The following is a 70,632-nucleotide window of genomic DNA, read 5'->3' on the forward strand; positions in this document are numbered from 1 at the left end:
GCCGGGGGTGTCAGCTCTGTGTGTCAGAGATCCCTTCACCTGCGCGGTGCCCAGCACAGCAGGACCTCGGGACCGTGGCTGCCGTTCTTAAGCTAAATAATCATTAACAAGAGCTCCTGGGCAATGCGGGAATTGAATTGGAAGTGGTCAGCTGCCGGGTGCGGTCTGGCAGAGGCAAGAGGGACCAAAGGTGCTTGGCATGGGACGGGCCACCCCCTTATCGCTCTGCCGGAGCTGGTGATTGATGGTGTAAAACGCTGCACAAAACACGTCCCTGCCCGGAGGCAGCGGGGATGGGCAGAGGGGCACTGAGGGCAATGGATCACCTGCACCCTGGCTTTTTTTTTTCTTTTTTTTTTTCTTTTTTTTCTATTTGGAATTAAATTGTGCAAAGGAGCTCAGAGAAACCGGCACCTATCTCCCACTGAGATTGGCCTGGTATTTCAGGTCCTTTTTTTTTTTTTTTTTGGTCAAGGAGCTAAAAATACCACTGAATTGCCTTGCAGCAATTTTTCTAAACACAGATTTTCCTGATGCTCTGCGCTCGAGAAAGAGCCTCCCCTAAAGCCGCAGGAAAGCAGTATCCTCACCTCACCCCGCTGTCAAATTCATCTTGTGCCTGATCCGTGCTTTTCTGCTGAGACTGGCCAGGAAAACACAGCACCTGGAGACCAGCAGATATGGCTTTTCTGTGCCGGGAGGGAATTACTGATCCCCGCCGGAGAAGAACCGTTTTGCAGAGCCCATCTCCCCGGGGGTCTCCTTGCCAGGGCTGAGCCCCCAGCCCTGCTGTTGCAGAGCAAAACACTCCCACATCCCCCAGCCAGGGGCTTTCGGCAAGGACCAAGGTCCAGCCCCATAGGAACGCTGCTGGAGACAGCACCGCCACGATCTTCTCCCGATCATGTGGAGCAATCCTGTCCCCCCTCACCCATCTCCGTCCCTCTGACCGCTGGCGACCCCGCTGGGAGGGGGAAGCGAATCTGCCCGCTGGTGCAGTCCCAACCGCTGTGATTCGCGTGCACCCTCCCACGCAGACGAGATTTTGCAAGGGTGACGGCAGAGATGGAAGAGGAAGCTTTTGCTTGTGAGCCCGTGTCCCTGAGTCCCCGTTCCCTCACTTGGGTTTCACTGGTCACTGACGGAAAGCAACAGGGCCCCTTGTTCACCCAACACGCAGCAGAGCTGCCGGGCAGGATGCTCGGGGTGCCTGAAAAGCCAGGAGAGAGCTGACAAGTCAACAAAAGAGAAATCTCCTGAGGGCTACCAAGCACCTTGGCACCACCCTGGTGCAAGAAGTCACCTCTGACCTCGTGGTTTGTGAAAGGTCTTCAGGAGACATAGAAAATAAACAGACTGGCTGCCAGTACAGCTCCTTGTGTTGCACCTCCTCTCCGTCACCACCGGCCACCTCCATGTCCTCGCTCCGGAGCATTGAGACACCTACTTTTCTGCTTGTGTTTTTGCACATTTTCCTGACCTCCTTCCTTTTTTTTTTGTCTCTTTCCTCTCATCGTGCTTCAATTTGCTTATGCCCCCACACGGATAAAAACAAGTTACTTCCAGAAATGTTTTCCTTCCTCACAACCCCCCTCTCTGCTGCCCACCGGGTCCCCACTGTACATCACTTCCCAGCATCTCCACGGGCCCTAAGCAGCGCCAGTAACAGCAATCTGAAGGGAAGGGGAAGTGGCTTTATTCACATTTTGTTGAAGGAAGGGGGAATTTTGTTATCCAAAGTTAAGCTTTCAGGAAGTTTTAGCATCACAGAGGAACATGAAAGTCCTGTGGGATGGAGAGCAGCCTTCCCAGTGTACTAGCACAGGACACTTCTGTGCTGATTTGTGAGACAATGTTGTGGGAAATCAGATGTTTTCGTTAACCACTCCTCAAAAAAAAAAAAAATTCATATGCTATTTAGAGGCTGGTAAAAGAGAAGCATGTATTTTTTTGCCTCTACGAATGTATTGCTGGTATGCCAAGAACCACACATCATGGAAATTCGCATTAACTTTTAGCATATATTTGATTTTTAGAGATGTGGAACAACTCTGACCCAGTACAAAGAAGTTATGCCTTTCTTTGGCTTACATAGAAATAAAAACTGCTCTGGGTCATGCAAAATATCCATCCAGGTCAGGATCCTGTTCCCAGTGCAACTGTTAATGGATGCTTAGACCCAGTGCAAGCGCTCCTTCCTGGCCCCTGCGCAGTCGTAACGCCTGACTAGGTGCTGCAGAGCGGTCGCTGTGTGACTCCACACCGGGCTAATGGTTGCTACTTAGAATAAGGAAAAAACTTTGATTTGTTTTGTTTCCAGTGGTTGCAAGAGCGGCAAAGCAGGTCACTGCGAAGCAAGGGGTTCTCCTCCGCAGTTGGTGGAGCTCGGTCTGAGTGTGCGAGGGACCACAGCCATCTGGTGGTCACAAGCGATCAGGCAGCGTTATTTCTTTTTAAAATAGCAACACCAGAAAACGCTTTTAAAAAAGGAAAAGCATTTAAAGGGATTCTTTATAGTGGTGTCATTTTATTTTTTCGCGATCATAAAGCAATTTTTGACAATGCAAAACACCCAGCCTCTACTTAAAGTGATCCCTTGCAGATCTGGCAGGTTTTTTTCACAAGTTTGTCCTCAATAGAAACCTTGCAAAATTATTCAAGCTATTACTGGCATAATCTATAACAAGTACAACAGTACTAATTTGGGCATGGAAAGATTCCATACCCTCATCCCTGTTCTTCATATTTTCAGTTGCTTGAGAAAAAGAGACGTCATCCCTGTCAGACAAGTCTGTGTGCTGGGTGGCCCACAGTGAAGAGCACGGTGACCATGGCTGGCTGCCTGGTGGGGAGGGGACAGGCTCGCCCGGGTGGCCACGAGCAGCTCTCTGAATTTTCACCTGTTGGTCATCGCTTCAAACTGACCCTACTTGGCAGCCACCAAAAACCTGTCCCAACTGTTCGCCCCATGACAAAAATAGCGGTGAGCCAATTCCCCTGCCCTCAGGCCTTCCTCGGGGACGGTCCCCTCTCGGCTTTGCCAGCTCCTGGGCTGGCTGTCTGGGGAGGAGGAAGGTGAGATGAGAAGGGGTCCTTACCCTGAGGTGGGCTCAGGGCATCCCAGGGGCAGCAGGGAGGAGCCTGAGCTCCCCATGCTGGGGGTATACATTCGGGGATGGCTTCGTTTCTCTTCCAGGGGAAGCCACAGGCAATGTGTGGAGGGAGCTGGAGGCACCGAGAGCTGTAAGCGCTCGCTGAGGCATGATCTGCCGTTCAAAACATCACCCGTGTGAACAGGCTCGTGTGAACAGGCTGCTGTCCTTTGCAAATGCTGACTGGGGACCAGAAGCCCTCCCTCCCCAGTGGACCCAGGCGGCCCAGGTCCAGGCACTGGCAAGAGGGTTTGGGCATCAGGCCCCTTGCTCCGGAGGCCCTTTTGGCCCCACGATTGCAAACCTCACCACCCTGGGCTCCATCGTGCCTCTGCTCTTGCTTCCTCTCCTGCAGGTGCCCCGGGAGGGGAAGTTCAGCAATTAACTCTTTTGCCCTTCCCTCTTGTTCTCTGTTTTTCTGCTGAGGCTCGCAGGAGGGAGGCTGCAGGAGCTCTCGGAGCCTCCCATCTCAGCTCAGAGTCCTGTCCCGTGGGAGGGACCTGCCCTCGCAGGTTGCAGCACTGGGGGGATGCTGCGCTGGCCTGTCGCTCGTGGACCCTCATGGTCCCTTGGCTTTGAGTGTCCTCCTGCGGGCCACACTCCCAGCACGGAGCCTTTGGTGCAAGCTCCATGTGTTCTCGTGGGGGTGGGGGGAAGGTGCTCTCCAGGGAGCTGAGCTTGGACCTGGGTTTTCCACAGGGGTGACAGCAGAGGCCAGAGCCAGCGCTGCGTGGGCAAATCCAGCCTCTCCCCCCCAGGTTTCCCTTCTAGCATCTGCTGAGACAAGGATGCTTTGGAGATTTTTTTGTTCTTTTTAACAAGAATATTTCAGAAAGCTGTGTGTGATAAAAATGCACTTGTGACAGAGGCGTGTGGCCATGCTGCTCCCCGGCATTTATCCATGTTTGCCACATGAAACCCTCATGCAGTTGGTAAGGCAAAAACCCACGGCTCTTAGGCTGCATTCTTCAGAGAGAAAGTGCTTTGCACCCTTCGTTCCATCTAAGCTCTTCTACTTGAGGAGCATGGGGTCCTGTGGCACGGTGAAGTCCTGCTGCAGAATTGGCTGCGAGAGGGGGAGTAGCTCAGAGATGAAGCCATGACCGTTTAGCTTCAGGCAACCTTCAGCAGAGCCACTCGTGGACTCATCAGCAAGACAGGGCAGGACGGACAGCTCTTAGGCTCATTAGGCTGGGCTTTCCCCTCCCCGCCACCTCCAGCAGATAGCATGCACACCCTGGTTTGAGGACTGCTGCTCGAAGAGGGCTATATTACATATATATAATAACACCTGTTGGAGAAATGGGAGGTTCTCCTCTGGTTCCTCCCAGAGGCATTGGGAGGCCACGAAGATGATCCGAGGGCTGGAGCACCTCTGCTATGAGAACAGGCTGAGAGAGTTGGGGTTGTTCAGCCTGGAGAAGAGAAGGCTCCAGAGAGACCTTATAGCGGCCTTCCAGTACTTAAAGGGGGCCTACAGGAAAGATGGGGAGGGACTCTTTATCAGGGAGTGGAGTGACAGGACGAGGGGTAATGGTTTTAAACTGAAAGAGGGGAGATTTAGATTAGATATCAGGAAGAAATTCTTTACTGTGAGGGTGGTGAGACACTGGAACAGGTTGCCCAGAGAAGCTGTGGAGGCCCCATCACTGGAGGTGTTCAAGGCCAGGCTGGATGGGGCTTTGAGCAGCCTGGTCTAGTGGGAGGTGTCCCTGTCCATGGCAGGGGGGTTGGAACTAGATGATCTTTAAGGTCCCTTCCAACCCAAACCATTCTGTGATTCTATTATTTTTCCAAGGGACAAACTGTCCAAGGATAGTATGTGCTGTCTGACTTGGAAAGCTGAAAAAGACACAAAGCCTCCTCCTGTCCCACAAGTGCTGACAGAGGAGGAAACCCAGCACCCTGCTTTGTGCAGTCCTGCTGCCACCAGCTGCGGACCAGCTTTGCTCACAGCCCTTATCCTCAGGCCTCCGCCTGAGCTTGGTACAGCTGAGACTGCAGTGCAGGCACCGGGAGAGGGAGGTGCTGAGGTTTGGACAACTTCAGCTAATTTAACTCCTTCCTACACATCTGGCGCTCAGATGACACTTTCAACCTGTTCAACTCCTTTTAAGAATTCTTCCCCCAGCTCCCACTCAGCTGGACACCAGGGGATGGCATGGGGACAACTGAGGACACCCTGTGGATATCAGAGAGCCCTTTCGTAGGAACTGTATTTCTTGCATGTCTCCAAGTGATTTATGGGCTGCGAGGTGGGTATTTGGATCTGGTCACAAGGCAGAGAGGGAAAGGTGAGGAGGTAGCTCGCCCTCTTGCTATTTTGAGATGTGCTGTAGTCACCTCCCCAGGAGACTGTGCTAAAAAGCCGTGAGCACCTGCCTTGGCTCGCAGCACCCTCAGCCCCAGCGCCGTGCCTCCTCTCAGCACCACAGTGCCCTTGCCTTTCCGTGGAGAGCAAATGCGGCTGCATGGTCGCACCCCTCATCTTGTCTCCTCCGCAGGGTCCTCCCCTCCCCACGCCAGCACTAACAGCACACGCGTATCTTCAAGGGAAGCTCGAGACTTTGCTCCTTTAATGTGCAATAAAAAAAGGCAACTCTCCCACGCTCAACAAGAAACCCCACGAGCAGGAGCCCCAGGCTTGGCACCCTCCTCCCCGGCTGCCTTTTCACAATTAGGAAGCGTGTGCAGTTTGCTCAGAAGTTTTTTCTCCCCAGGTGCAGAGGAGCTCCTGGCTGCTGCAGGGCTGCTTTGCTGGCACGAGATGACTGATGTCTCGCTTCACCTCTGTGCTCACCAGCTGAACAAGCTACCCCAGCAACAGCATGTTCTCGCTGGTATATCAGTGTCGATGTAAGGGCCTTCTGCTTTAGGGAACGCAGCTCTTTTTGTCCCCAGCACACACAGCTACCCTGAGGACTCTACAGCGTTGGCCTGAGCAGAGTCTTGGGGAGGCTCCCCACACCGCGGCACGACGTGGTGGAAAGCATCAGTGGAAGTGAGAGAGGGAGGTGGGATGGCATCAGGGAGAGAGGGGAGGGAAGTATAATAATAGGAGAATTAAATTAACTGCAAAGAGTTTGCTGAAGGCACATCCTACCCCATAGCAGACAGCCCCTTCAGCCCTGGGTACCGCTCGCAGCTCAAGCCCTGTGTGCAGCCAAGGGCTTTGGTAACTGGCTGTCATGCAACGGAAACATTTGGGTTGTGGGTAGGATTCTGGACAAACTGACGGGGAGGGGGAGGAAAGGAAGAGGAAGAGAAGGGGTTGTGAGTGGGAAGGTGTTGCATACCACAAGCACTTGTGCAAGAGAGACTAGAGCAACAGGGTCCCTCTGCCATTAGTGTTCCTCCTCTGCCACCAGTAACGCTTCACATCTCCATGCTTTCCAGTCTAACGGTCGCAGGCAGAGGGCTGGAGATCCATTCTAGGGATGGGGTGAGGGAACCGGCAGGCAGGAATGATTTTAGCAGCAGACTGCAGCCTTTCCTGTGTCTAGGGCAAGATCTTGACTACCTCACTGGAGAGGAGGATGGGAAGCTTCTTCCGCTTTGCCCACACTGTACCAAAAAAAAAAAAAAAGCCCACCAAACTCCCATGTTCTCTAGCAGCTTTGAAAACCCCCTTCACAAGTCTATTGTGTGACATCCCTAAACACAACAAAGATTATCTGAAATCTGAAAGCAGCTTAAAAATAAAAACAACTCAAAGGGAAAACAGGAAGAGAGTGGAGGAAGGGGACAGAATCCTTCCCCTGCTGGCCCCTGGTTGGAGGCAAGCAGAACAGCACACACAGCCTCTTGCTCCACAGCATACCAGTCCATAGCATTCACAAGGCAAACATAGCATCATCTTCCTTTGCTTGCTTACGATGATTGCTGGCAGCAGGAGGGGAGACAGACATCCCTGCTGAGGAACTGGACAAAGTGGGTAGCCGGTCCGCAACTTTTGCTCGCTCTTCCAGAAATTTGTCAAACTCTGGGGCAAGAGAAGGGCAGAGCATTAACAAGGAGGGAGGTTTGTGGAAAAGCCAAGGTGCTGCCAGAAAAAGCTGGAGAAAAACCTGGGGTTGGCTGGCAAGTCTTACCTTCACTGGTGACGCCTTTTGCATCCTCTGACTCTCCCTGAGGTAGGAGGAGAGAGGCATGGTTAGAAGCAAGGTAGACAAAGGCATCTGCACAGATGTGATTCTTTGTCTGCATGGAGAGAGACAGGATAGTGCTCCCCCCACTTCTGCAGTACAGGCATGTTAGAGTGGCCCTGAGCCTCAGTTCATTAGCTGTGCCTCCCAGAAGGCTAATTATACCGCTGCGGTATCCATGTGTCCTTGGCTTTTCCTCCCCTGCTCCCTCCGAGCAGCCTGTGCCATGCATTCAGCAGTACCAGTGCTGTTGTACGCTGCCTGAAATCCAGCCCCACAGACAATTCTGGTAGGACTGCTGGCTCCAGGAAAGCAGCCCCTCACTTACCACATCAGTGGAGAGCCACTTTTCTATGTCTTCCATGAAATTGGCCTGGGGAACCGGCACCTGGGACAGAAGGAAAGAGTGTGATGAGGCCAAGAAAACAGCATGTTTCAGGAAACCCACTCTGCAAAAAGAAAGCCCAATTCAAAAGCTAACTCTCTCACCCCACTGTTCGGTCAGCTCAGGCCCTTCCAAACCTAGCCAGTGCCACTGCAAAGCTCTCCCAGCTACCGATGCCACCGCTCACCTGCTTCTTCTGCCCCATCCACACCCAGACAAGTGCAGTTTCCAGGATACGTGCCACTAAAAGCATCTGGGGTTTGGTGGTTGGCTTTGAGGTATTAGGACTGGACCAGGCTTTCCATTTTGGTGAGGACTCACTAGGTGAAAGCTGGCTGCTTGTGTTAGGCAGCCAGAGAACCAGAGATGTGCTTTTCTCCACACCTCCTCCCTTGTACAAACCAGTGACAGTCTGATATCAAAATCTGCAGTGCTGAAGATACTGGGTGTGCCAGGTTTGGCACCACATTAAGGGGGAAAGACACCTGCCAAGAAGCGATTCCCTGGTAGGATCACGGAGCACAGCAGGATTTGACATCACACCAAACTACAGAAACCCATCAAAGGGAAAGTAAGTCCTCTAAAATTAAAGTAATTTTATCTATCTCCAGCAGGGACAATGCTAGCTCAGAAGACTTCATGTCCCTGGCCAATTTAAGTAGCAAGGAGACACCTTTCTAGTGGACAGAGATAACCTTGGACAGAGATAAACCAAGTCTGATTCAAAACCCCAGATCCTTTTCTCCAGTCACGAGTTCCTGAACAAAGCTGAGCAAGGAGCAGCCCTTGCTAGGAGGCTCCACAAGCAGAAGCATGAGAGAGTATTTGTGGGAACTTATTTATTAGTCTCCTAATATGTATAGCTCCCTTGCTTTCAGGAAAACAGCAAGACCAAGAAAAAGATCAACGCATTCTTACCAAGGACTGGCAGATTTCCCCAAGCCAGGGAGCAAGTACAGATAGTTACCACAGGTGGCAGATGGATGAATGGGGATGGAAGAGGATGTGTGAGATTAGAGAAGTTTTGAAGCAAACTGGCTTTGTCTACCCAAAGAGGAACTCTTTGAGGTAGAAGCGCATTCAAGCCAACTGGACAGCATGTGGGGAAACTTCCTAGAGCAGACATCAATCTGGGCAGTGCCCATTTCAGGAAGACAGGCTAATGAGTTTCAGACCTGGGAGTGTGTCAACGCCTCAGTGTGTCTGAGGGGATGTAATTGCAGGAATTCTTGCTGCCAAAAGACCAAATTCAACAGCCTGAAGGCTCAAACACTTTAGTTAGAGGAGGCCTTGAACAGGGTAAAAGCTGGAATGTGTTTTCCTCCAGATGGGGCAGCTCATGATGAGCAGGAGAGGCTGCAGGGGGAATGAATGGCAGCAGCTTTCCTCATGATGCCACCAGCTAGGGCCTCTGCCCCAGACACCCACCCCAAAACAGGCCACCCGCTATCTCAAAGAGTGGCACATGCTCTCTTGGCCTCAGAGCTCCTAGGATTTTTTACAACAGACATGTTTACTTGAGGAAGGACTGACACTCTGCCTCCTTCCTTCCCAACCCTGGTCTCCACTACTGGCCCAGACCAGGGTTGCTACATTTCAGTTTGCAGCCTCTGCTGATGTCTGTGCTGATGCTGTGCATCCTCATGTGCTGTGCCAGCACCACCTCTAGTTCAGCAGCCCCAGCCTCCTTCCTCCCTGCTGGCGCTCCATGATCTCACCATTCCTTGCCGCATCATCCACTTAGTCAGCTGGGCTCCATCACTAGAGGCACCAGAGTCCCCCTGGTCGAGAGAAAGTCTGCACTGAAAGCTGCTACCACAGAGGGTGAGGGAGAAGGGAGGCAGTGGGTTTAGGGTGGGGGAAAGAACACACTAGTACAGGTGGTCTACTTCTTTGATTGCAGAGAGAAGGCAACTGGACTTGGAAACCTGCTGAAGTGGAATAAACCATACATTTCCAGGCGGAAATTTCCCTGCAGATATAAGGAGGCCATCCTGTTACTGACTGGTCAACCCCAGATTTCCCATAGTTCCCCACCTCTGGGTTTTAAAGAATGAGGTATAGAGCCCAGGTAGGAAATGTGGGTTGTGGAGACTGTGAGTTATCATCAGTCATGTTAAATACTTGATTTCTTCCAAACAGACAGCACATTTATTGTGTTGTTGAGTAAGGAGGATACTCTCATTCCTGGTGATGCAGTAAAAGCTCTGTGGCCACTTACCGTTCCTGTGTTCTGCTGCCGGGCATCCAGGGCACCAGCGAGTCCTTTGGAGGCTTGGGGATCTTCGTACTTTACCCTGAAAGCATAAAGTTAGATAACACACAGGCTGATGAGATGCCTGAAAGTGAAGAGCAGGAACTCCTAAACATATGTTCAGGGCTTTTGACTGCACAGCTTTTCATCTCTCATTATTCTGTTCGCAAGAGCTTCTAGAAAGGTCTGCAAAACCCCTACTAAAGGTGTAGCCCACCACAAAACAGACTAATTTACTCACTGCAACATCACGGTGGGATACCACAGGACAGCCCTGGCACATGACAGGAGGATAACAAGGCATCATATGAAAACAACCATCCAACAGCCTAAGATACAGACTTACAGAGCTAGGTGCATCAACCATGACATGCATTTGATGTGGGATTGAAAGAGAGATAACTAACCAGAAGATTACAGCTACTTTAGAAAGGATTTGAGCAACAAGCCCCTCATACTCACCTACCTTCACAGACACAAACACAGCTCAAAAACATCTCTTAACCAATACCACTCAAGAACTGATGGTGGTGGAGTCTCACCGGTCTATACTACAGAGGAGGTGAGACCGGATGATCAGAAGAGCCTAATGTTGCTTCAAGGTCTCCAAATGCACCATTACAGCAACCTCTTTCCACACACAGACATGTCTCACCCATAGTCTCCCTCAACCCATTTCTGTGTCCCCTCTGGGCTGCTACCACACATGCTAATGCACACGTCACCATTTGATCCACGCAGAGTGGGAAAAACAGTCCATCCATGCTGGGACAATGCAGCCTCTCCCAGACACTCTCCGCAAGTCTCCTCTCCAGCTGCTCCTGGGCCCCTTTTTGCAGATTCAACAGACTATCAAGTGGAGCTGTTTTTGTTGGGGGCCAAAGGCTTGGGCCACCGGCGCTCAAACTTCTCAAAGAAGTGCTCATCAGTGAAGGGGCCGCTGTGAACAATGGCATCAAGGATGAAGTACAACGCTGCTATCATGCCACTGATGAGGAAGAATGGCAGGAAAGGCTTGAGGTGTTTCAAGCACTGCTTCGCCGAAACACACATGAAGCATGGGGGGGTCAGGAACAAACCCCAGCGGCCCTGCTTGTTTCTCCTGCCAGCACGTCCCGTCCAGGAGCAGCAGAGCAACGGGTCTGTTCAGACGGAGGGAGACACAGAGCAGAGGCTGGTGAGTGAAATGGGACGCCTGAGCCAGCGAGAGTAGAAGCTACCTGGCAGAAGTGCAAGAACAGGCAGATGGAGGGCAGTGAGGAATAAATAGAAGATGTCTCGTTACTTGTGCTGAGATCACAAGCCTCAGTCTGTTAAGGACTGCGCCACAGCAGAGAGGATATGATTCCACCCCTGCCCAGATCTCCCTCAGCCTCCAGCGTGGAGCACATACCAGTGGTTCAGATTTCAGACCCAGATTGGGTGCTGTTGGCATTACTGTTTTTGTCCTGGACTGCCTCTGTCCTCAGGCAGCACACGCCACATTAAAAGTGGTGGGGAAACCCATGGGCAAAACACATGAAGTTGTGTGTAAGCCACGGATTTCCCCACCACCTTTACCAGAAGCAGTCTGAGGCAGAGGAACGCAAGGAGACATCCTTAAGAGACCCTAATTGCTACTGCCTAGCTGCAGAACAAGGCACTCCGGTGAATGGAGATCAGGAGCACAGGTCTTTAAGGGCTGGAGGCAGCCATGCAGCCATGTGCCTGTGGGCTCTACTGCTTGGTGACCGACGGAGAGCAGTAGGTGATTCTGACAGGCAAAACAGAGTGAGATCAGCTGCAGTCTCTCAAGCCAAAGGGATCCGGTCAGCGCAGCTCTTGCGGCTCCTCCCAGAACAAGGATTCAGAAATCCACTCTTTGCAGAAGAGGCCTCTTCATTTCAGCCAGTACTACGGAGACTCAACTCTTAGTGCTTTACACCAGGAGGTCTCAAACACAGTATGGAGGAAGAAACATCAGTCCCACTTACCAACAGGGAAGCTGAGGCACAGAGCAGTGCCCTGCCTGGCAAACCACAACTGACTGCATACTTCCTGCACTCCAGTTCAATACTCCGCCATTAGGCCGCATCGATATTCAGCAATTCCCAAATTCAACGTCACCCCAAGTCAGGGCACATGAGTTCAGAGACAGACAAGAAAACTTAGCTACTCCCACTCCACACTTTCATCTCCAGACGCTAAGCCTCCCCAGCATATGTGGTGCCACAGTCCACTGACACAGTGGTGAGGGACATGAGCATGTAGAGGCTGCTTCCTTCTTCCCATGCCCAGGAGGACACTGTGAAGAGGAGATGACGGCAGCAGGAAGAATGACTGGGAACACACAGGTCATCCTACAGACACTGCGTCAGACGAGTGCATTTCTATCGCATCCTACTGTCTCCCAGGAACTGCTGCTGGTTGGGGTCACAGCCCCGGTTGCCCTGAGCCCTCCCCCTTTGCAAGAAGGCAGGACAGGGCAGAGTGGGCTGCTACACTCACTCTCTGCGCTGCTCAGCCAGCGAGCTGCCACGGGTCAGGGCAAACATGTCAAACTCTTCTTCCAGCTTGCCAGAGGTGTCGAGGGAGTGCAGACCCGCACTTACGCTGCTCGAGCCCAGGTCTGTGGGAAAGAGAGAGCAGGGTGAGCAGACTGCACATAGCAGTAAATGGAGGGCCGTGGGCTTGGAGGGTGCTAGATGGAAATCTAGCATCAGAACAGGCTAAACTGCCCAAGGCCCACTCCTCTATCCTGCCCCTCAGCTGCAGCACAGTCTGTGCATGTGTGCAGTGTCGTGGGTGAAGTAACAGAAGCAGTTTCTTCGCCTGCTCAGCAGATATTTTTAGCTCAGTCTCAGGCAGCAACAGCAGCATCAATTTACTGTGCTAATGCTGAAGGCTAGATGTTCCTGACCATTTAAGACAACTCAGAAGGAGTTGCTCTTTAACCTGTGGAAGAGGATAACCTGTGCTTCTGGGCAAGCACCTCTGAGACAGATGAGTGGATTTTCATGACTCAGGCATCATCTGAAAAAACCTGACTTGAAAAATATCTCAACTGGCTTGTCTCTAAAAACAGTCTTGCCAATTTTCTGTAGCTGCATCCAAGCTGTTCTACATGTGCTCACAGCTAGTGAGAGCTTCAGGCAGTGCTATGTAGGATGTTGGTATGTCTTGAAGAACCCTCAGGACCCCTCAGGCTTTTTGAGTAAACAACCTGTCAAATCCTGGGTCCCGAGCCCAAGATGCTCATGGCTGCCTTTGCTCTGCTGCTTTCCTTCTCCCAGACCCCAGTGATCAGCCTGACACCACACAGCAAGAGCCAACTGCACTGCCGCTAGGCATTGGAGATGGAGTGACTTACTCCCCTACCCTGCTGGAAAGCCCAGTCCTGAGCTTCAGCCTAATGCTGAGGTCCTTCTTAAGTCACGTCCACCTCCTGCACAACATGAGGTGTGGATGCTGAGACATGTGCTTCTGTGCCTTGGGGCAAATACAAGTTTATTCATGAGTTTATTAGTTGACAAAACACCCTATTTCTCTAGGTTGCTTTATGAACGTGACTTAATAATTTTGGGATGTGATTCAAGGGCATGAAAGAAAGGATTCCCAGAGAAGTACGGGAGAAGGACTGAGGGGAAAACTGCATAGCAACATACTCATTCCAGCCAGCTGAGAGGAAAGGTTGTTGGTGACTTCAGGCTGTCTCACTGCAGAAGGAGTACTGGGTCCCAGGTCAATCAAGCTGTTCTCTGCCTCATTTGGTGCCTTTGAAGAGAAAAAAAAAAAAAAGGAAGATGGTGGAGACTTTCTGCAGCTCAGACACCCTGACCTTGCAATCCTAGCTTATTAACACTGGAGACGGAATCCCTTCTGTACCCATCGAAAGATATCAGCTGTGAAGCTTCTCCTTGTGAGAAGGGGAACAGTGACCAGAGAACTGGCTGGGAATAGCGTCCCAGGGCAGAACACACCTCTGTAGCCAGCCTCCCAGCTCTGCTGGATGTCTGTAAGCACGGGAGGTGCTGGCTCGGAGGACAGGGCAGTGCTCAGAGGACAACAGGGGCTCATATGGGAATTGGTCCTCTCGATGTTCAATACCAGAAAACCTTAAGTGCTGCTGCTCTGCTCTTGCTCTTTGGGTGAGAGGGAGGCTCCCAGTGGCAGGGAAGGAGAAGGCAGTGGGAACTGGAGTGTCCGGCACACTAGCATGGCCTGGTGCAGCCGGGCTGGGAGAGCAAAGCCTATAGCTTGTAAGTGGGGCAGACCGAACCTCTCTCCAATTCAGCAGGACGCTGACGGACCTGCAGGATGCAAACCAAGCTGCACAGGAGGACTGTGGCTCCAAGTTACCTTAACAGGCTGCCCTGTCCGAAGCCGCTCGAACCTGCAAGAAAGATGACAGGATGCATTTCAGTAGCGTGTGCTTAGTAGCTTCAGCCCAAGAGATTTCTTATAAAGCTTGGCACAGACTGCCCTTTCCTACATACTAGGAAAGGGGGACCATGGCTCAGGGCCCAATTCCCCCTCAAGACCGAAGACACCACAACAAGGCTCACAGAGTTGATGTCTCCTGAGAGGTGGTGTGAGGAAGCCTCGTGTGATCCTCCAGAGCTACTTCTAACAAAAATGGTTCAAACCCAGCTCTCCATACAGACACAGGGACTAAATTCTCCAGACTTCATCCTAGCTTAAGAGAGGGTTTGATGAAATAGAAGAAAAAAGAAAGGGGTGCTGATCCCACCTGGGCAAGTCCTTTCTGTCCCTGTCTGTCTCGGGCTAGAAAACCAGATCTTTCCATGCAGTTCTCTCCTTTTTCTGGGTTATGTCACAGGGATATCTTTATATTCCATCAGTAACTTACACAGCAGTTTTGAAGGGACAGGAATAAATCAGCGAAAACTGAGAACTGGCTTTCTTGTCAAAGATAGATGATACAGGCTAATGCATCTTGAGCATTATACTCATCGGCAGATCAAAAGGGTGGGATAGAAGGCCTTCAAGGGGCAGTAAACTCTTGTAGAAGAGCAGGGCAGAGAAGGGAGGAGAGAGGTACCTTTCGTGGCGCAGAAACACATTGTTGAGGTTGTCATTGATGAGGAGCAGTTCCTCAGTGAGTTGCTCATGGAGGATACGGGGAATGAGCTCCAGCACACGCTGCTGCATGGCTCTGCATGTCCGATTCAGCTCCTGCTCACAGAAAGATGAAGTTACCACAAAGGTCAGGCTAAGGCTGAGCACTCACAGATTTGGAAGTCTGACTGGGACAGACAAACCCAGAGGCTACTGGGGTCTGTCTTTAAGGGTTGATGGGCAACAGATATTGTTGTGAGAGATAAACTGAGTCGGTGCTTTACAGGCAATAATTGTATGCCTCTTATGTAACACATCCCCCAGAAAGGTCCTCGCAGGCTACAAGTCACCATGTGAGATGATTCCAACCTCACTAGTCCAACTTCCCTTGGCCGTTGAAACCACCTTCCCTGTGTCTCCGTTATCCCATCACTTCCTGATAAGTCCCACACTAAACTGTCCAATTGTTCCCCACACCTGGCATGCGTCATGCCCCAGTCCATCAAATCATTGCTAAATCAAGCTGCTTGTGCCAGCCTTCCGCCCCGCCAGCATTCCTTACTTGCAACAGCTCCAGGTCAGAAGACTCAGCCTGGGATGGCACCAGCTCCGTCAACATCTCCGACATGACCTTCATGTTCCCATTCACCACTTCCAGCTCACTGCGCAGCTTCCCGATCTGCAAAAGGGAGGGGAAGTAAGAGCTCCGCCTGGGAAGACTCAGGAGATAGCTGAGGCAGCTCTGAAAGGCAGTGCACTGCTTGTGTGTGCTCGTTCACAAAGCCGAAGGGAAAAGCCACTGGGGAGCTCATTTGTCACCACTCAGTTTAGCTCTAAGGAGCTCCCAGCAGAAGGGAGCTCCATTACTTACCATCAGATTCATTTGGCTGGTAACAGATGCCAGGCCCTCACCCGGGATATTTGGCCACTAGCCTAGCCTTGATTTTTAATAGCCAGCACAGGCTGCTCTTATTATTCAAATCCAGCTAGCGGCTCCTGTGTGGCAGCCACTCGAATTGTTTCATTTCCAAAGTGGCGCAAGAGGGGGGAAAAAAAAGAATTGCCATTCAAAAAGCGAGCCTCGGCTAAGTGTGCAGTTAAAGCTTTATCCCTTTGGTTTCACAAGCTGCTAATGAGCCTCTTGAGAACAGTTTCTACCCTCTCTTCTGCACGGGGATGCAACCTACTGACAGCTGGAGGTTTGGTGCTAAACATGGTGTTATATGAAGTCAGGGTGAAGAAGGAGAAAAGAGGATGGGGAAACAAGTGAGAAAGCACTGGCCTTTGGAAACCACATAGCCAGACAGCGTTGGTTCTTGTAAAGCCAGCAGTGAGGCGAGATAAACAAAGAGGATAAGGAGGCATCTACTGAGCAAGCTTTTGCTGTACTGCACTACAAAACCTTGCTCAAAACCTCTGTGTCTCCTTTCCCCGCTTCCCTGTAGCCAGATCTTTCCTCTACCTGCAAGCAGCCCTGTCTTAGGAAAACACAACCACTCTGTGTTTGTGGTATCCCAGCTCATCACTGTGACCACAATGGAGCTCCGGGGAGCTCTCGAGGGACTGTGCTTTAGAGGAATGGCTCCTTGAGGACAGAGGCTGGGGAAGAACCAAGACAGAAGTCCCAGAACAGTGTTTGTGAAACAGCCCCCAAATGCAGGGAGAGTCAGCAGCACCCGGGGGCTCGTGTCCAACTCACCTGCTCTGGTGTGGGTGTGATGGGCGCATCGCTGGATGTGCCTCTCCCAGTGGGCAGGGTGACAGGGTGGAGGATGGACTCTATCTGCTGAGGGGAGTTGACTGCAGGTGAGTTCTGTCCGGATTGGGAGTCGGAGCTATACACAGTCTACAGAGAGAGATGGGAAAAGTGACAGAGAGAAGGAAATGTTAGACACTCACAGCTGACAGGACAGTACAATTAGGAGAGAAATGTTGAAGGCAACTCCCCATCTCTTTTCAATATCTCTTCCAGCAAAGAGGCTGTTCTGGAGCTTCTCGCTCCCCGAAAGCCCTCTAAACGGAAGCTAGAGTTCCAGAAGTCCCCTCATAGCTCCAGAATGGCAGCTGCCCAATACCCTTCTCTTCAGCAATGGTCCCATACCCTCTGTGGTGTGTGGATGGGTGACAGCATGTCCAGATCAGTCATGGGGAACTCCAGGCCCTTCCGTCTCAGGTCTTCATAGACAGCAACAACACCAGTCAAGTCCGGTGAGCTGCGGAAGGCATCTGCCCAGGACTGGTGAGAAAGAGACAGTACAGCTCATCACCATTTGCAGTAGTCTTTAGTACAAACACCTAAAGACAAACACTCTCTGAACTGGCACAGATGCTCATGCTTCTTGGCTCACCTGGATGAGGGTCAGCACCTTGTCATGCACTATGGCAGGTGGATTGTTCTTCGGCAGGATTGTTCTCACCAGGACACCTTCTACAAAGTCCTGGCTGGACACAAGGACATGGAAGCGATGGCCGCAATTTTTGACACATGTCTCCAGGACCTTCAAAAGCAATGAAACATTATAGCCTTCTCTACCTACATGTGTTCCCCTTGTTGGCTTTAGGTACCCATGTCTTTTCAGCCAGGGAGTCAGCTTTACAGCAGGATATCACAGAGCTGAGAAAGAGCCCTGACCACTCACCGTCAAAGCCAGCATAACTTCATGGAAGTTCTTATTCCCTACAATTCGCTTCTTAATGGCTCGGAAGGCATCTTTGGGCCTGCAGGAGAAATCAGAACACCAAATGGCCACAGCTTGGGACTGAGAACTGTGAGCAGAGACAGGCGTATTTGCACTGTGAGGATAGCATGGAAAAGAAGTGGTGACAGCTCTGTGAGTAGAGATGTTTGACTTTGTTTTCATGCAACTGTGAAGATGGAAACCGAGCTTGCTAATCCTCTGTCAGCATCCTGTGGGGTAGGACAGCAGGAGTGAAACCTACACTTTTTATTCCATGTAGCACCTTCTTTTTTACATGCTGGTCTTGACATCTCCACTGTGAGAAAGGGCAGTCCCCCTTGAATTCACTGGCAAATCCCCAGGTCCAGAGTTAACAAGTCTGGCAGATTTCTGAACATCTCCCTGCAGGGAGAGGGAGACAAGGGCTCCCCCACCCACTTTGCGCATGTCTGAGTGACCATACATGAAAATACCTGAGAAGCGAACCCCAGCAGGACTCACACAGTCAGAGGACTGAATAGCAGCCTGAGATTTTCTTCTCTCCTCAGTCACCAGCCTGCAGATTTTTACATTCCCAGAGGACAGAAAGAGAAGGGTATGAAGGAGGAATAAAATGAAGTGGAAGAATTGCAAATATGCCTTTGGGAGATGGGAGGCAGCCTAGCTTGAATCGAGGTTTCTCTGGGGACTCTGAAGGCCTGTTTGAATGGCTCCCAGTGCTCACAAATATTACAGGGAAGCATCTAACAGATGCTCTGACATCTTTGCTGTGTCTCTAGGTCTCCCAGTAGAGTCTCATCTAAGGGACTGTTGGAAGCCTAGCTTATTAGCTCCACCAGCGCATGCTACCACTGCAGTCTAGGGATCTAGTGTAACAGGGTGTGTTGGGACCTGCCGCTGGATGTGTACCCTTGCCAGCTCCCTTACCCTTCTTCAGTTTCGTTAATGATGTCGCAGATCTCCATGTTGAGAGCCCAATCCTCGCTCCGCAGGGACCCATCAGTAGCTCTCTCTGGAAAACAGAAATCAAGACACAGCAAGGCTAAGAGTGGCCCTGGCACTCTCATGGGCTGCTGTTCAGCTGTCAGGACACCCCAGAGCCCAGCCACCTTCTCCCTGGCTTCCACCACAACATGCAAGGAGTTGAATCCGGCTGCAAAGTCCAGGCCACCAAGTGCTCCCCGCTAGGTGTCACCACTGCAAAGCACAAGGCTGGCCAGCACAGGGACGGATGGTTGCTCAACTTTGCCTGCTCCACAACACAAACACACAAACACACACCGTGTGATTTCTGGTGTCCTGCACACGAAGGGAGGGGGCTCAGCATGACTTCAGCTCCACAGCTGGAGAAAAGGGGGCTTTTTTGCTTTGTTGCTACAGGGCCAGAAACCATGAGTTTGGTCTGGTCACACTGACACAGATCTAATGTCAATGGCACCACTCTTGGTTTGCACCAAATTAAGGAGACAAAAGAATCAACCCCCTTCTTTTTACATGGGCCCCATAAAAACAAACAAGCATACATAAACAACCAAAGCAGGGCTCTCTCTTGTTCAACGTTTACATCTCCTCCTGATCTTCTGGCCTCTGGGGAGTATGGACAGAAGTGGACTGCAGGCCGAAGTCAAAGCAATATTGTTTCAGCTTTGATTATGTCCCCTTTAATTAGGAATTCCTCAGTGAGCGTTGATGTTATTCAAGGCAGAGATTTGGGAAATGAGCAGCTATTACTGAGAGCACCAGCATCTCCACCCTATAATCAGCCTTGTCTTGGTTCCGGCCGCGCCAGCTGACTGATGCCTTCAGGGACATTGCCAGCAGCTGGGGGAAAGAACCGCCAGCGGGGCAGGCAGGACCCCAGCACTCTCCAGACCACTGGGAAACACATAGACACAGCAGATGGCAGAGGACAAGAATCATCCTTCCTGGCTCTCCCATCCTATACAACGCCTGAATTAGCACTGGGGCAAGAGAATTAAAACTAGCCAGACCGGTTTAGCACCTACCAGGAGCTCTTCAGGAGAGCTCAGACCCAACAAGGTACTTAAAAAAGTGCCTGCATTTTCAAAACTGCTGGCCCTTGCTGCTGTGGGTCCTCTACCCCTTTGGAGAGGTCCTTCCCCTGCAGAGCTGCCTTTTCCTGCTTTTGACCCAGCAGCTAATTATCCCTCTGTGGGAATGAAATGAAATGCCCATTCACGCAGTTATGGGATAGGGCCATAACACAGGAAGAAGAAGATTTTTTAACTCCTGCCTGGGTAAGCACATCCATGATGTTTTGGGATGTCCCGTTTTTAAGGCACAGGCAGAGAGCTATTCACAGCACTGTGCAATGCAGCCTCTTAGACACATTGTCCCTCCCGCAGATTACACACCACACCATGAAGCAACCTATTAAAATCTTAACACAATCCAGTCACCACCTTTTCTGTTGACTGTGGAATGTATTGATTACACTGTAATTATGCTGATTACACTGTGGCCACAGCCAGATGGAAAAGGGCAATCAAGGGAAGGAGAGTGGCAGAATGTTCTTGATGCTCTTCTACCTTTCTGAAGGTCTGGCTACTACCGTAATATCCTGAAGGCCCCTTGATTCAGGTGAACTTTTGTCACTTTGAGTATTAATTTTATATAGGAATCATGGTCTCTTGCAGATCTAAGCTTCCTCAGTGAGGCAAAGGAGGTAGCATTCCATTGGGTGATGTGGTGGAGAATATATCCAGGGCAGTGGGCTACAGGGGAACTTGTCTGGTGCACCTGGGCATATACCAGTGAATGGGTGAAGCTGTGGTAACACATGGGGGAAAATGTTTTCCGTCAGGGCTCCTTTGTGATCAGGACTCGGTACAGTAGCAGAGCTCCAGGCTCCTTCCTGCTCTGTGAAACCACATGGCCACCCTTGCCGGCAGGCAGATTGCAGCTCAGGTTGGTCTGATGGACTTGGCATGCATGGTCACAAAGCCACCCTTCACTTGCACTGTCCTCCAGCATCCCCTGCTCATGACACACCTTGGTTTGAACCCCAGCCTAGCCAGAAGTGTCTCTGCACTGTTTGCTGCCTCTGGCAATGAAGCACACAAATCAATCACACAGGGGTTGCTCTGATGAAAGGAAGTCCACATCCACTCTTCTCACCCCTGAAGACAAACACTGAACATGGAAGAAAAAAAACCACAACTCGGGAACAGGCCTGGAAAGCTCTGAGCTTCAGAAGAAACCAAGGATGAAATGAGAACCACCTTTAACCATCAAGTCCTTGCTGTTCAAGTCTCCCCACTCCTCCTCATAGAATCACAGAATGTGTTGTGTTGGAAGTGACCTTTAAAGGTCACCTAGTCCAACCCGCCCTGCAGTAAGCAGGGACATCTTTGGCTAGATCAGGTTGCTCAGAGCCTCATCAAGCCTGGCCTTGAATGTCTCCAGGAATGGGGCCTCCACCACCTCTCTGGGCAACCTGTTCCAGTGTTTCACCACCCTCATTGTAAAGAACTTCTTCCTAATGTCTAATCTAAACCTACCCTGCTCTAGTTTAAAGCCATTGCTCCTCGTCCTATCGCTACATGCCCTTGCAAACAGCCCCTCCCCAGCTTTCTTCTAGGCCCCCTTCAGGTACTGGAAGGCGGCTATAAGGTCTGCCCGGAGCCTTGTCTTCTCCAGGCTGAACAACCCCAACTCTATCAGCCTGTCTTCATAGGAGAGGTGCTCCAGCCCTCTGATCATCCTCGTGGCCCTCTGCTGGACCCGCTCCAACAGGTCCATGTCCTTCTCGTGCTGAGGACTCGAGAGATGGACACAGTACTCCAGGTGGGATCTCACGAGAGCAGAGTAGAGGGGGAGAACCGCCTCTCTCGATCTGCTGGCCACGCTTACAAGAACATGAAATGAGTCTGCAAACACTGTTCCCTCGCTTCACTATGTTTGGTGGTACTCTGTAACCTGCTCCCCCCCACCCCCCCCAGTTTTCCTCCAAACACACCAGTCCCACCAAGGTCAGGCAGCAGGTTTGCTTTTCAGACAGGAATGCAAACAAACCGTGCGAGCTCCTTCACCTGGCTGGCCACATAAGTGAAAACGGGGCTTCCTCAGAAGTGACGCACCCTGCCCCGCTGTTACCCCACGACGCTGTGGTCACCCCGATACTGTCACCCCCATTCACACACTGGTCAACAAAGAGCAGCAGGAAAGCAGCAAACCTGACATAAAGGCAACATGGGCTTAAAAAATACAAAGCTGGACGAGCAGTACTAGGGCATATGGAAAACAGGAACGTGACCATGAGGCATTTCCAAGGACAAAGCATTTGAATTTACCCATCACAGACTAAGGCCTGGCCTTAGCTGGCTTTGGGAGAGCTGGAGCTAATGACCTTTTAATCCTCCTTGCTTCCAAGCACGAAGGGACTGTCCAAGCCTAATAGAATACGTTGGCGTTTTCCCTGAAATCCTGAACTTTACCCTTTTACTAAAGCCTGCAGAAGGGAAGAAAACAAAGTCTATTCATTAGTCACATGAAGGATCAGGGTGGCTGGCCCCGTTTCACGAGCTGTAATTAGCACATGAGCTGTCTGCCCCTCGCGAAATCTGAGCCCGGGATGGCTGGGGACAGCGACAAGTCCCTAAAAAAGCGAGCGCGGGAGGCAGGGCACGGCTGCCTGCCCAGCGCTCTGCCTGCCGGGGCTCATCAGGCAGCATCTGCTTCTGTGTGCTAATGAGCTGAGCCTGACCTGCCACGGAGAATTCCCCCCGGCGGATGTTATCGGCGGGTGTATGAATGCTGTCTCCCTCCAAGCCCGAAACCAACTGGCTGTTGAATGTACAGGAGGCCCTTCACGGGGCCGCTTCAAAGCCACATTGTTTTGGCAGCCAGTCCGGCTCCCCGGGTGTGACAGCACTGGGGTTTGCCTGGTTCCAGGCTGCTGCCTCACAAATTGCTCGGATCGACCCAGAACTGCTGAGGACCGTGGTGCGGGTTGAACCAGAGCATGGACTCTTTTCCTGCCTGGCGTTTGATGTGCTCCTGCTGACTGCAGCTAGGTTATAAAAGTTATCCAGCATCATCAGATAAGAAACAACTCTGAGCTCGGCATGACTGGCACAACAGAGCTGTACCTTGCTTCGTGCCATGAGTACATTTCACTGCTTTGCTTCAAGTTTATTGTCCCTGCCCTGGTGGCAGGGGGGAGCCCAGTGTGGGGCTGGCGATCCCACCCAGCCGTCCCTGCGGCAGCGCACCAGCAGTACAGTCAATAGCGCAGGGAAGTACAGGAGCTGGGGACAGAAGATACTGCGCAGACTCCTGTCCCCTTTGCTCCCCATCACAGCTCTGAAGCACCCATAACCAGCCAGGTGCTGTTCAGAAACCCCTTTGCCCGTGACGTGCTCTGCCATAGCTTGTCAGGGACTGCACGCCCCTCCTCCAAGCCAGGCCCTTAACCAGCATTCCTGAAAGAGCTCAGTCCCACTGGCTTTAAATTCCTCAGGGAAGCGCTGAGTGTCTTCTCACCCTTTTCAACAGGTCACCAGCATTTCATTGCACAAGACAGCGCAGGTTCAGCAGAAAGCAACGCAACAGTCCTTTCTCCCAACCTCTCTTCGATTCATAACCCCCTGGCTCAAATTAGCACCCAGTTCAAGTCTCCTTCCTAAGCCTCATGCTTTTGCTTCCCTCGAGGAAACCAACACCAGCTGAGGCAGGACTTCACCGTTCAGCCTTGCTTTATTGCTCCTCCAAAGACAGAGGGGACAACCCACTTTCTAGAGAGAACAGAGATAGGGCTCCAAGCCTAATTCAAGGATGATGGTGGATGCAGACTCACACTGACATTGCGCTGTGGGTATTCGGGTCTCTGAACTCCTCCTCCTGCTCCTTTCCTGCGAATCAGCTCAGACTCTCAGGGATCAAACAACTCTTCAACTGCTGCCTTTGCCCCTTCTCCTCCAGAGAGAGCGGGCACAGAAGACAAGGCCAATGCCTTTCTGAGAAGCGATGCCTTGCATGGGACCATCTGGCTCTGAGAGGAGAGCATTACTGGTAACCGCTGGTAACTGCTTCCCACCAGCTCCCGAGGTCCCAACTCAGAGAGGGGAGCAGGGACACCTGCAAGGTGGGATCAAATGGCCATGGGGATTTTTCTGGCATACTGTGTTCTACCTGCCCCTCTTACTCACCCATGTGCAGAGGAAATCTGCTCTCTCTTACCTGCTCCCTCTTTACGGTCTCAACTTTTCTTGGTTCTCATGCTTAACCTAGGTCCCAACCATAAAAAAATCCTTTTCATCTCTGCGTTACACTGTTACTTCTCTCCCTTGCCTGCCCTCATTCACTGAAATAAACTGTCTCTGTCCCTTTCAGTATTGCTATAATTACTAGTTATTACAGACTTCCAGGGTCAGGAGAGAGCGTTGGCGGTTTCCTCTCCATCCTCCTCTCCTCTCTCACCTTGAAATTAGATTTTCCATTTTGAAGTTTATCTTAGCTCCTAGATGGAGGCACAGTGCATTTCCCTTTTGAGGGGGGGAATCCAAGCTACGACGCTTCAGCACTCTTTGGAAATTTTCCCACTGGTCAGAAGTACTGTGTTTATAAAAAAAACCCAAACACCACAAACCAAAAACAAATATCAAAAAACCCAAACAAACAAGCCTGTATTCATCTTACTTGGGAAGAAACATCAGGGTCCAAAAACAGGACAGTGGCAACTTTTGTGACTAAATCTCAGGGCTGGGAGTAAGAAGCTAGAAAACCTGCTCCTCTGCAGCTGACTCATTCTGTGACAGATCACTGAGATTATCTGAGCATCAGTTTCCTTGTCAGCAAAATAAATGGGATTTACTAGATTAACATTAATGAAGGAATTTGAGAACTTTGTTGCAGTGTGCCACAGGGGATTTTTTTTTTTTTTTATTCCATAGCCTTCATCCAAAGCTATTTTAGACTTTATAAGCTGCATCAGGCATACATGACTTTGCCCAAGTAATTTACAAGGACGCAGTGTTAGCTTTCTGCAGACAGCCCAAAGCGGTAGCAGGTTTGGTGATCAGGCTCATGGGTTCAACATGCAGCTGCCATGGACCTACCAAACAAGTTTGGGTAAGTCATGTTTGCGTCTCAAATTAAATAGGGAAGATAGCATTTATCCATGTCCCCAGGATGTTGATTGATAGGCAATGTTCAAAAGGAGAAGACATTCATATTTTCAGCCACCAGTCCTTTCAAGTCCTCCACACTGAGTTCCTTTCTCATACGCTGTAATTCCTCCACCCCTTTGGACTGCCATAACCCAAATCAACCCCAGTCATTAAGATCTACTGTCACACCTCTGGTACTAAGGACTCTAAACTCCTGTTTGACAACACTCTTGAAGTACTTTTTTCCTCTTCTTTGCTGTTGGTTTGTTGCTTGAAAATCCCTTCTTTAATTGAAGCAAAGCCCAGACAGAACCCACTTACAATCTGGCTACTTATACTGATCAGAAGATCTGGAGGGCAAGAAGTGATTTGTGACATCTAAAGATAATTTCAGATTGCCTCTACCCAAACACAAAAACATATCTGATGTGCTCACTGAAGGAATCAAAGAGCATTCATTCTGTAAAGGGCCGGACACGGCTTCTCCTGGAAAGTGTGATGAAACATGTGACATTCATCTGGGGAGACGTCAGATATCATCTGGAGGTTTTTGTTACAGAAAACCTTCCCTGGTGATCCTTCCACCACCTTGCTGTAGTGCGTCTCACCTATCTCGCCCAACACTAGAGAGTGGCACATCGCTGTGCCCCTGACCCACATCATTCGGACACTAGTTTGGGCAGCCTCTAAAATAAGCAGCACTTATAAAAGCATTACTTAAAGCAGCTGCTTGCTCCCTTCTCACCCTGGCCACAGCAGCCTATTCATCTGTGCGAACACACCAAAACCAACTTGATCAAGGACCAGATATTCACAGTGAAGAACAAAAAGATCTGTGCAAGTGACAATATGCAAGACTGAGCAAGTGCATAAACTACAAATGGACAATGCACAAGCTGGAGAGCTTAAACAGGCAACATTGACCTTCAAGCACAACCTGAAGGCCCTTTGACAATTCAACATGGGGTGAAACAATCTTTATTCTAAGTCTTTTAAGAACTGCATCTCTGTATTGAGAGCAGTGTAGCTGTTGACAGTCGTGTTCTTTCTAACTGTAGCATCTCTTCACTCCCCTTTCTCAGACGACATCCTTCTCCTGTGTTCATCTAGTTGACCTGAGCACAGTGACTAAGAGAGACTGCCTGTTCTCGGGCCTGCAAGGTCACAGAGTGGATGCTACGCTCCTGCTGTTGATTTCACTGCCGCAGCTGGTACTCGGTCCTGTGGGAAGGCCCGTGGCGCAGAGGCGGTCCTCTCCACAGGTCCAGGGGACAGCCCTGCTGGGAAGTATGGGGTGAGAAACCACCCATGGGGATGGCCGGGATACTTGTCCTTTACGGCAGGGAGCTCTGACCCGACTGGGTGAGCCGGGACACGCCAGGGCCAGACCACCCGAAGCCCCTGTCCCTGGCCGGCCTCCAGCGGGGCAATGGCCGCCCCCCACCGCCCCCTCACCTCAGGGAGAGCGCGGCGCCTTACCGCCCAGGATGTGATAGGCCACTGCGGCTGGAGCCCAGCCAATCAGCAACCCCCGCTCTGCCCCCCCCCCACCCCATCCCGCGAAGCCCCCAAGGAGGTGCGGGCGGGAATGGCCCCGAGCCAATCAGGGACCTCGGCTCTGCCGGGGGGCGTGGCTCGGACCACCGGCCTGCGGCCCCTTTAAGTGAAGAAACTTCGCCTCGCCACCTGAAGACCCCCTCGCGCACGGATTGGCTGGCGGGGGCGGCCGACGGAGCCGCCTCAGACTGCGCGCCCACTATTGGTCGACAGCGCCCGTCAATCAGAGCGGAGCCCTCCCCTCATTGGCCGACGCCCTCTCCGTCCCGCCGGGGGGGCGGGGGCCGCCGCTTCCCGGAGGAAGGGGTCCAGCGAGCGGGCGGCCAGGCGACCCCCGGGGGCGCGGGGGAGGGGGAGCGGGCGGGAGGGCGGGGAGGGGGGCGCGGTGCCGCGGGTCTCACCGATGCGCTGCCCCACGGGGGTGCTGAAGGGGTTCCCGAGGAGAAAGTCCATCGCCGCCGCGCCGCGATCAGCTGACGCCGCCGCCGCCGCTCACGTGACCCGCGCGCCAGGCCGGGGCGGGCCCCCGCGCGGGCCCCGCTGTGACGCCAGCGGCCGACGCCCGGGAGGGCCGCGCGGCACCGCCCGTAACCGTCTCCGCCCGTCCCGTCCCGTCCCCGCCGCGGGGCTGGGGCGGGGAGCGCGGCCGGGACCCGCCGGCTGCCGCTGACCAGCGCTGGCAGCCGGAACGCGGTGACCGGGCGTCCCGTAACCAGCGCAGATCACGGCGTCACACAGCCAGGCGTGACGTCCCCCCGCGTGCCGTTGTCACCGCCACCAACCCGCATGGTTCCGGTGCCGCCCGCTGGGTCCCCGGGACGGTCCGTCCTCCCGAGGCGCCGGTTTGTGTGAGCGGCGGTACGGGGAAGGGCGGGGCTCGCCCGCATACCCGGCGCCTTTTAACGAATTTAGGATCGGACGCGTTTTGCCGAGGAACACGTTCCGGCAGTAACGGAAATATCGGCAGTAACGGCCGCTGCGGAAAGCACGGGTGCATGCCAGGAATGAGAACAGTACTCCAAATGTTAAAAAAAAAAAAATATATTGTAAGTACAGTACAAAAACGGTTTTTTGTATAACTGTAACCTGGATCAAACAGCAAGGAAATAACAAAAATATAAAAACTGCTAAATCTTGCCAAAGTTTTCCCTCTAGTACCAAATACCACAAGATACGGATTATACAAAGTGTACAAATTTTTAAATAAAAATACAATACAGCAGGGTTGTGTGTGTGTTTGTCAAACTCTTCAAAGAGTTTTTCCGTTGTAGGGATGCCCAAGCTGAAGCTGATCCCCTTTGGTTCTTCGGAGAGGGGATACCCTGTCACCAGGCTGCTCCCGACTGCAAAGGGCTGGAAAGAGCCAGTGATTTTGTGACGCTCCCAACAGCAGATGCTTTAGTCCGGGCCAGGATCCCAAGCAGAATCAGACTGTCGCCCTCCTGGGCCCTTCCCAGTTCCAAGCTCAACTGGGACTCATCGTACATTGTTGAAACATGTGGGCTTTGGGCCGAGGCTCGGGCTGAGAACCTGTGTGGTGGTCTGAGAGCCTTCTGCCTCCTGCACTGACTGATCGAGAAAAACCTAAGGCTGCGCTGAGAAAAGCTCCGTAAGAGACAGACTTGCCTCGTCCAGGCACAGCGGGGGAATGCACAGCAAAGAGGAACGGGGAGAAAAACCCTCCTGTACACCCGAGGATTTAATTTAAATGTGATTTGGGGCTCAGCCACAATGAGGGACAGCTCACTTGCAACCGCCCTGAAAAACAGAAGCTAGGCTTCAGCCTGGAAGCATAAAAATGCTCTTCTGTCGTTTTAGAACTTTTATAAGGCTGGAAAGGCTAGAGTCAGATTATATTCCAGTTGTTTTACCTACCTTCACAAGGTAGCCTGTTTCTACAAACAGTTAAAAATCTTCCTGGTGTTTCCCCATGCGATGCCAATGCTTACTACTACACGTTCCTGCAGGAATTGGGGTGAGGCAAACTTGATTCATATTTTCCACGCGCTGTTGGTGGAGGGAGGGATTTTTGCTTTTAAATTATGTATATATATATATACACACACAGAGAAATATACAGGATAAATTAAAATCTGTTACAGATACTAGTAAAAGTTAAATACATATGATATGAACACCACGTACACATACATACAGACACACAAAAGCCTATATGAGAATCAAGTGCTCTCCTGCGGCTCCTCTTCCAGAGGAGCAAAAAACCAAACACCAAGTACGTGGCTGGAAGGAAGGGGAATCGGTCCAATCAACCCACGTGTGCCTTACTCAGCCGTTAACTGCTTCCAACCGGTCATTAGTCACTGCCTCACAGCAGCACCATGGCTCTTTCAATACCGCTGCTGAAAGGGATGGGGGATGAGCGATCTCAGAAACCTGTTCACTAAACGGGTCCAAGATGGGCGGAAGCAATCCCAGTTTTTCCCATCTGCTTCCACGCTCTTCTCCATCAAAACAGCCTGACGGTGCTCTGGAAAAATCAGCAGGAGGTTCATTTTCTCAAGCCAATGCAGTTGGTTGATATATCGTGCTAATGACAATTTGGGTGCAAGTCCACGAGAAAAGATGAAATTCATTGCCATTTCCCATTTTACTTCAAATGCCAGCTACCAGACCAGCCAGACGATGCTGACAACTTTCAGTTATTACTGACTGAAGGTGGGGGAGGGTTGGAAGAGCTCTGTATCTTTGATCAGCTTTCCAGCTTCCCTCTCAAGCACTACATTTTAAACTGAAAAGCAGTTAGACACAGGGCTGGTGAAAAGTTCAGTTCTACTCCTTGGTCCAAAATATATTATCATCTCTACCTGCCCATAGAATATCAGAATACTTTAGGCTAGAAGGGATATCAGGAGGTCATCTGGTCCATCCCCCTGTTTAAAGAAAGTCGAACTACAGCAGGCTGCTCATTCAGTTTTTGAATATCATCAAGGACAGAGAGTCAACAACCTCCCTGGGCCACCTGTTTCAATGACCCCTCTCATGGTGACATTTTTTTCTTTATATCAGTAAGTTCATTCTCTGGCTGCTTCCCCCACTAGATGATCTGAATTTAAGGCGAGTATCTCAAAAGCTTTCTGAATTCTTCATACAAAATACTTTCAGATTGGAGGACATTTCACCCACTGACACAAAAGGGTTTTCTCAGCTTAACTTCACAACTTTTCATAAAATAGAAGTCAAATAGTTACAATCCTATGTATATACTATACAGATACAAAACTTTAAAACCCTACACGCAGAGCCCTTTGGGAGTGCCGGTGTAGTGCGTATGTACACAAGTCAGTTATGCAGAGGCTGAGTACATCCCAGGATCCTTTCCCATCAAAGTCCAGGCATGATGTAGGCGATGTTGTCTAGTGTGTTTGACTGGGAAAAGAAATTCAGTATTTTTTAGTGTCAGGTAATGACTCAAAATCCTTAAAAAATTACACAGACGAGCGTACTAAGCACGTTCACTTGTCTTACAAGTTATCATATGATAAGACAACCAAATCTGCCTAGCCATCATGACCACTGCTAGGCTTATTTTCACATTTTTGGAAATGTAAGTTAACTAAACATAAAAGTAGCCTCAGTATTTGTAAGTACCTGGAAAAAATGAAAATGCTTGAGGCTTTCCTTAAGTGACCTCCTCCTTACAAACCCCATACTCTATCTCTGAATTTGAAACAAGCCACATCGACCATATCACATCAACCACAGGAAACACTAGTGATGAAGGACTCGAGCAAGGCAATCAAAGTTATAGCATATAAAAAAAAAATACTACTTGACTTTACACTCATAAGTCCTTGATGAAATTCTATAATGTAAAAGTAAAAGAAAAACCCTCAAATTCACCCACTAACAGGGTATCAGATGTGGAAAAAGTGCCCTCCAGTTTTCCTTGCAAAACGTGATACAATTCTGAGAGTAACAGTCCTTCTCATGCACATCAGAAAACAAGACCCAGCAGTATATTATCTGTATATTCTTCAAATGCAGTATTTCAGTAAGCTCAAGCCTGTGGCTGGACGGCTGAAGAAGGCCTTAGGAAAACCACCTTTCAGTTGCTGAAGACAGAGAAGCTGGAGCTGCACCAGTTGCGATTCTAGTATCTATCAATGCCACCTACTGACTGAATAGCTAAATTGCATCCTACATGCAACACGGCCACTGACAATTTCATCCGTCTTAAAATACCACTGTTGTTATGTATCTGATGGTAAAAATCAGAACAATTCATTTATTATCAAGTCTGAATACCAGTTTTCAGAAGTGAAGACTAAGTGCCTTAATCCACCAAAAGCTCCACTGCCCCTTACAACAATAAGTTGATCAAGTTTACAATAGATGTACCATGAGTCATGTGGTGTCATTGCTCTGAATGCACTTGGCAAGCAAGAAGGAAAAAAAGCATAGGATGTTTTTCCATGGCTTAGGATGGGAACACCCCGCTGACTCAGCTTTTGTGCAGGCAGCCAGTTTGTGGGAGCTCACAGCCTAAACTGTCAACTTTGTTGTTGTTGTCAATAGCCCATTCTCAGAATGAATCCATGTTTGGGCTGCCCTGATATAACATGCCATTTCTCTCTGCCAGATTTGGTTTTAATCTCTTAATTTTTGTGGACTACAGATTTATTTTGCGTTTCTGCTCCTCTCTGCTGCTTTATTCATGTCTCCTGTTGGAGGTATGACTCCTGATCTTCATCTATGTCCACATCGTGCTACATGGACTCCACAAGCTGCTGCTAAATCAGGGCTCAATATTAAGCGTAGCTCAAACTGTAAAAGAACCTGTAGTTATGCAGTTCCTTAAAACAGAGACTATTTTTCTTTCCTTGAAGAAGGTTACAGGCATGTGTAAAAGCCTCTACTCAATCACATTAGGAATCCTGAGATCACAAGTTATTTTTTATACTACTAAAGGAAAAACAGATTGTGTGATAGAGGGCAGCTACAAGGTGCTTTTTATTTTTAGGGAAAATTTGAACTTTCAAAAATACAGATATGTGTACAGGCGCATTGATTCAGATAGACTGATTCAGTCACTAGAACTGCAATCAATGCTATAAATATTAGGTCAGTTGCCTCTGGGAGAAAAAAAGTTGCACAGTACAACAGTAGCATCTGAAAGAATTTCAAGACATATTTCTCTATAAAAGTGTATGAGCAAGACCATTTTCTTATTGCACTGGAATTATAATCACATCATAAGATTGATTCACCAAAAATCTCTAGCTGGACTCTACTGAAATTAACAGTGCTAGAACGGAAACAACCACAAGGAACTCACCAAAACGTGCTTAGGGCAGCCATTCAGCTCGGGCAGTTGCGTGGTCAGACACGCTAACGGGCCCAAAGCACAGATGATTGAATCTAGAAGTACTGACAAACTTCCTGAAACAGCCACCATTCCCTGGAAGTAAGGAAAGAAAAAATTGGATAGGGATGAGTAGCGGAAATTATGGTTCTTTCACAACTGTATTGATTCTCATGCAGATACAGTATCTTCACTCTTGAGCTCCTCTAGTGACTTTCATTATTAACACAGTAACAAAACTATGCCATGAGCTTTCGAGAGACTGCTGACTCAAAAAATGTAAGAATTCAGTAGGCAACATACTGGTGTAGGAAAAAAGTAGGGAACAACAGAAAAGGTCAGAAAGTTGTCAGTTGCATAAAACAATTCCACAATTTTTTGTAATGTAATTTCTTTGGCATTTTGTCCCATCTATTTTGTTAACTGCGAGAGTCCTAAAGACAAAAGTTGTTTTATTATTGAAGTCTAAAGAAATGCTAAGTCTGTAACAAATGCTTTAGATATTGATATACTTTCAGGAAATGGAATCTGTTTGTGTGCATTTCTGTAAAGGGGAGATTTTACTCTGGTTGTTCTTCTGAAGAATGACCTCAATCATCCATACCAGAAACAAAATGCAAGAACATTTATTTTACTGCTGATAAAACAAGCAAGTATAGTGGGATGAGATGATCACGCTAGCCATAAAATTTGATGATACTATTTGAGCCAAAGACGTGTTCTCCTTACAGGCTGGGCTGAGTTCTGAAAGTGCATGCCTGTGTGTGCGTGCCTGTGTGTGCATGCATAGAATCACTACCATTTAACAGTAGGAAACCATTAAAATATGATATCTTCTATATTACTGGGTAAACTGAAACAATAGTAGCCCCTATCGAAACCACTGGCAATATGATACTGCCAGAAAACAACAGGATATGCAAAAAACATCTTGGTAAAGACTGATGGTTTTCTAAGAAGGCTTGAGACAGAAACTGAACCAGATACTGGCAAAGATAGCAAGGAAGTACCAGATCCAAGGTGAACATACAGTAAGAAAAGACTGAAGAGTTTGCTGAACTTAGAATCGCCTTCTAGGACCTAGAGCTGCAAAGGAACTGTCTTTCTTTGATGCCTACTGTTTACTGACAAACAAAGCTTTTTATTTCACTGAAAACAAAGAGCAATGCATCAAAGAAACACAACACGCCATCTCTAATTTCTCCTCCTAACAGAAAAGCATTGGTTAAACTTTTAAGTAAAATAAAAAAGTAATCTCCCCCAATCCTGTGTGCAGATTACATGACATCACTGTGACATCGCTGGTTACAGACTCACCTCTGTTTCCTGCAGTCTGTGTCCAATGAGGCTCAGAGATTCACCCAGCAACTGCAAGTGTGCAGCTACATCAATAGGATCTGTCTCGGGGAGTTTGGCTGGTGAGGAAGACACCACCACAGTGCTGGTAGGGGATTTCTTATGAGGGGAAATCACTCCTGTTGGAGAAGCTGGAAACGTACAAATTACAACTCCATATTCTCTTCTTTCATTCTTGTAAAGTTCATATCTCAAACACATGGGATGCTTAATTAGTTATGTGGGCCTGGTCCTGTGGTTTCTGGAGTAAAAAGTTTCCTTCTATGTGTCCAAAGCATCTACCTCAGCTGAATGCAATTTGGGAGATTTGGTAAACAGAGATGCCAAGCCAAAACTAACCCTTTTTCCTCTGGCAGCAAACTAATCCCACTAGAACTTCCCTTCTGCCTCTTTTTATTTTACATTTCAATCCCTAAACTGATAAAACAATACCATTCTACGAATTAGACAATGAAATCTTGAAAAATGCCGACATCATTCTTGCTCTCACAGAAAAAAATTTTTTGAGTTATAAGATGATATAGATTTTGAGCCTTGTGAGAAAGCAGGTAGGGTGTGAAGCAGGAAAGGACCTTTGTTCTTTGTTCCACAGGCAACACTACCTTTCCTGTCCAAGAAAAAGACCAGAGCAAATAAAGTGCAACAATTACCTTTTATTTTTGGTGCACCGTCTGAAGACGATGCCTTTCTCTTCACAGTGGTGGCCTCTGCTTTATTCTGTTTGTGTTGGAGATACTGAGCTTTCTGTTTCCAGATCTGCAGTTACCATGGTATGAAAAGAGAGATTCATAACATTAGGTAATTCTGTTACCTGATGCCAGGACCTGGAGGCAGAATGATATTACATAGCTAACTGGTGAAGCAATACCATGAGAAGAAAACAGATGCTTTTATGATTGCAAGGGCAAGGCTTCCATACTTTCCACCTTTACGTACTTTGGGGACATAGGTAGCATTTTTCAAGGTATGGTGGCAATGCTGCCAGCATGCTCTGACCTAAGCACCTCGTTTACAGAAATCATTTTATAAAAAAATCTCACACACACTCACCAGTTTATCCTTCTCAGGTAGCTGTTTCCACACTTCTGCCAGTTTTTTACTTAGTTCTCCAAAATCTGGCAGAAGGAAAGAAGAAAAATGTTTAAAACAAATGTTTACAACAAATGAAACCATAAAATCATGCAGACAACATGGGAAATCTACTGTCCCATGCATACACATTTCGGAAGCAACCCATTCCACAACTGGAACTCTCCACGCTGTCCTGAAAATGACTGCCAGTATGCATTCCCAGTACTGTTAAAAATGAAAAAAGCTGATACTGGAAATACGAAGTCACACATGTACATACAGGAAAGTGACACAATGAAGGCAACTCTTTAAGTAAAGAAAGAAAGAGCTAACAATTTCTTTACCCAGATTCACAGCTTGGTTAAAAGGCAATGAAATCAAATCGTGAAATCCACTCTTGTCCCCTTTGCCACCTCTTACTCAAAGAAAACTGGCAGATTCTTTGCATTCTGTCAAAATTAAGAGGTTGGTGTGAAATGGAGACAATGTGTTCTGGTAATTAATCCAACTGGTGTATAATCAAGTGAAGAGAAGGTCAGAGTACTCTCACCTATTCCAGGGTGCTCAGACACAATAGTTGTACGATATTCCTTACAGAACACTTGATAGGCAGACATGTTTTTCTTCTTTGGCTAGTCAGAAGAAGAAAAGGAAACAAAGATTTGTAATTACGATGAGACCTACTCGAATGCAGTAAGAATTTGGCATTTATTGAAGACTTAAAGAAAGATGTAGTGCTTAGATCAGGAACCTAAAAAACAGTATTTTACATGTTCTGGCTGAATTTAGTGTTTATGAAAACACAGGAACCAGCCCGAACCAGTCTTAGTATAAGGCTTATCTTGCAATAACTCTATCAATACATTTCATTCATAAGTTAAAACAACCTGCTATTCTAAATCCAGGATCAACATACACCTCTGTTATATATTTCAGTTTTAAAACTTAAAATATTTTTTAAAAAGTTATCTGTCATAGCATTGACAGTACCTACTATAGATCTGTCAAAACAATTGAGTCCTCATCATAATGTTTTGTTCCACTCCTTGCATCCTTACAAAACACTTCAAATTGGCAGGAAAACAGACAGTATAAATACATTGACAGCAGAGGCATAAACAGTTGCCGTGCTATGATTGGAGAAAACTTACCCAATAGAACAGAATAATGGCTGAACAAATTTGGGCTACGTCTGTCCATTTCCTAACACAAACCCACTCTTATCTATCTGAACACACAGAAACTGCTTTTCCCCATTTATACACTTACACAGCAACAGTTACATCACCTGTAAACTCATTCATATGCTAGCAACAATTTCTCCTATTCATATTTTTATACATTAACCATGGAAAACTGAATTTATGAGTACAGGACAAAACTGGCTGTAAGAATTAGAATTTCATTTGAAATGAGTAAATGAGTAAATATCTTCACTTTTCAGGTTAGAGCTTGATTCCTTTTTACAGACACTGGAATGATGGACTAGATCACTAGTCCAAAAGTCCGTCTGGTGATAGCTAGAACTGGTTACCTTAGAAAATGATGCAGTTGTGCTTGGTATATAACCTGTATCAAGCAAATTAAGTATAATCTTTTCAAAGAACCTCTATCAGCTAAAGACTGCATGTGCCACAAAACCAGAATGATATATATTCCTTCTGCTACAAACAGAAATCACAGTGGCTGACACATTTTTCCAAACATGCTTCAGGGAAACCATCGATCCTGGTATTAGTTATCTTTCTGTTTCAATTTAACATGCCTTTGTAATGGAGTGCCTAATTCACCATTACCCATCACCCAATTTCTATTTTCCCTTCAGTTTTTCCTTACTTTTTCTCTTTCTCTTTCCTTTTCTCTTTCCTTTTCCTTTTCTCTTTCTCTTTCCTTTTCTCTTTCTCTTTCCTTTTCTTTTTCTTTTTCTCTTTCTCTTTCCTTTTCTCTTTCCTTTTCCTTTTCTCTTTCTCTTTCCTTTTCTCTTTCTCTTTCCTTTTCTCTTTCTCTTTCCTTTTCCTTTTCTCTTTCTCTTTCCTTTTCCTTTTCTCTTTCCTTTTCCCATTTCTCAGCTTTGTCCTTCTCCTTGTCTTCTTTTTTCCTCCTCTTCTCACCTTGACCATCTGAGTGAAAAACAGCAGGAGGAGGTGGAGGAAGAACATAGGGGGTACTGGGAGGAGGTGGTGGTGACACTGTTACTTCCGCTACTGTCACGGGAGCGTGCCCAGAACTCTTTTTAGACTTAGAGTGCTTCTTCTCTCTGTGTTTCTCCTTGTCTTTCTTCTTCTTACTTTTTTTTGACTTCTTCTTCTTCTTGATTTCCCGGTAGGAGTCATCTATCACTAGCTCTCCAGCCTCCAACTCCCCACCAGAAGAGGAACCAGATTCTGGCGGTGCATCCATACCTGAAATTTCATACTCACTCCCATGGCTCTCTGAAAAAAGGGAAGAGTCAGCACCAAAACTCTCAGAAGGTGGATGCGAGTCTGAAGGTGGTTTGTGCTTCTTCCGGGATGACTTCAGGAAGCTCTGTAGTTCATGACCCAGCAGGAATGAGCCTTGCTCATCTCGAGCTGATTTCTTTGAAGATTTCTTTGCAGCTGCTGGTGCTGAAGAGTAGGAGAAAGAATCATCATCTGCTGCACTACTTTTCTCTTTCGGTGAAAGAATGAGCTTCATCTTCAAGCCATCAGGTTCACGAAGAGTAAGTGTCTCTGTGTTGACATAGAGAGGTTTCATTTTTTTAGATTTGTGGAAGCTGCCATCATCCACCGAGTGCTCCCCACTGCTCCCACTCAGCTTCTTCTTGTGGTGCTCCTTTTTGCTTTCGGAATGGCCTGAGGAAGAGTGAGATGATTTTTCAGACATCTTCTTTGAAGACTTTGAGCTTGTGGCCAAAGGTGAGGTGATAGCCTTGAGTAAATCCATGGTTGTATCAGCTGAGGATGGGCTAGAAACTGCTTTTTTCTTCTTCTTTGATGGTAGATCCAAAGGCGAAACACCTGAAAAAGATCAAAATAAATGTACATCAAGGTGATCCCCTTAAAGACGGAATTACATTAGCCCAAAGAAGTGAAGTGGGAATCCCGTAAGATTTATGATTACAGCTAACAGATTTACAACCTGGATTAGACAGAAGATCTGTGAAGCTTGTAGCCAGCTCAGCACAGCCTTACTGGTAACACCTGAGCTGATCAAACAATTTAAGGCAGGAAGACAGAGTAGGAAAGCTCTTGAAGTTTTGTCAAACTCTGTAACCTATTGTGAAATAACACATTTTGACGGAAATGTATCTTACTGAGCCTGAAATTACAAGTTTTTTGTGACAATTTTAGCCAACGTGAGACCAACGAACTGAAAACACAAGCTTCTTCATTCTGAAAATAGATTTTCATGAAATTTCAGCTTAGCTTTCCCTTTTCATTGGGCCAGAAATAAATCTTAAACCTGTTAAGCTTTTATGAACAGAATTGTCAATTTCTGGCCTGCTTACTAATTGTGAGAATAATGTTTCTATATTTAAACTGAACCCCAAAACATTTATTTTTCAACCTGATGCATTCTATTTTTAGAATTTCAGAGAAAGTAATACTATCTGCAAGTAAAATTACAGTTTGTAATGCAATAGGGAAAAAAAAAATGCAAATGCCAGAAGGGAAGGCATAGATTAGAAAACTACAACTTGTCAATGACAAGGGGGTGGAAGATCTCTACCCTCAACGATGGCAACTTGTTAAACTAGACTCTGAAAATATCATTCTCTAATCTTCTGCTGTCTGGTGCTGATCAGTGTCAGGTTTGTTATTACATGTCCTAAGACAGGCTGATGTACTCTCCCTCTATAAAGTGCTAACCACAAAGCTTGATGACACTCGTTTAACAGCATCCTTTCATCAAAGTCATGATCTGCTGGGCCCCTGACCTGCTTGATTATTATCTCACCTCTGTAGCAGAACTCATCGGAGGAGTGCTTTCTCTTCTTTTTGTGAGGTTCTGTCCCCGGAAAAAGCTCACTGTCCTAGAATAAGAAGAAAAACATTGCTGACAAACAAGAAGGAAATAATATGAGATTCACATAGGCTACTGACATAGATAATAATTTGTAGGAGATATCAAGAGTTATTTGTATTAGTGTAACATCAAGGAACTCTAGGTATGAACCAGGATAGTTATTCTAGGTGCTGAAACAAGCAAAGGAAACATACTTTGTCCCCAAGAGCCCACAGTGTAGGTTTAAGGTAAGAGACAAAAAGCATGGTACAGATAGGTGGGATAACACAAAAGATGGTATTAGTCAGGATTGGTTTCAGCACATCAGCCACCTAACTGGCATCAAGCTTTCTGTAGGCACTGCAGCACAACAGGGCTACAAGGAAATTGAAAGACAGATCTCTACAGGGAGCTCCCCCCAAGTGAGAGGAGCAATACACAGGAAAACTTGAAAAAGCACATTTGAAAGTGTTAAGAAATGGGCAATGAAAGCCAGCACTTGGAGATCAGCTGATGAGTTTGTAAAAGACAGACATCTACCTCTTAATAAAGCTAAGAAATAACTAAGCATGCATACATAGGCTGTCAAGCCTTGAAAATGAAGGTGAGCAGTTCATGTTTAATATGCTGAAAAAGATAAAAGAAGTGAAAGGAGGTACAGAGAGGTGACAATTAAAATGATGGGCGAAAAAATTGTCCTTAATATGTCATGTCATCTAATTATTATTTGTCTCTTGACCAATTTATGGTCTGAAAATGAAGCTCCTCTACAGAATCCCATCTGCATGATAGAAGATTTTCATTTTAAACTAGAACTTCTTTTCCAGATTAAAAAAAATAATAATCACAAGATTCACCTTTGAGCTAACAGCAGAAATTTTAGCTCAAAGAGGAAAGCTTTAAAGAAACTTAAGTTGTCACTATGTGATTTCAGAGTTAAGGCCCCAAAGAGGTGAATAGGGCAAGTTCATACCTCTCAAGAGCTATCGTTTCGGGCTGTCTGCAGAATCAGGAAGACAACAGTGCATCAGTTAACATTATATTCATCCTTTGCTGGCTATTTATACAACCATAAATTCCAAAAATCTTTTTTTTCCCTTTGAGTGTGTGCGTAAAAAGTTATTCATGCTATCTTATGACGTGCAAGGTTCTACATCAAGACTATGACAGCATCCTACTACCCTATTTTCTGAGGCCAGAAAAATCAGAATCAGTTGCAGTTGGGACCGACCCCCTCCTTTTTCCCAGGAAAGTTACTGAACAGTATAGGACACGATTAGCTGCTCTTGCTGTCTTCTACATGCATTTCTATATAAAAAAGAGCAAGAAACCCATTGATCCAATTCCATCACTAGCTTTACACATATCCTTATACCTTCCACCTTTTCTCTGAGGGCTTCCTGACCTGAGTTGCTATCTCGTCTTCCTCTTGCAGCAGATCCTTGTAAGAGCGCTTTTTCTCTCGCTGTATCCTGCCAGTTGCCAGCCCCACGTCATCAACACTTCGGTCACTCTCTAGGAACTCTAAGATTTATGTGAAATGGGAAAAAGGAAGAAATGAAATACCTCATTAAGGAATGACAGAAATGCGGACTATGCACAAAACAAGACAACAGTGGACATTGGCACAGAGTGATGCACAAAACCCAACAAGCACAGGGGCATAAAAAATAACAATCTGTACTCTCCAATCACAGTGATGGGGCTCAGTGCTCTAATGCTGTAATACAATCACTCAAGATCTCATTTCTAACCCTTGTATATTTATTTCTTCCTAAAGACAACTGGGCCTAGAAACGTTACCATGACTAAATATAACCTCACCCCTGGTCTCCCATTCCATTGACCTGGCAGGGAGAAGAAAGGCTGCAGTGGCAGAGTTACCAATCAAGGTGTTTATGTTAGGAAATACCACCCATTTCTCTCAAGTTCTAATCCCAGTACTTTACACATGAAAGTCAAGGGCTTGGGATCCTCCAGCAACTTGGCCAGGTTAAATTTAAGGGCTCCACAGCACACTAGCTTCCTTTCCCACTCTGACTGCATGGCCTGGCAAAGGCTGCAGAGGGTACCCTTTTTTTTTTTTTTTTTTTTTTTTTTCTTTTTTTGGCAACTCCCTCTGAGATTATGAAGCAGTCATACCTTCTTTCTTCTTGGAGTCATCATAAGCCATGGTGGTCCTGCAGGAGCCTGAGAATGTGTTGCCACGTCTGGGCTCCTTCCCCCGTTCCCATCTACAGGAAAAGGTCTGAGAAACAGAGAATGAAAATAACCCTCCCATAAAGAAGAATCACGATGTAAAATGGGATACTTCCTCTGAACCAAGTGAAGATTCTCTGGAAGACAGTGGGAAAGGAAAGCAGTCTACCTTCTGGTTGGTTCACGCTCACTCTTCAGCCTCGACAGAATATTTTTTTTAAATTAAATTGGAAGTTGTTCTTCTATTATTTTAAAGATATAAAGGACCACCTCTTCCCTTGTAAAATCTCCAAATTGCTGAAGCAATTTATTTACAAAAATAGAAAGCGGGTGAGAAGACAGATAAGTTTGATTTTCATAACACACAAAACCGCACCCAAGCTTGTGTCAAAGCCATTTTTTGTCAGGAGCCACTGTAGCAAAGATCGGGATGTTTAAAGAGAGATTTCAAACCCTTGAATCTCAGATGAAGTGAAGGAAAAGAAGGAATCAGGCAGAAATCATTGCACTACAAAAGAATAATTTCAAATCTTTTTAACTAAAGGATTGCACATTTCGTAGTGAAGGTGTGCATCCTTCTGATGCGTTTCCCAACACTACCACTGCAGCCATTCTGAATGCCCAGCCTGGGAGAGGGAATGCAAGAAAGAACTCCTTTTCACTAGGCCTTCTGTAGCACCCCAACCCCTGCCAGCCCCCAGTTTCGGGCTTCCTCTGACTGAGTCATTCTGTTCCACAGTTACTGGTATAGGGCAGGACTGAGCCCTTATGGAATAGCTGCACTCTGGTTCTCTCAGAGTAATCAGCTTTTCTTCTTCAGTCAGCAACCAGCTTAACATTAAAAGATCAACCCTCTGCTCATAAGCAACTAAACCAATTGCACCTAACTGATTTTGTATGTTTGTGTGTATGTGCACACATGTGTAAGCATTCAATGACAAAGACCATGCAGCTTGTTCATTCTAGCTGTCACAGTAATCTTGCCACACTGAAGTTATATTTGAGTGCCTTGGGAGCAGGGAACTTGTGCTTGTACATCCCTGCACATACCTTGATTTTATAAATAATTGGCTGAGGCTGAGAATGTACAACATATGCATCCTATAGTGGTAACTTAAGTGAAACAACAAAGGTCCAACTAAATCAAGTTTGCAGGTACACAGGAGATGTTGCTGTTTAAATTCACAGGAATACATGTTATTTCTTCAGGTTTTGGGAAACTGTCTGCCACAAAATGCTTTAAGCCAGTATTCTGACTACTATACACTGTTGATAGCAGGCACAGCAATTTGTAGGCAGAATTTATGTATACACACAAGACCACTGCATATGTATAGGCAATAGAGCACTGCACTTTGCAACAGAAAAGAGCATCTTGCCACTTGTGGGCTCACAATCTTGAACCAGATCTTGTCAACATTTCATGATGTTGAGCTGTCATATGGACTTCAGTGGGAACACACATGATACTAAAGCACTGTGCTCAAGAGGACAAGGGCCTAAGCTAGACACTGCTCAGCAAAACAAAGCTGAAGACAGTCATTCATGAACAGATGACTTGGAGAAACTAAGATTTCTTTATAGCTATACATATACCTTTTAGTCTCTTATTTAATTTTATGTGCTTAGCAGGTATAAAGGTTGGTAGATAACACCCAAACGGGCTTAAAACCTAGACCTCTAACCCTGCAGATACAAAACACATCCTTAACTGGTCTCATCCTGTAAATCCTAATTAGGTTCCCCTGCTTCAAATTCTTCGGTTTCAGCAGTAATCGCACAGGTTCAGGGGAGAAGCTCTCCCTCCGCGCCTCCCGTTCCTTAACGCACACGCTTGCGGGACCAAGCCCAAGCGCTGCTCTTCTGCAGCCCCCACCCCGGCCTCCACAGGGACCTCCGTGGTTCTCCGGTCCCCCACGGGAGGCTGCACACCCCACTGGCGACAGACCGCGGCGGGTGAAAGCCGAGGGGCGGCGGCGGCTCGAGCCAGGCTCCCTTGCCCCATTTCCAGCGACCTGGAGGGACCGGAGGAGGCGGGGGGGGGGCCTTCCGAGCGCGGCGGAGGGGCCAAACGTCGGCACCGGCTCCTCCTCAGACACGGACCCGAGGTCAGGTCAGGTCGGGCCCCTCCCGCGCCCCCCAGGGCACCCCGCGGCCCAGCCCCGCGCATGCGCGTCAACACCCTCAGGACTTGGGGCCCCACCACCGCCCGCCACCTCCGTTTGAAGCGCCTTCGGCCGCCCCGCTGCCGCCCGCGTGCCCTCTCACCCGAGCGGGCTCCGGCCTCACTCCAAGCCCGCGGCTCCGCCCCTGCTGCAGGCTCGAGCGTACCCCCGGTGGCGGGGCCACCCAGCGGCGACAGGGCCCGCCGAGCCGGAGCCGCAGAACGGGGAGATACCGCGGCCGCCTTACTCCGCGCCGCCGCTTCCCGCCGCGCCGCCGAAGCCCGCGGCCGCCATCTTGGAGAGGGGGACAAGGGACACCCGCCCGGCGCCGCGAGCAGGGGCAGCTAGACGAGCGCCGAGCGCATCCAACGTGGCACCCGCGGGGCGGGGGAGAAGGCGGGGTGCGGGATTGCCGAGCGCATCGATGGCCTGGGCGGGCGGGCAGCACCGTTGCCCGGGGACTGAGCAGAGCCGCCACCCCGCACCGGGCGGCAGGGCCTTGGGGCGGCAGCCGCCACGCATTTAGCCTTCCCCGCCACAGCACGCCACTGCTATCCCGCGTGGAGTTGGGAATATCATGCGCCGGGGCCTGCCCAGCAGCTCGGCCCCGGGGCCTGGTCTGGGGCCTACCCGCCGTCACCCACCCGGTGCCCCGCTGGTGCAAGCGCCCGGGGCAGGACCGGGGCCAGCGAGGGGCTGTAACGCGCTACTGCTTGCACTGGGGGCTGGGCCGCCCACCGAGCCCCCAGGAAGCCCAGCGTGGTTCCCTGGGTGCCGTGTGCCCCCTCAGAGGTGTGGGAGACACGAGTGGGCTGCAGGCAGCGGGCCTGCGCTTGGCCCCGGCTCTGCCCCTCAGCACCTGGCGTAGAGTGTGTGCCCGCCTTCCCCCTGCCTTCAGCACAACCGCCCCTCTGAGCCTGCGAGTGCTGCACTGTCGCGGCACAGCTTCCTCTCTGTCATTGTCCCTTTCTTTAAGAGACTAATTTCTGAGCTGGCTGGGCTTGTAGTTGTTGGCTGCTTGTGCCTGTCACGATGGGTCAATGGGAAAGGGTGGAATCCTGTTATTAAGCAGTTACAGAGCCAGAACTTTCATGAGATTAGTTGTGCGTGCACATGAACAGGCAGATCTCCTGTAAGCCCATCTGATTGCTGGAAGAATTGAGTAGATGTACTGCACACAGGTGGAGTCAGGACCAGCCAGAACCGACAAGCCTATCTGAGCAGCACACTCGGCTACCGGCTGTGAATGCATCGTGCAACCCTCACACCCTTTCCAATCAACTGTCCCAAGGTGGCAGGCAAGAGAAAGGCAAACTACCCCCAGCATCTTCTAAAGGGCTCATTCATTACTGCAGAGGATTCAAGAGAGAGGTAAAGCAGCTCAAGAAACAGCCTAGTCAGAAAAGACAAGTCTTTTTCCCACCAGATTAGCCTGCCTTCACTCCGACCATTCAGGAGGTCCCTGTTCAACAAACCTCATTTAACTCTTACCTTAAATCCCATCATCTCCACTGATGAAGGAGTCTTCTTTTTATTTAGATGCCGGCAGACACTCACATGACTCTTTGTCAGAGGCTGCTCAGAGTCACATGCTGTCTGCAGACTACAGTTCCCAGCCATGCCTGAGGTGAAACCTGGCCCATCACTGACATCCTGGTTCCCCAGCACATACACATCTGCCTTCTGGTCCTGCTGATGCTTTTGTGTCCTAACAAGTACATAATGGTGACAATAATTATTTGTGATACAGTAGGGCTTAGAGGAATTAGAAGAGAATAGAGGCCTATGCTGGTTATGCTGTGTGAAAGTACAGTTTGATCCAAAGTGAAGGGGTACAGCGTCTATGCACCGATCAATGTCTGCAAGTGCAGCAGCTGTAATGCATCAGAGTAAAAACCCACCAGCCCTTAGGCTGAGCACAAGGCCTGTGAAGATGTTCTCACGCATGTACACATGCATGTCTGCAGCTGGTGAAACTCTCTCTAAAATCACTCTGCCCTCCAACCCATAACCCAGGGAGGAGTTACCCAGGTGGACAAGTGCCTCTGCAAATTTATGACCAGCACCTTGCTGGAGTTGAACCCACTGCGGCTTGCTCCTCACCTCCAATTATTGATGATGTTTCTAGGGGTCTCAGTGATGGATCCATACCCCATTTGGCATTGCACAGTACAACAAAAACACGGCTCCTGTCACCAGGATTTTATAGTCTTCAGCTTTCTTGCTTGTGTTAGAGACCATAGAAACACCATTTAACTCCTGGGAGCACTTGGCCTATGGGTCAGGTGGAGGCAGAATGTGAGCCAGTCAGAATAAGCCATTTGCATGGTTGGGAGAGGCTAGGTGCAGCCTGAAGGAACAGGGATACAGATTGCTTTGAAAATTGAAAGCCTAAATTAGCCTGGTATTTGATGATGGCAAGCATTTGATAATGATAGCTAGTAAATGTGGAGGGATGGTATGTTTAATATTCTGCACCCTAGAATGAGAAAGGATTCAAGCTCCCCTGCAGTTTAATGTTTTAGTGCTGGATGGTTCGTAGGTATTAGATTGTGTCAGTGATTGGGTGTGGAGGCGAGAGAATGAATTTGCAGGTGAATTTGCAAAAATGAGCTGTAGCAGGGTACTTGCACATAAAGCCACTGAAGCACCAATCATTCAGACTTCCCCTGGTGATATCTATCCATGCTCCTTTCCTCCCACAGGACAATCATAATAATAATAATAATAATAATAATAATTGTAATAGTAACAACAACATGTAGTCTCTCCTACCGCACTTTTCATCAGTGCAGAAATGCTCAGAAAAGCTCATTTCAGTCATTCCCGTTCTTCAGAGCTAATAAAGGGAATCAGCCAGCACAAATCACTGGCATTTATTGGGTGCTTTCAAGCAGCTTCGCCTTTCCCTTTTCTAGAAAATCCAGGGATCCCTTTAGAGTGTACACCTAGATTATACAGGTCAGGTGGGGAAAATGTCAGGATACTGATAGTAAATTTAAGAGTCACAACCCCTTCAAATCCTTAACACCTGACAGAATTGTTTCTTTGCATACTCTTGAATATACGAGGTCGTAGCAGGGGAATCAGAAAATCAAACTGTCCCCATAGTTTTTAAGACCTGAATTGTAGCTTCAGTCCGTCTCAGACTATTGTGAGAATATTGCTTATTCTGACTTTCTTGCATTCTTTTGCCTACGTGCCAGGGGTAGAAACTGCAAAAGGGTGCATGATATGTTGCCTCAGGTGTCTTCTTGACAGTGAGATAAGTATTGTAAGAAATGCTTTTCCAGTGCAGAATGTTTTAGGACGCGTGTATACTTTCTTATGCTTAATGCAAGATTAGTTGCGTGCTAAAGGCTTACCGCCCATGAAGCCATCCAGTACGGTCTTGCTTTCCCCACATTATATCCACTACCCATCCTTGTCTGCCTGTTTTCTCTGGCCTGCACTAAGGTGCAAGTTTCTAGATTTAGTAGCCCTCTTTTTGCTTCATTGTTTTTTAATTCTTTTTTTACTTGTTACATTGTTTTTTAGTTCAGTGGGGTCTCAAGTGCAAAGAGGGTAAGAGGAATGAATAGTGGCATGAGCATGAGCCCACAGACAAGTCTTGTACAGAATTAAACACAGCACTCAGAGCTGTATGGACAATTATCAGTTCTCCCTGTCATAGTTTGCAATTCACAGATCTCTTTTCACTCCTGCCCCACTTTCCCATAATTTTTTCCTAGATGCCAAGATAATTTGGCATTAACGAGAATGGGACCTGGGTGAAAACCTCTGATCCCCCCCTATCCATGGAAAGCCTGCTTCGTTTTGCACACGCAGTGCTACTCTCCTCTGTGCACACTGCAACACTTGTACGTTACTAGATACCAAGCTGCCCTTAAAAAGGAAGTATGGCTTTTTACATTTAGGTAGGTTCTATGAAAAATAAATATATTTCAAAAGGCTATGAATATGGAGGAAGTGACCACGATGTTACAGTGGACTTTAGGTGAAATGGACCTTGCATGCCAATTACCTCAGCCACAGAATTTCCTTAGTCTTATTTGTAAACGAGGCTAGTGAGTCCTTTTTGAATACAAGGACTTGCTTCCTTAGATAAGCAAAACTTCAGAAGATTTGTTATGTGCATTGTTTCAGTGCTGGGGATTTACTTAAATTACTTCCCATTTGTCTTTGTTTGGTTTTTTTTTTTTTTTTGCAGGATGTGTTCATTTTCTTGCCTCTTCATCTGGGAATATAGCCATTAATGAAGCCGCAAGGGTGTGCGCATTCATCTGTATTGTCAGTACAACAGCCTGAATGTTCCCCAGAGCCACAGTGTCTGTCACAGTGGGGACACACCTTCTCCCCCTGCTCCTGGCGCTGCACCCTCTGTATTTGCATGCTGAGAGAGGTAAGGTGAGGTGGGAGGACAATGTCTTCATCTGTCCGGTGGGGAGGCAGTACCACGCGTTACAGCAGGATTAGTGGGGTCCAGAGAGGAAGACGGTGCTGCTGGATGTGGTTAGGCAAAGGGAAAGGGATGGTACCAGGGTGATATGCATAGAAGAAAGGCTAAGTGCAGACAATCAGTCAGCATAAGATTTACGTCTCTTCACTGATTTTGATCACCTCTTCCTCACCACCTGCCAGGGAGGCAGAATTGATTTAATCTGAGTTTCATAGAGCCATACTAGGTCTATGCCACTGCTTTCAGTGCTAAGCTCTCCCTCTGTGCTTGCTCTCTGGGGACCTTGCTGGTCTCTGCTGACCATAATTCCTCACAACCCTCGTCCCATAAAACATCAGGCACTCAGCGCTATCTGTATTCTCGTTTTACATTTTCCTTGGATCTGGTAATTTATTTTATTTCCTCCTTTCATACCTTGACCCTCTCCATTATAGCCCTCTTCTGTACAGGCCAGGCTGACATGCTCCTCTCTTTTTAAACAGGGTGGCATGATCCTTCACCTGTACAAAAATGCTTGTAACTCTGGGCTGCTTCATTCCTGCAGTTTTGTGTTTATGACAGAACTACTGCTTCAGCATCTGTCCTGCACTGGGTAGCAGAAATTATTATATTGCTAAAATTTCTCTTTAAATAATGTAGATGGGTCATGGCTGTTTCTGTGGACCAAGACTGCATATTGCTTCTGCTTCTGGCTACAGATGTAGAAGGTGGAGATCAGAACTTTTGTGAAGAGCAGAAGACTTCACTGTTCCCTGAATAGCCGCAAAGCGGCAGTGGAGTTTGCAGAGGCTGGCAACTGGACAGTGCTGCCTCCAAAACTCCTGGGGTGCCAGCTAGGCTAATGCCAGCCTCATGATTATGGTGTGCTGCAAAAATATGGGCAAGAGGTGACGAGTGGAAAGGGCTCCAGACTCCCAAAGTTTGGAGGCATGGCAAAGGCAATAAGAATATGCACTGGTGTTAGCACTGGGTGAGGAATAACAAAATGTGCCTTTTACACTTGCATGCGCTGCAGAGTGGTGTGTGTTCAGGGAAATTGGTGTTGCAGGACATTTTATACGTTGCAGCCGTTTACACAGCAGGTAATTTGCAATGCTTTCAGAGCCACGGGACTATATAAGGTGGTCTGGGTCATCAAGTGCTGTTCCCTGCTGTTGCAGGCCCACTGTCATTCAATCCCTATTGTAAACTGATTGATCTTTGTCTTAAAAGCAATTAAGTCTCATCCCCACCACAGCCTTACTGTGAGGCTGTTCCAGAATCTCCTTCTTCTGATGGTTAGAAACCACCTCCTGATTACCAGCCTAAATGTATTCATGGCTAGCTTGCATCCATTTGTTCCCGTGCCAACATTTTCTTTTAGCTAATGTAATTATTGTCTCTTGCTGCTGTTTTTGCTCTTATATATTTATAGAGAGCCATCATACCTCCTCTCAGTTCTCATTGTGCTAGGCTAAACAAGGCATGCTCTCCTAGTTCCCTCCTAGCTGGTGGCTTCCTTCTTCCTCTCCCCATGCCAGCAGCCTTTCTCTGCATTTGCTCACACCCTGAAGCTGGATGACTAGTAATGGACACAGTTTGCTCAGAGGTCTCAGCAAGGTCTTCTACACTGACTTTAATACTTCCCTCTCTCTAGAGGAAATAGTTCTTTTTTTTTTTTTGGTGAGGATAACAAAGTTGAGTATTTTCTTAAAACCTTTGCATACAACTTTCTGATAAGATGTTAAAAACCAGCAAGTCACTCTGCATTATCATTTCCCCCGTAGTCACAGGGGCATATGTCAAACAAGGAACATATACAGCTTATTCCTGGCCTTTTGGGGACCAGGACAGAGCTTGCTCAGCTGTAGGTTTACTCTGTGGCTGCAACACATTAATGTGGAGGAGGGACCGTTGTCTTGGGTAGGTGGCACTCTGTGATATCGCGTTGCAGGGTGGGCCACCACCATCATGCTGGAGGTTTTGGGATGATGATCACGTGAGGCCTGGAGCTGATCTTCATCTTGCTTCATTTCTCCAACATGCCCTGGCTACTGCAGGGCTGTACCATCTTTCTTCTCTTGTTTCTCTCTTTATCTCCCTACACCACTTTGTCTTCTGATAGTCAAGGTGCCAGTGAATGCTGAACGTGCAGCTGTGATCCTTTTGCTGCTTAAATGCAGATACTCCTTTTATCACTCTTCATGAACTGGTCAGCTGCCTGCTTGACCCACATCTGTCTAAGATGATACTGCATTTATATTTAGGTGGGTACCAGTTTTAACTGTTAAATAAAAAATTAATTGTTTGCTATATTGTGCCAGACAAATCACAAGACTTGTAGCATTTGCAAATGGAATACAGGATGAAATTACAGAAGTAGGAACATGGGAGACGGTTATATTTATTAGAGAGAGGATATTTATCCTAGTCATTTGGCTTATGTGTGCAGGGGCTCACATTATGGTGTGAATAAATTGGAGTGCTGAGACTTTCTGGGAATCATCACTCAAAGGAAAGAGAAACTATACTACATGGAGCCATCAACCCACCTTTCCCTAGCTATCTAAAAGCAGCAAGTCCTTGGCCTTAGGGTAAATATAGCTGGTCAGGGATACAATGACTTTTTTGTCTGGTTGCACTAGTGTTTGTTAACAAACTTGCTTAAAGAAGCCTCACCTCTCACTGTGCCATAAGCTGAAAGAAATGTTAGCTCAAGCTCACTTTACTGAGTTACAAGAGAATCTAAAAATAAGGACCTGTATCATCATGACATGGTACAAGAGAACTATCTACCTGGGAAGCTGCAGTCTGGGCCATGACTGAGCTAATGCTGGGAAAGATGTCAGAGTGGAGGGCCTCTAGAAAATGAATTTTAACTATACTTTGCATCAAGCAGACAAAGGAGTCATAAAGCTGAGCTTAATTTTTTTTGTGTGAAGACGGTATTGGTCTGAAGCATAAGTAAAAAGATGGGGTAAACTTGCAATGAGAACATTTTCAGTACAATCCACATCAGAAACCTGCAGGAGAAGTTGAGGTGCTCCAAGATGAATCAGGGTAGAAGCTCCTTCAGCTCATAGCTCACTGTAACCATGCAATGATATTTTGAAATGTCTTCTTTTCTTCCTTCAATTGCTGTCCAGATAGAAGTTGAGGGTTTTTAACACTCTGATACTGAAAGTGTGACAGTCTGAGAAGCAGTTTTGACCAGCTTCCCAGTGATCCTCAAACCCTTGCCATGTGCTCAGGTTGTGTACTGATCAGTTGTACACTATATAAGGGAGGATAAATTGTTCTCCCAAGAAGTGCTGGTCCCAAATAAGGCACACAGGTCTGTGTACCCCACATTTATTTTGGTGAGAAACCTGGGGAAGAATTTGATGTTTTGTAGTTAAGGTTTTGGACTGGTGGAGTCACAAACAAGAAAAAATGCTGTGCGTTTCTATGAAAGATACAACACAGTGTACTTACGTAGAGAGAAGTAGAGAGACTGTATCAGTGTACATCCCTGTCATAACTCATTTCTCTTTTTAACACTACCAGCCTGGTAAGGCAATTGAGTATTGGTGCTGCACTTGGAGCACAGAAAGAATGAGATAGTTTGCGGTCCTAAATTCAATTCATGGTTAAATGTCTCAGGTAATGGAAGCTTTTACCACATCACTTGAGACACCATTGTATTGTCTGCTAGATTTCATAAGCAAGGAGTTTTCTTTTTTATTTAGTTGAGCTGCTTGCTTTTTCTGAAGAAATAAATGACCAAATAAAAAGCAAATCTGAAAGTCTCCCCCACTGAGCCTATTTCAGTTGTTGCTGTTTTCTTCACATTTTCCTCTTTGAAATGCATTAGTTTCCAGTTGAAGGAACCTGAAGAACAGATGATTATTACCAAGAAATTTGCAAATTAGCACAGCTCAAAACACCCCCACAGCAGTGTTCTAGTAAAATGAGTGAGGCTGGGCTAAAACCTCTATGTATTTATTTGGATCATTCTATATTTGGATTTTGCAATCCTATTACCGAGCTGAAATTTAGGACTCTTTAGATACATTTGTCCTGGAAATAGCACGAGTAAATTATAAGATCTGATAGGTGGGAGGATGAGGACAGTGTCTAAGATCAAACAAGGATAAAAGCAACAGACATTCTTCCTTTTCTATTAAGTGTGTTTGCATATTTTCAACACATTCAGCAAATGAATAGTTTCTGTGGATGGGCAAAATTAGTGGTTAAAGAGAAGCAAAATGCACCAAGTATGGGATGTGGGATATTGCAGTGCTATTATACAAATCGATGCTATGCCTTCAGCAGGAGTTTTCAGTTCAATTTAGATCACCTCTGAAGGAGGAGGAGAGGGCGGTTGAGTCAGACCACCAGGATGAGTCTATGCATGGAAAAACTCCCATATGAAGAAAGATTGAAACGTTAGTGAAGAGACGAAGAAGAAAAGGGATGGGAAATGTACACCATATAAGGTACAGTACAGGAGAAGGTGTGACCACTAATTGCTGGTTTTTTTATGAAACAAAAAGAAAGGAGAGTTTAGTGGAAAGGAAAAAGACTGGTAAAAGAAACTTTCTTCCATATGACAAAAGGAGGCAGTGGAAATCCCTGCTTTTGTATTTCTTGGAGTCCAGGAGCACAGCTTTAAACAAGGGTGGAAATTTCTGTGTTAACTCTAGCATAATTACTGTAGTTGCAAATGCATTTTTATTTAAACACTGCCATTATGGAAAGTGGAGCCCTGCCATGTTCCAGAACAGAAGTCAGATTTGGATTCTGAGAACTTGTCAAGAAATGCTCCCGAGAGACAAATGATCACATAAATGTCAACTGCAGCATTTCTTACGTGTTCCTGCTCCAGTCATTGGCAGCAATAATATCTTAGCAATATCTTTAGGGCTGAATGTGGATCTACACAACATTATGTTCATTATGTTCTGAAGACATCCAGCACTGCATTTTTCACCATATTCCTCTCTTTCCCACAGCTGAGTTCACGGTTTATGTATGTATTATCCTGTGCTGCTAAGCAAGTGCTGCTACCTGTCAAGAGTTACAGCATTTTCTTAAGCTCAAATGGCTACAAAAATCACCAGATGGCAGCAGAGTAATTTCTAATCTTTTCTTGCCCAGAACTGCTGGTCACAGCTGCATGCTCTGGGGTGCTCCTTGTAGCCACAGTTCCCAGCTTTGCCGAGTATGCAAAGGCAGCTGTCCCTACTGAGAAAGTACTTGCTTCTTCCTCAGCAAGAGATTTGTGTTCTTCATTTGATTTTAAGGGATGATTGTCTATTCTTTCTCCAGATTCCTTGTTTTTCTCCATAGTTGTCCCAATTTGTAGCTTGAAGACATGGGTAATGCTAGTGGCTGCGTTCTTGTGGTATGTTGTACACTGCCAAAGTAATGCAAGGTAACTTGGCTTTGGCTAAGAGCAGAGACTGTCTCTGGAACCAGCAGACTTTGACTCCATGGCTCAAGGAAGAAACTGGCTAATAGGAATCTTGTTACTGGCACTATTGGCTGTTGTTCCATCATTGTGGTTGGTTTTGCTCAATAAAATGCTAAAAGCAAAATGCTAAGAGGAGAGAAATACCCCAAAGGATTACAAAATTCAGAATAATTTTGGTCTGGAACAATCCTCAAGTTTCCCAGTTCTGGAATTTCCCATAAAAACGAATAACTCCCAGTCAGTTTCCCAGCTACAACCATTAGACACTGAGGCTCCGTAGAAGCCTGACAGATGGGTGCACAGAGAACAGCCAGGCCAGCGGTGTCAGTGTTGTTTTGGCTGCTTTCCCAAGAAAACTCACCAAACTTGAGCAGTCTCCAGGAACCATACAGATGTCAGTGCCAAAACCAGGAGAAAGTTTCCTCTGGTGGTCAGGACCTGGTCTCTGTGGGTCCAGTGGCTCCGTCCCTGCCTGATTCAATGACAAGCTGAGCTCTAGGGCAGGGTGAAGAGGGAAAGGTTATTGCGATTGTTTTGGCTTGCTTCTTTTAACAGGAAAACCCAAAAAACAACCCACGCTTTTATTCCTCCTAGAAGAGCTCCTTTCAGTGGAGTTTTAGGTCTGGAAATGGACAAAGACAACTGTGTTCAAACCTACTCTAAAGGACATGGCTCTTGTTACAGATTTCAAAACTACCTTTACCAACTCTTGCAAAATCAAAAAATGCTGCTCAGCAAAAGGCGGATGTAGGCTTCTAAACTCAGGGTTGTCAGACACCTTCCTGGATAGAGACTCTTCCAAGGTCATCTCCTATATAACCTGTGAAATTACTGATTTATTTATTTTTTAATTGATATTGGGGTTTGGTGCATCTGGAAACTTTCACAAGATTAAGGGCTTAATTCTTATTCCCACAGGTGTCCTTATTACAATTTGGTGGTGGAAGAAACCCCCCACATTGGTGCTGTTCCACCCATTTTTAAAGCCTTCTTTACATGGCCACAGTTGTGGAAAGGTAGTAAACAGAAAAGAAAAGAAGACCATTTTATGTATCTCCACACCCAGACACTCAGACATTTAGGGCTGCAAACTTTAATTTCCTCATTCTCCCTCCTACTTAACTTTCTCCATGCTGTCCTCCAGCAGTGGTTGGAAGTCTGAAATGGATTTAAAGCAAAAATACATGCTCTCTTTTATTATGAGCGTATTTCAAGGGGAAAATGGATTATGCCTTTATTGGACCGAATGCATTCAATTGCAGCAACTTTTATTATTTTGAAACAAAGTTTTGTTATTCAAACAAAAGGCTAAGTGTTACCCACTATGCCAACTCTAAGCATTTTCCTATAGCTCATTTTTAAAATAGCCTTTAGGATTTACTTGACTAAATCAAACCTCAGGACAAGAGGAGAAGCTTGCAGGGGGAAATTCACTGCATTAGAGGTGATAAAATGAGAAATGAGAGAGACGAACATCAGTGCAAACTCATCAGCATCAGAATAAACTCAGAAATAGACATTCTACATTTCCATAATGCTGTCAGCCGCCACTACAGAGACAGGGATCTATTACCTCTGTTTATACTGCCGCTAACTTAATTTATAGCAATTTATTCTATAAAAGTAGACAGTAAGTTGACTGGCTGGGAAAAAAAAAGATCCCCTTTGTGCTGAAAATAAAAATGATAATGCACATAATAGATTTCTGAAAATAATTTGAATGGCCAGTTAAAATGCAAGGTGAGTTAGACATATTTTTAGCAAATCTCAGCACGAATTACCTACTTTCATATGCACATTTGTAGATGGATCAATAAAGGGCAGACATGGGACATTTACTTAGTAGGATTGGATGGGCCCAGGTTAGCTCAGCACTTGCAGGGTTCATTATTTTGCTGGGGTTGCACAGGAAGAGGAATCGAGAGCAGAAGTAGGAACAGTGCCCCCCGGACTGAAATCAGGTGCCTTTTCATGATCAGCATTGTGAGAAAATGACCTGATACAGCTTTGCCCCAGAAAAAATAAGCAGCTCATGTCATATCTGTCCAGATGGCGGAGAAGATAAGAAACATCAAGCTTTCCACAGCTTTCAGTCTAAGCAGGTGTCGGTAAAATATTTTGCAAGATATCGGGAAGATATCTTTGGTAAGATATCAGTGTGTTCTGCTTTTGCTCCAAACCAGCTGACACAAGCCCCAGACTAGAGGCTTGTTTAATGCCCATCCCTCAGCATGATGTCCTAGCTCATACTCAGCCCTGTGCTCACCACCGCTGCTCCATTTTGGGTCTGGAGCTGATTGCATCCTGTCAGATTGGCTCCAGAACAAGTTTGCATTGGTTTGCAAGATACCAGGAAGACATACCTAGAAACGTTGCATCTCAGCCCTTTGGGTGAGATCGCGTCCCAGTTTGTTACAGCCCATGGCCTGCCTCAGTTGGACTTGTTCTGCTCTCAGGCAGTGGTCCTCAGTCTCTTCATTCCCTGAGGAGGAGTCTGGACCTTCTCAATAGCAAACCTACCTCTTGGCGAGAAGCTTGCTCTTCTTAAGTACCTTTCAGGCTCCCTTAGAAGTAGTTCATGAGCCTCTAGGGGCCCATAAACCAGAGGCAGAAAAGCATGGCTCTGGAAAGTCTAAGGGATATAATCATCAGCCTACAGGTAAACATGTGCTTAAATGCTTTGCTGATCAGAGACTGACTGCTGAACTGGGGCCTTGGGAGCTGCCTTGTGACCAGTTATTCCCTTTATGACAAGGAGCTGATCTTCAAATTGAAGTGGAACATTTTCCTGTTGCAACATAACCTACTTTTGCAGGGGAAAGCAAAGGGAGGAAAGGACTGGCAATAGTTTGTGGCAATCTCTGCTCAGGATAAAAATAGCTGGGAGCAGAGCAAAATTAGGAGTACTGTCAATGCTGTGCTGATACTACTAGGTTTGAATAAAACAGGGGATGAAGTAGCTGAGAACTGAGCTGCATGGACGAAGCCACAGAAGGAGAAGTGTAAAGGAGAAACAGCAAGGTCTGGCATATCTGATGGTGACTCTGGGTGGAGAGAGGCACGAGAAGTTTGCACAATACCTGTCTTCCAGCTTTCTGGCTCCGGAGAGTGCTGGTCCAGAAGAATCTCACATCTCACGACAATGCCATGAGCAAAAAGAAGACCCATTTTGCATCAAACTGATCCCACTGGCTCAGTAGCATCCCTAGTGTTTCCAGGGTTAACAGGTGAGATTGCCCTCATGCGGACCATCAGTTCAGAACTGTGAGGACTCCCATGATAGCCCATGTTCCTCACCTCAGCTTTGTCCGTGCTTCTCAACACTTGGAGGCCTCTAATGAACTTTACCTCAAGCAGCTGCAGGTTGGCACCACATCCTCACCTCCCATGGCTGTGAAAATTGCTGAGGACTATGCTGCTGTGCAGGAGTAGCTTGTGGGAGGACTGGCAGCACCCTTGGCCCCACAAACAGCGTCTACATGTTCCTTTACTGCATGGTAACTCACCTGGCATACACAGAGCATTCGCCTGAGTCCCATCTGAAGGCTCACAATGTGGGTGATGAGAAAGGGCAGTCCAGAGGGTAAACTCGCAGGCTGTTATCTCCGAGATGCATCCCCAGCTTTGTCCGTGTCAGTGCCTTAGGATCAAACCAGTGGCTGAACTACTTTGTTGATGCCTGTGCTGCTTCAGATGTGAGCTTAGTAAAAATCTTTGTTGATAAAACAAAGCTGGACCATGCTCAAAAGCCAAACTAATTCTCGCTTCAGGCCCTGGACCCTTTAATTTGCTGCTGCTGGAGGCTTATCCAGCTGCTAGCCACAAACTCTTCCTGCTGCAGGACTATGCTGTATTATGTTCATGCTCCACCCAAAGGGAAAAGAGGAGACAAGGGAAATGCTGAATTTAGAAGGACTTTTTGATTTCCTATTTCAAAGCTTTACAAAAGGTGCAGGCAGGGGTCTGTGTAGACTCCTCACTCTAACTGAGATCTCAGATTAAGAAAAACAAGTTGTTGATTCATTGGTGCAGGTCTTCAGTTGTGCAAACCAGCAGGGCATTGATTTATAATAGTGAGAGTCTAGGACAGAGTCTGGTAGCCCACATCATGAGTAAGCATACAAAAGACTTTATAAAAGTGCAAAAGAATACTGTTTCTAGACTTTATTGGTTTTTAGCTGCTTAAATACCACCCATTTTAGTGGGTGTCAGAGGATTAATAACTTCGAGGATCTGCCATCTTGCACATCATTTAAAACCTCCTAAAGGGGCAAGGGAGCACGGACAAATTTTCTGAGGTTCTGTGTACCTCACTGTCTGTGACAGTCTTTCCAAATTCACACAGTCAAGCAGAGCACACTGGCATCTGCAACAGCATTGCGGGAAGGAAGGGAAATCTCATTGTGCGTAGTAAGAGTTGACAGGTCCAAGCCACAGTGCCTTATGAAACAGGACACTAGGTTGACTGTGGGAAACAAAACCCAAGACTAGACAGGGGCTGAGAGAGTGTTGAAATGTGAGGGAACAACATGCACGGCAAGTTGAAGCCTTCTCAGTGTACAGTATGTACCAAAATGAAAAAAAAACCACATTTGCTATGATTTCAAACCTAATGGCTGCTCCTTGAGGGCCTCAGTATAACAGTTTATTATTGATGTGAAAGCAAGAGCTTGCTAGGAAACATGGTTAAATAAAGTTTTGAACTCTAAAAGCTTTGATCTTAGGGCTCATTTGTGTCCACTTCAACCCAACTTACTTAATGTACAGATCAATGGCTCATGACAGCATTTTTGATAGTAATCATATAGAAAGCTGGATTTTACTTTGTTTGACTACCCATCAGAGAGCTAGAAATTAAGGGTCAATTAGCAGTGCAATGTAATGAATTCAAACGCGACATACTGCACCAGTCAGCCACACTGCAGGTTGCAGACGACATTGCACATTGCATTCAAATAGCTGCATTGTCAGGTCTGTGGAACTCCATGAGGTTTGCCTTCAAGTGCTGTTCTGCTCTGAAAAGCAGGCTCTAAAAAGCTCACTGTGTGGCTCCATGTTTATTGCATTGCTCTGCTCCTTATCAGATCACACCGCTTAAAAGAAGATGCTTTCTTCCTTCTATTTGCCGGCTCAATGTTGGATCAGAGAAGAAAGATGGATTGTTCTTCCATGTCAACTCAAAAAGGATAAATGATACATGAATGATTTCATCCCATTATGTTTTCCACCATGCTTGGGCAACCCTCATTGTCTCACCCAGTAACATTGCATTCACCACAGTATTTGCTTTTTATAGAAGCCAGCTTTGCCTTCCCTGACTAGTGTAATTTAGGTTAAGACAATTAATCCTGGAATGGCTGCAGTGCTGTAAACTGCATTTCCAGGTAAGGCAGCTCTCAGATCAGTTGGTCAGCTAAGAAACTGTGATATGGCCTCCTTTTGATGTCTGTTCTCAAAGGTCTGTCCAGCCTCAGACTCCTGGGGCTGGGTGAAAAACACCATCAGGCACCAAAAGGTGCGCATCTGCTTGTGCTTGCATGAATCAAAATTCCTTGTTAACAGATGAGAGGGGATTCAAATGAAGTGAGACACGGGGTATTGACCACATCTGTCAGAAACACCTGTGAGAAAAGCTGAGCACGGTTTCACTGTGGTGCGATGCAGTGCTCGTCCCATTTCAGTAGCTGCCGACTGGGCCTTGTGGGTCTGATTTAGTTTTCCTAAGTAGTTGCCTCCTACCCTTCCTCTTCTCCTTTCTTTCTCCTTCTTTAATGCAGTTTTTTGCTCTTGGTTCAGCAGGGTGGCATGGATGGACATGTGCTGAGACTTTGTCCCTCTGCTCAAAAGAGGGGTATCCAGGAGGCAGAGGACAGAAAGGACTGAGCAGCTGGAAAGGTACCAGGAGGTGTGAGCACCAACACAGCATGGTGTCCTTGGGATTTGTGCTTTTGTGGGGTGCTAAGTTCCACCTCAAGGTCTTATGCTTGGGGTGTCCTGAAGTGTCTCTTCCTTATGGATCCTCTCATCCTCTGTGAGAGCTGAGATCACTCTTGAAAGCTGTTTTTCAGCTGTGCTATTCAAGAGTCTCTCTTCACCACCCAGACAGCTTTTGTTTACTGACTTGTTGGGACATAACAGTCTCTGTCCCTCTTTGTCCAACCTGGCTGGTATCACAATCATCCTGTTCAGAAGTCACTTGTGTGAAGGCAGGGGGACTGGAACTTGATGGTTTTATTATCCTTTTTTTTTAGCCTTGATTCCAGGGAAAGTAAGGTAACAAGTCCAGATCCAATGAGTTTTCCACCAACTAAGGAAATGTCTTATAATACTGATGCATCTGGTTTCTTCTGACATGCCTGTGGGTCTCTCAATCTACTCTGTAGACAGTCTGCTAGGAAATGCTGGTAGTGAGCAATCTTTGCTTTTCTCAAGTGGTCTTCCCAACATGCTTGTTTGTTTTCTTCCTAATCCACCTTGCAGCGAGGCTGTGGTCTTATGTGGGGTCCTATATACACTATCTTAACAGAAACAATTACTCTCGGCCCTACCTTCCAAAACTGGAGGATGAATTTCCCTTAGCTGTAGCTGCACAGCTCTCACTGACTTAAAGATCAGACAGGTACATGATAGGAAGCACCCAGCCTCCTCCAGGGTTCCCACATGTATTGCCACAGGGAGAGAATCCTCCTTGCTTTCTTCTGAGAATGAACTGCTCAAATCCCTCCATAACCTCTAAGGGAGAGGTATTAACTCGGAAATAAACACTGCCTTCAGATACAAGCTGCTTATCTGAGTGCTGAGCGGGGGCTTTGTACAGGAACCCCCTAGGAGGCACTCCATTGCATGCATCCTCTCCAAAGCAAGCAGTCAAGTGGTGGTGAACCCTCCAGCAAAAGACAGTGATACAGCTTGAACTAACCTACTTAGCCACCCTAGCAGCCTTAAGCAGGTTCCCCTGGCTGCTGGCACTGCTCTGACACAGGGAGTCCCTGCCTTTGCTGTGTTGCCTCACATCTACAACCTTGATGGTCAGGTGGGGTTCAGGGCTGCTGTCTTTGCCAGCATCCCCAGCTGTGTGTGCTCGAGTTTTGGTTGTGATGCTCCCCTGCCCCTGTGCTGGCTGTGCAGTCCATAAATGTCCCTTGGTGGTCTCTGTCACTGTCGGCCTTGACAAGGTCTCATCCGTGTGAGTGGCAGTGGATTAGCAGATTAGTAGTAACCTAGTAAGAGGGAAATCATCTGTGAGGTAGTAGTCACAAAGAAAATAATTATGCTTTCCCTTAAGGGCAGTTTCAGAGGAAGGTGGGAGCAAAGGATACTTTTCTCCTTTTATACAATTGCAAGAGAAACAGGGAAAACAGAGCCTCTGCTCTGCCTAAGCAGCCAGAGGGTCAAGTGGACATGGTAGGGGCAAAAGTGGCAATTCTCTCCTTCCCCATCCTCATTCCCTGTTAAAGACAGAAAAGAGGGAGGGAAGTCAGTGCTCAGAGAGGACACTGCTGATGGCCCAAGAGGTGGTGAAAACCTGCTGGGAGCATATAAGAAACACAGGAGGAAAGAAGTGAATAGTCGATGACGAGTGGAACTAATGAGGCCTGGTTTCAATACATTTTTATCTCACAGTTGATTGTCAGTCTGATTGAAACTTTTCTTGTGGTTGGGGCATTTATAAGACTTCTCATCCGTGTAGGCTGTCTTGAGTCTAATATGCTGTGAGTTCAGCCTGCAGACTTTCCATCATTTGGGATGCAGGGACTCTGTCCTCTACCCAGACATCCTCCTTTTTTTATGAAAATCTTTCACCTATGCCTGTCATTCAACTAAAATTGTACAGTGACTTCAAGGGAGTGAGGAAAGAAAAGGCAGACAACTGAATGGACAGACAAACGTGCATTAACACCTCTGCACAAAGAGCATAGTTGTGTGAAGCCCATTTCCTTAGCAAATGTGGATCAAAGTGTCTGATTTTTCACAAAATGGAAGATGGACTAAAACAAAACACCCTGAGAGCCTTGGGGAAGTGAAGGACTCTGGAGATGGGATGCTCAGTTTTTATTGTCCAACTTTCACCATTGTTCTAGAGAAGGGCAAATGCCACACATGATGCCTGAAATCTCCTGCCAGCATCTACCTCCAGCTTCTCCCCTGCAATTATCTTTTAAAGGGAAGAAAATTGTTTTCTGCTCTCGATCTCTCACTGCTGCTTTCTTCTTCATCCTCTCTTTTTTTTTTTTTCATAAACATCATGAAATCATCACTCGAAAAGAGGGAGAGAGGGAGAGATTAATTAAGAAGCTTGTATTCCAGTTTGAGGCTTTCACTGATAATCAGAAACTGCTTGAGTTGCGCTTTCAGGGGTTTGTAATATGAACAGAATCTCTGGATAGGGAGACAGGCTGTAATTAATTTCTCTCTCCAGGACGATTACAGATATAAATAGTAAAACAAAGACAGGCAAATATCAGCAGAGGTGCCCACGTTGCATGTACTCCATCGTAATGTTGCTCAATAGCAGATTATTTTCTACTCAAGGTCAGTGGTTCACACCATGAAAAGGATACGGCACTGGATTTCCAGGAGGTCACTCTTCCCGGCCTTTGCTAGCACAACCACTAATAATCATTACTTTCAGTCGTTTTTCCAAGTGTCAGGCATAGCAAAGAAACTTTCTCTTCTCATCCCATCCCTGCAGTATCAGAGACCTGTCCTGTGGAGGGCTGGCAGCAGAAACCAGTTAAGCTGGGGTAGTGTGAATGTTAGTGCAGTAGTATTGTGGGAAGCAGGGAGCCATAGCAAGGAGATGAAAGGGAAGAACTGGCAGAAGCCTCTAGCTGCTTTTCAGCATCTCAGGTTTCATGGGAAAAAATAAGTGCTTTGCTGCCAGGGCTCTGCAGCACATTTCAAAAGAAAGAGCAAGTCTAGTGTTGCAGCACTGAGCAAGTTTGCAGGCAGCCTGCAAAAGCAGCTGTGGTGTATGAATGATGCCAGTTTGTTTCAGTAGGTGCCACCTCCACAGCCAGTGCTGACACTTGCAGGGTCTTCAACATGAAATGTTTTGTTGCTGAATGAAGTCTGGGGGGAAGAGGGAGGAGGCCGGGCTTACAAAGGTTCATGTGTTCTTCTCAGACAAGCCAGTGGCCTGGGCAACACTTCAGGCTACATGCTGGTAAGACAGCAGGGGGTAGGGCTGGGGGAAAACATGTCCTTCATGTCCCATGAGGATGGGGAGACGTAATGTTTGGGAGAGGTGGCTCTTCTTCACTTGGTCCAAAGCTAAGGGAAAGCCAGTGAGGTAACAGCCAGCTCTTTCCTAGAGCTCTTAATTAGCAGCCATCAATGTTTTTTCAAAGCAGGTCAACAGCATCATTGTGTATTTTATAGAGAGGGGCAAAGAGGCATGAGAATACAGGGAGCAATGTGCTTACAATCTCTGCTCACAGCAGATACTGTGTTTTCTGTGACCCATACTGTGCCCAACCCAAAACCTACAGCTTCCTTTGAGGGCAAATAAGCTCAAAAGAGCTGAACTATGAGCAGTTTCCAAAGCAAGTTGATGCCATAGCAATGAACACTGCTCCCATTGTTCTCTCCAGGCTTGTCAACAGCAATATCAGATTCCAGCTCTGCATGTATGTTAGTAGTAGGAATGAGGGGATAACTCACTTTGAAAGCTTTCTTCTGGGGTTTATGTAGACATTTTATCAACTTGTTCTCTCACTGACAATCTGCCTAAAATAAAGGACTTTTTGCTTTGAAAACAGGGAGTCCTGTACCTACTTTTAAATAAGCAGAAAGGAAGCAATAATCAGGGACTGGCAGAATAATGCAGCAGGCTGCCTTCCAGAGAAGGACAGGAAGGATTGAGCTGATGGTGGGTCAGAAATCGTTGTTTGTCAGGTGAAGAAAAATGTAGGAGATATTGAAAGGTCCAGAGAAGGTCAATGAAGATAGAAATGTCATTGAATTTATAGATGATGAGAGATTGCAGGGACTTTTTAGCCAGAAATGATCACTAGTTAGAGGGAGACTTGTCTGAGACATTCACAATGATTAAAGATGGAAAGTGAAATTGATTGCTCCTTCCTTTCTTTCCTTTCTTTTTTTTTTTTAAACTCTGTCCTGCAACATGGGAAAAAGGGGTCACTCAGTGAAATTAAAGGGCAGCAGCTTTAGAGATGATAAAAAGAAATCTTTTTTCTTTTAAAAATGCTGCATGTAGTTTATCTGTAGAATTTATTGTCCCTCTCCCTGAGGTCGTGGAGGCAAAGGCTGCGGCTGGATTTCAAAGAGGCCGGACTAATTTCACATCCCTTTACAACACCTGTGGCTACCAGAGGCAAGGCAAAAAGGGCACATGCTTTGGGGCAAAGCATGAATCACATGCTTTGGGGCAAAACCTCAGAAATCCTGCACCTGAGGCAGGATGGACATCTCCTTGTCAGAGCACGGCAGGCAGCTGGAGTGAATTTAAACATGCCCACCCTGTACACTACTCTTTTGCGAGGGGGTTCTGCCTCACTGTGGAGGTATTTGAAGGGAGCATAATCCTCAACTCAGCTTCTCTCATTCCTGGGATGGGATCTTAACAAAAACTCACCTTTGTGGCTGCCCTGAGCCATGAACTGGTGCACCCTGCGCCTCAGGGCTGTCAGCTCCAGCAGAAGGGTGAGGGGGGTGGCAATGGACAGCCCTTCTTTAACCTGATACAAATCCGCTAGGCAAGGCTCATTTGTCAGAGTCCACAGTTATCTTGGGCGCTATTATTTATCCAGTGACTCTTCTCTTGCCTTTCCTCTGCTGCACCAGGGACAGGGTGTTGCAGCAACACTAGGGACATCAGCGCTCAGTTCCGCCACTGCCAACCTCACGCTGCAATACACTGCCGGAGCAAACGATGGCTGCCGAGGCAGTGGAGCGGCCTTTCTGCAGCCAAGGAGTCTGTCAGGGTGGAAAGGTGGGAAGTACTGCAAGGCATGGGTGGGAGGGATGTTAATGACATACGTGCTGGTTTGTGAAGTGCTTGTGAGAATCAAACATTATTGTCAGACTGACAAGATGAGCCCTCTGTCAAAGAGATAAATACACGCCAAGCCCAGCACATAGCTCTTGAGTGCTCTCAAGATCTGGATTCAGAGCTGAAGCATGGATTCAGCTCTAACATTTATCTTGGCTTTGTCTTTTCTTAAGCAAGGTAGCAACCATCATGTTCTGTTGTTTGGAAAGAGATGGTTTCATTATTCATTGGCCATGAAACTCCATCTGCTTGGAAAATAGTGAACAAAGGACAAGTAAAGCTGCAAATCTGCTGTGACGTGAGTCTCAGGGAGATTCTACCAAGGATGAAGAGCTCGCCATTTTGACAGCTGGGCCCTAAAGATAAAATTACAGCCTTCTAATGTGCCACAGATACCTCAAGCAGAGTAAAATGTGGGCTGGGATTTCATTTTGAGGGCTGGGATTCAATTTTGTTTGCAATTCTGTCTTCAAAGGAAGATGGTGATGGAACATGTATGATTGGTTAAAAGAGAGCTTGTCCTCTGGCTAAACATGGGTTAGAAAAGTTTATTAGTATTGGAGTCTTCACTGGAGACATCAGTGGTCACACCCCTGTGTCCTGGAGAGCCATCAGCCATTTCCAGTGTTAAGGGAAACATGGGGCTCTTAACAATCTTTCCGAATATTTTCTGAAGTAGGCATTATATGTCAGTGTCCCTAACGTTTCTTTTCATGGCAATGGCCTTCTGGCTAGTCTTTTTTTTCCCGTGACATTTTTCAGCAGCCATGACTAATATCTGAGGTTCTTTATTGCTCTGCTCTGCCACTAGACATAAGTTTTTCCACTCACCAGTCAGAAATCTTGGGATAATGTCATCCTATTGACTATGCTGTCAGCTCACTGAAATGTTGCATGATGTCCTCCCAGTGACCCCTTTTGCCAGCCAAAGCTGTTATCTGTCTGGTTTCCTGCAAAGTTTTGGGGTAAAATACCCATTCAACTGCACACTCTTTACATACTGATCTTACCAGGATAGCTTCCTGGTAAATGCCATTTAAAAATGTAAACCTTTATTCTCTTCCCTGTCACCTCATCCTTCACCTGTGTTGTGCATGGCTAGCTGGAAAGGACTTTAGTGGTGGACTGTTCTTCAAACTGACATAGCAGGGCATACTGCTTGTGAATTTTTCCCATATCCCCAGATGGTGCCCCCCACTGAGATTGCTGTTGATCAGGTGGAGCTCTTTTCCATTCGGGCTACGAAAATACACATATGCACAGAGGAAGGATTATTAATAATGCAACAGTGACTGTGATGAACCATGATAGGTGGTGACAGAAACTGGGAGATGAATACACTCAAATCAGTGTGCTTGGCAGGTATATGAAATATTATTGTGTTAGAGATGGGACCTTTAGCGCTATAACACCAATACCCCAGGTGAGAGATCCAGCACTGATGCTGCCAGTCAAATTTGATTTTCTCCAGGTTCCTCTCACCCATCAGTATGGGGTAGGAGCACCTTTTATCAAACAATATCAGTGATGTCTGTCATAGGTGGTTCTTTCCTCTTTCCTTCTTTTCTGGCTCCAGGAGAAAGACAGCAAAATTAAACAGGAAAATAGAAAGGAGGAGAGTTGGTGCATCTCTGGGAGCTGTGTTACAAGGCGACTGCACAACACTGTAGCCCATTTAATAGTTCTTGCCAGACCCCCAGTGCTAAAGCAATTAGAAGATGCGAAAGGCAGGGAGAAAGAGATATTTCACTGTAGAGCATCACCCTCATGTATGCAAGCGTGATTACTTTTTGAGACCATGAGGAGAAAATGGGAGGCAAAGTTTTCCAAACAGTCCATCGATCAGGCTTATGTCTTTCTTGATCCTTTCTTCAGGAAGGGATTAGAATATTTCTAAATTTGAACCCTGCCTTCACAGTCTGAGGGCATACTTTATCTCATGGAAAAGCAAAATATCCTGTGATCTTTTACACTTGTCTTCTCCTCTGATCCTTCTTCCTGGAAATGTTTCCCCTTTTTCAGCCTGAAGAAATCAAGGCTGAAAAGAGCCGTGTGGTTGACAGGTCCCTTGGCAGTCTGTGAATGTCTAACTCTTGAATGAAGGTCACACCAAATGATTTGTGGTTGATCCACGCGTAGTTAAACATGTTTGCAGAAAACGCTCATCAAATAATTCTGAATAATGAGTGCAGGTGCTAAAATCTTGATGTGTTTGCAGGCATTTCATGATCAGAAGTAAGAGATTAAAATTTGCCAGCTTAAGTTGTCTCTGACAGAATAATCAGCATGCTCTGCTGTTCCCTGTGGTTGCACCCTCCATTCTGTGCCTGAATTACAGATACAGGAGATGCTCAGTGCAGTCAGCGCCCCCTGTCTGGACATTTTAACAAACCAGTTTTCTCATTCTGCCAACGAAGAAATCTCAAAAGCAGACTCACCGCAAGATAGATCGGGTTTGGGGAATGAGGAATGACCAAAACACTCTCATGGCTCACATTCAGAGGAGACTGGAGGTGACCAAGTGCCAGTCGCACTCATCAGTGAGTTGTTATGAAACGACACTGTTGGCGTTGGTAGTCATGCTGGTCAGCCCTTGGGTTCTTGTTTGCTGATTTTACATAGAGCATTCATGCTACACCCAGGTCTATTCTGAGAAGAGATGACTTGGCCCAGGCTGGCTTTGTGTGAGCCAGTGAGCTGTGCTGGTTCAAATCCCCAAAGACTGCATCCAAATGTGTGAGAAGGAGAGGAACTGGTGACCTAGGTGAGGTTGGCACTGCTGCTCATCACAGGCTGGGCTACATGAAGACAGACACAGCAAAAAACCCTGCAATCTATGAGCCTCTGTGTTTGGGATCTGTGCTTTGTGGACTCTTTAGTCACAAAAAGAAAGACTGGCATCTCATGTATGAGCAGTTTGGACACTGTGGCCAAGAGCTAGGCAGGACTGGTGACTGGGAAGTTCCCTTGCCTTCAAGGAACCTTCTTCTTTAGGAATACTTCTGACCATTTAATACTACCTATGGTGTAGATGTGTCCAGTTTTTCTGGCCCTAAAAAATCATGTCAACTTCTTTCTCTGGCCAAGAGTCAGCAGACAATACGTACTTCCTACAGCCAAGCCTGAGAGAAATGCTAGGAGAGCTTTACAGGCAGGGATTGGCAAAGCCTGGCCAGGAGTCCTATTTCTGATGGGGGTGGGGTGGGGGGAGATGAGAGGGGACTGGTCTAACTCAGACATGACGATGGGGCTGTGGTGGTTTAATCCGCTTCCTATCATGGCTGGGGATATGGATTACCTGCAGCTCCTGTATTGGCATGCCCCCACGTGGGATAGATCCTACATTTGAGTTGCACTTGAGTTGCTTGTCAGTCTTGTCTCAAGAACCATAGGCCGGTTGCTCCTAATTAAAGGTCAGAATGGGTAAAATACAGGTATGGGGATAAACATCTTTGCTTGAACTACTCTAGCAGTGGTATCAGCGTTGGTCAGTAACTATACAACAATCTAGAGTAGTTGTATCTCTGATGGACAGGATGAGACTCCCTGAGAGGTCAGCATCTGTTCCCTGGATTAAATCTGTTTTGCAGTCTTTAGGGCTATTGGCCTGTCATATTATGGGAGGTCCTATATGCAAATGCAATTATACATATGAAAAAACCCTGAGAAAAATCCAAATGATTCTTAAATTGGCACAAAGACTGTACTGCTATTGACCTTGAGGTGGTCAGCCTGCTGGACCTTGCATTTCAATTACCTTTACGTTCATTTGGTGCCACTGAAGTGAAGTCATTTTCACTGATTAATGCCAAGAACCAACAGATATGTTCTTCCCTTTTGTTTTCTCCTTTTCAAATTTGAATTTAGTGCTGGTGAGCAGTGCCAAAATGACAGCTCTGCAGCCTGCAATGTTTTATTTAGCCAGGGAACTAGTCCTAGCACAGTATGAGCAAGGGATGCCTTGCTCAGGAATGGATGCACCGAGGAAGCAGGAATCAGGCAGCTGCACTTCCTCCTTTTAGCGGTGGGGCGCATAGTCCCCATGCTGGGGAGTGAATTTTCAACTCTGTGAATTTTCACAGCCCTATCTCAGCTACATGAGGCACATTTTGACTTTCCTGCTCTAAGGCATCATTTTTGGTCTGGAGAGAGTAGGTGGGAGGGGATCTCACACTTGTGCAGTGCTCAGGAACTGTTTTATGCCTGGTGGTAGTAATGGTGTGTGTATATAGCGTGCAGTGGAGTGAAGGGTGTCTCTTCTCTCAGAGTCAGCCTTTATTGGAGCTCCCTATATCCATGTAGCACAAGGTGTATCCAGGGGGTTAGCTTGTGGAAACAGTGCAGCCCAGCTAGCAAGGATCTGTGCCTGCCTGCATAAGATCATCAAGTCCAACTAGGTAGTGTTAACCTAACACTACAAAGTCCACCACTAAACCGTGTCCCTGTTGCCTGGATGGGAATTGTTTGTGCCGATGTCTCCTTCATGCGTTCTCATGGACCATGTAGGTGAGCCCTCCTGTGTCCCTGGCAATGGGACTGGCAGAAATCAGGTTGCATGAACCACAAAGCAACGGGCAGGGTAACAGTGGTCTCCAGCCACCTGTCATGGACTTGGGCACATTGACGCACAGGCTGTGGGTCCTAGGCTGTGGCCCCTGCTGTACCCTTGAAGGCCAGGGAAAGCAGTGACTTCAGGTCCGGACTGGGCTTCTTGGACCACTTAAAGCACAACCAAGCAATGTGCGGGATGCGGGGTCATCAGGGCAGGCCAAATGGCCCCATGGGGAAAAAGGAATGAACTCCCAATGCTTTTGTACAGCAGCACTTCCCATTGCCATGAAGCTGCTCGACAGTTACCCCAGTCACCAGGGATGTCACAAACAGCATCGCTGCCTGCATCTCCCTCCCTTCTCCCCACCCTGCCACCTCTCTGCCTGGAGCCCTGAGAAGGAAGAGGAGGAAGATGGATATTTGTGAGTGCGTCAGGGAGATAAAAGAGAAACAAGTAGCAGGCATGCTAGAAAGCCATTAGAAGGCATGCTTTTCTTGTGACATTTTGTTATCATAATTATTATTTCAGATGCCTTTGGAGTATAATCAACAGTTGTCTCCCCATGAATGTGCTTAGTAAAAATGTCTCAAATGCACGAGAGAATCCATTTATTGCTTCTGAGTTGCAGGAAGTTGAAATTACTGCTTAAATAACCTCTCAGTTCAAGTGAGGGTAAATCAATGCTGACCGCGGAGAACAAACAGTGCAGATTTTACTCTTGTGACCCAAAGCTGCACACCATCACAATTAATCTGATCTTGTCCAATGAAAATGGAGGTGAATTATCTGACTTTTTCCAAATGGTATTCCTGTGATGTGGACAGGAGCTGCATTATTACAATAGTTTAAGGTTTTTTTTTTCTCTTTCGTTGCTTGCTTGTACATTAAAAAGGAAACAGGAAAAAACCATGATGCTGTCCTATTTAATGTGCTTGTGTATATTGTCTGTTCCTTAAGGTTTCCTCCAATGAATCATTTTAAATCTTTATCTGTTAAATATCTCACATGATTATGGACTGAATGCTGTTTTCAGCTTTGCCTGAGCCATCTTCCTAAGTCTGAGGGGTTATGTGGTGGTAAATGAGGTCAAGCCCTTGTCTTCTCAGTTTTCATTGTGATGTATTCAACATGTGTGAAGAGCTGTTTTTCCCACCTACTGCTTTGGCTTGCTCTAACCCTGACAGAAGCACTGCAAAATGTATCATTGCTTGTATTACAGTTTTATGGCCAACAGAGTGACGGTGTCTATTCAGATTCATTTTGACAGAAAGTGGCAGAAGTTGGTCTGGGATGTTGCATTTTCTGGGTACCACTTTTCTACAGTCATGTTCATCTCAGATTTACCATCTCATGCTCTTTGAGGTCCCTGGATTTTACTTATTTTTTGAACCACTTGTCCAGCCATGCAGCTTGGCGAATATTTAGCCACGAATTTCACTCTTAAGACTGGAACTGTCAAGAAAGGCTTTTCCCCTTTTCTGAAAATATGAGTAATGGTAGGTTATAGCATTCTTGGGAGTGGGATTTTCTCCTTGGTTATTTTGCCAGTTTGATTCCTACAGCGGGTCCAGAAGGACAGTGAAGAGCACAATGTAGAGGTGAAGACTCGGTGTAGACAAGATGCCCACATATTCCAGAAATATTTCAGCATCCTGGGATTGCCTGTGAACAAATCTAGCTTCCAGCTGTTTGCTCTAGCTTTGTAAGGTCCAGGCCTTCATAAGATCCTTCAAAATGTTAGAGTCCTTGAAGTTGTTAATGAGATGCTAAGCTGAGGAGGCTCATCATCTTCCAGACAAGGACCTTTTCTAGAAGAAGTATTCAAATCCTACTGCATATTGGTGCAATAAGTGGAGGGTGAAATTTATGGTCTGTCATATGCATGAGTGAGATTAGTGGATCTTACTGGTCTCTTCTCTGGCTTTAAAGTCCATTTTCCTTTAATTTTTCATGAAAGTTGGGTTGGAATAATTTTAGTACTCACCTAAGCAAGGGGCTGAAAATGTGTGTTAAGTTCAGGTGGAGAGGGTCTTGGGAAAAGCCCTGGAAAAGCTGTTGAATCAGCAAAAGGTTCCTCAATGCAATCTAGATACTTGGAGCTCACTTCTTTGTGACCAAAGATGGGGTCACAGAGAGGGTTCCCATTGCTTGTGTTCTGGAACGTGGTGTCTTTGGTCACCACTGCTCTGACAGCAGAGCTACAGGCAGAGGAAGGTTTACAGGATAGAGAGAGTTTTCAACCACCTCCAATTTAATTTAAAGAAAAAAATCAGTCTCCGTGGTTACCATCTACATACTTAGAGCACCCCATGAATCTTGAATTAGTAAAACCTGTCTCCAGGCTGTTGGATGATCTTAATTAAACTAAATTAATTATTTATTTAAATAAAATAAGACATGCCAAGACTCTCCAGGGAGGCTGTAAGGATAATAATGCTTCTTATTAGAAAAACTTGTCAATACCTCACACAAACTGGGGCCATTTTATTTGTTTTCTTAAACTCTTCAGGCCTCAAAATAATGAATTTTCATTTGTGTATGATAGGAGCCCTCCACCCCTCTCTTACTATCACCCACTTGATGTTTTGTGTTGTGGAACTGCAAATACTGAGCAGACATCTCTTTTCCTAAGAAGCTTCTGGCAGTCTTCACCTGAACTTTTAAGATCATTTATACAGACTGGAAACTAGCAATGCCAAGAAGATATTTCTTT

General features: G+C 46.8%; 2 protein-coding genes across 10 annotated transcripts; both read right to left on the bottom strand.

The window, feature by feature from the left end:
- Positions 1-5,699: 5,699 nt before the first annotated feature.
- Positions 5,700-26,958, bottom strand: TOM1 (target of myb1 membrane trafficking protein). Its single transcript, XM_074580439.1, has 16 exons — positions 26,761-26,958; positions 18,600-18,684; positions 17,634-17,712; positions 17,343-17,492; positions 17,096-17,230; positions 16,694-16,840; positions 15,557-15,673; positions 14,978-15,111; positions 14,275-14,308; positions 13,581-13,689; positions 12,424-12,544; positions 9,904-9,979; positions 7,626-7,685; positions 7,244-7,280; positions 7,027-7,134; positions 5,700-6,716 (listed from the first exon to the last, which is right to left on the bottom strand). Exons 1-16 carry the CDS (start codon positions 26,810-26,812, stop codon positions 6,652-6,654), a joined length of 1,509 nt encoding a protein of 502 aa, XP_074436540.1. The 5' UTR covers positions 26,813-26,958; the 3' UTR covers positions 5,700-6,651.
- Positions 26,959-27,382: 424 nt separating this feature from the next.
- HMGXB4 (HMG-box containing 4) lies at positions 27,383-44,018 on the bottom strand. Of its 9 annotated transcripts, XM_074580396.1 has the most exons (12): positions 42,564-42,764; positions 40,239-40,344; positions 39,502-39,620; positions 39,070-39,096; positions 38,049-38,124; positions 35,946-37,108; positions 34,660-34,741; positions 34,089-34,153; positions 33,689-33,794; positions 33,000-33,169; positions 31,656-31,778; positions 27,383-29,746 (listed from the first exon to the last, which is right to left on the bottom strand). In XM_074580396.1, exons 6-12 carry the CDS (start codon positions 37,032-37,034, stop codon positions 29,702-29,704), a joined length of 1,680 nt encoding a protein of 559 aa, XP_074436497.1. In that variant the 5' UTR covers positions 37,035-37,108; positions 38,049-38,124; positions 39,070-39,096; positions 39,502-39,620; positions 40,239-40,344; positions 42,564-42,764; the 3' UTR covers positions 27,383-29,701. The 9 variants fall into 9 exon arrangements, with proteins under 9 accessions (XP_074436497.1, XP_074436462.1, XP_074436453.1 ...); XM_074580361.1 differs by lacking the exons at positions 39,070-39,096; positions 42,564-42,764 and adding an exon at positions 43,952-44,018; XM_074580352.1 differs by lacking the exons at positions 39,070-39,096; positions 42,564-42,764 and adding an exon at positions 43,952-44,009 and having other exon boundaries at positions 39,472-39,620.
- Positions 44,019-70,632: the final 26,614 nt, after the last annotated feature.

Source organism: Larus michahellis, chromosome 1 (genome assembly GCF_964199755.1).
Source record: "Larus michahellis chromosome 1, bLarMic1.1, whole genome shotgun sequence".
Classification (NCBI taxonomy): Eukaryota; Metazoa; Chordata; class Aves; order Charadriiformes; family Laridae; genus Larus; species Larus michahellis.

Excerpts from the sequence above, each read along its gene's own strand:
- TOM1 (XM_074580439.1), bottom strand. The coding sequence starts at position 26,812 with ATGGACTTTCTCCTCGGGAACCCCTTCAGCACCCCCGTGGGGCAGCGC. Across the intron at positions 17,493-17,633 it reads AAGTTATGCTGGCTTTGACG|GTCCTGGAGACATGTGTCAA; the intron begins GTGAGTGGTCAG and ends TTGCTTTTGAAG. Across the intron at positions 9,980-12,423 it reads CTGGCTGAGCAGCGCAGAGA|GGTAAAGTACGAAGATCCCC; the intron begins GTGAGTGTAGCA and ends TTATGCTTTCAG.
- HMGXB4 (XM_074580352.1), bottom strand. Across the intron at positions 33,795-34,088 it reads TACCTGAGAAGGATAAACTG|ATCTGGAAACAGAAAGCTCA; the intron begins GTGAGTGTGTGT and ends TGGTAACTGCAG. Across the intron at positions 29,747-31,655 it reads GCTGCCCTAAGCACGTTTTG|TCAAACACACTAGACAACAT; the intron begins GTGAGTTCCTTG and ends TTCTTTTCCCAG.